Source organism: Equus caballus, chromosome 13 (genome assembly GCF_041296265.1).
Source record: "Equus caballus isolate H_3958 breed thoroughbred chromosome 13, TB-T2T, whole genome shotgun sequence".
Taxonomy (NCBI): Eukaryota; Metazoa; Chordata; class Mammalia; order Perissodactyla; family Equidae; genus Equus; species Equus caballus.
In genome coordinates this window covers 6,705,939-6,778,027 of record NC_091696.1, presented here as the reverse complement: position 1 = coordinate 6,778,027, position 72,089 = coordinate 6,705,939, and the positions used below count along the sequence as shown (strand labels likewise).

General features: G+C 48.8%; 1 protein-coding gene, 1 long non-coding RNA gene and 1 pseudogene across 3 annotated transcripts; 1 reads left to right on the top strand and 2 right to left on the bottom strand.

The window, feature by feature from the left end:
* Window positions 1-41,789: 41,789 nt before the first annotated feature.
* Window positions 41,790-64,390, bottom strand: LOC138917067 (olfactory receptor 2AE1-like; annotated as a pseudogene).
* Window positions 42,953-51,135, bottom strand: LOC138917068 (uncharacterized). Its single transcript, XR_011424520.1, has 2 exons — window positions 51,028-51,135; window positions 42,953-43,031 (listed from the first exon to the last, which is right to left on the bottom strand). It is a non-coding gene; the product is annotated as an uncharacterized lncRNA (long non-coding RNA).
* On the top strand, window positions 62,612-68,669 carry LOC102147648 (skin secretory protein xP2). Of its 2 annotated transcripts, XR_011424519.1 has the most exons (3): window positions 62,612-64,824; window positions 66,347-67,171; window positions 67,638-68,669. XR_011424519.1 is itself a non-coding variant. In XM_070231441.1 (2 exons), the coding sequence occupies exons 1-2, from the start codon at window positions 67,040-67,042 to the stop codon at window positions 68,637-68,639; spliced, it is 1,134 nt and encodes a 377-aa protein (XP_070087542.1). In that variant the 5' UTR covers window positions 66,906-67,039; the 3' UTR covers window positions 68,640-68,658. The 2 variants fall into 2 exon arrangements, 1 of the variants encoding a protein (XP_070087542.1); XM_070231441.1 differs by lacking the exon at window positions 62,612-64,824 and having other exon boundaries at window positions 66,906-67,171; window positions 67,638-68,658.
* Window positions 68,670-72,089: the final 3,420 nt, after the last annotated feature.

Sequence of the window (72,089 nt, the reverse complement as noted above, 5' to 3'; positions counted from 1 at the left end):
AAGATAAAAACAATCACAAACACACACAGAGCAACGGAGACTGGATTGGTGGTTACCATAGGGGGAGGGGGGAGGGGAGAGAGCAAAAGGGGTGATGAGGCTCCCATGGGAGGTGACGGACTATAATTAGTTTTCGGGTGGTGAACACGATGTAATCTACACAGAATTCGAAATATATTACAACGTACATCTGAAAGCTATATGATGTTAGAATCCACTGTTACTGCAATAAAATAAAATAAAATAAAATAAAATAAAATAAAGAAGTGTAGGAGCCTCAAGAGGCTAACAGGCTTTTCAAAAGTTATTCTAGGGACTTTTATGGCTTAGCTCAGGGCGGCAGACAGCAGCCTGAGACACAGCTGTGACATAGCCACTAACTTCAACTAAATTATATTCCGACTGGAGGGAAATCAAAACTACTGTAATCATAATTTATTGAAGGCTTCACTTTGTGCCAGATCCTGTGCTAACCGCTTTGCACCAACTGTCTCATTTAATCCTCACATCCGAAAGGCAGGTTGCCGTTATTCTCCCCATTTTAAAGGTGGGGAGGCGGAAGCAGAATGATGGCAATCTGCCTGGAATTCACAGAAGGATTCTCTATGTCATGACATGACTTTTGGACAAGATTTAAAGGTTTAACACATTACAGTGAAGATGCACATCACACTACCACAGAACGTGAAACACACTGAGTCCTGCCAAATGTATTAAAACACTAATTACGGATCCTCACAGTCTCTTGGCCTGTGTTTTCCGATGAGGGAAAACCCAGTGTGAAAAACCGTTGATGAGATGTCTGCAGATGAGGACTACTTCTGGTCTTTAAAGCCGGGAACTATCCCAGTAGATTCTGAGTCAGTGGGTCCAGAGCAGGCCTTGAGCGTCTCCGTTCTTTTCAAAAGCCCCACAGGCTACACTTCCGTGCCCTTGGAGTTGGGAAGTACAGTCATGCCCTACATCGGGACGTTTCAGTCAACAACGGGGGGTCCCATCAGATTAGTCCCGTAGAGCCTAGGTGTGTAGGAGGCTCTGCCCTCTAGGGTTAGGAACTCCGTGGTGTTTGCACAGTCTCGAGATTGCCTGACCATGACACACTCCTCAGAACTTATCCCCACTGTTAAACAAAGCATGACTGGACTGCCTTAGATTCTCCACGGTTCCAGACCCTGCACTCTTTACATGACTGCACACGCAGAGGGCACCGTGTCTGAGGCAGAGAGCAGCTGGAATCACACAAGCTCTCGACAGAGAGTCAAGGAAAGGCGTGCTCTGCTTACACGACTCTCTACTTTTCTCTGTGTCTGAACCATTTCATAGCTAATCTGCTTTTTTTAACCGAGCAGCTTCGCAAAGAAAGAAAAGAGGTTACCAACAAATACTAAGCAAACCAATATAAACGATACATATTAGATAAACCTAACCCTACTATGCTACTGAAAAGGCTCTTATTTCCCTGGGATAATCTGGACAGCATTAGAGTGTTTTACCAAGAGCAGCCAAGCTGAGGGAGATTATTTCGAATTCCACAGTGCTACAGATGCGGTCAGTAGCAACTGCAAGCTGGAAAGGAAACAAAGTTGGCTGTAATCCATTCCAGTTCACACGCTTCACCAGGGACAGCCTCCAAGCCTTTAATACTTATGTATGCATGTATCCATTTCTTTAATCAACCACTGCTAACGCCTACTAACGGCCAGACACTGCTCTAAGTACTTTACGGATATGAAATATCCTCTCACCTTTACACTCACCTATGGAGTGTGTATTATAATCATCCCCGTTTGACAGATCAGGAAACTGACACACAGAATGGTACAGGAACTTGCCCAAGTTCACACAGCCCGTAGGCGGCAGAGCCAGGACCCATTTGACAGAGTCTGGCCGCAGAGCCCACGTTCCGAATCACCACGCTTGGTCTCCAAAGACCTATAGAAAGCGCCAGCCTTAATCGAAAAGTTCTGTTTTCCCCAGCCTACGCTCCCTACGCGGCCCCAGTCTCCAGGGCATTCTTTCAGCTCCTCTGACAGGCCATACTCCTCCCTTGCCCTGTCCCAACACTCTCCCGCACAAGTCCTCCTTTTCTTTTAGGCATCTGCCCTCAGCTTAAACATCACTGCCTAAGTCACAAAGTCTAACGGGAAATGCTGTATTTCTCAACACTCCACACAAAATTGCTCTCGCGTATCTCCTAGGTAATTAGTTGCCGCCTATCTGTCCTTTCCAACTAGGCTGTGAGGTCCAGTACGTCAAACACCCTGTCAGTCTTGCTCCTCAAGTGTCCAGACCACTGAACCCGCACTGACCAGAGGAAAGGAAGGACTGGGCCCAAAGTCAACTCTCCAGACTTTCTGTGGAAGGAGGGAACGAACGGAGCACCCTCGAGCCTCACGCTTTCTTTGCCAGACTTTCAAGTGTGGGACACACACCTGTGCTCACGACGCTCCCCGGACAGCCCCCACTGCACCCCTAACGGGTAGACTTCCGCACAGTCCAGGGCTCTGGAAAGCACTGGCTCTGCACACAAATATTACGTGGCCCTCGACAGGCCACTTCCCCTGAACCGGCCTGAGCTTCAGGGGCACAACAGGCTTCAGGAAAACCCCAACGGAACGTAGCCTCGAAAAGAGGGAGACCTGCACTCCTCAGAATGCATGGAGACCAGTGTCCTTATCGACTTCGCGCCTGTCCTTCCAAGATGCCAAGACCACGGGGGCCGCTTCAGCGCCCGACTCCCGGGCACCGCACCCCCAGGCTGGCCCCGTGCCAGGCACACACCGCCCGTTCCATGAACGCGTGAAGCGCACGAAGAGACCCCCTCGCTCCCCGCGCCACACAGCTGTCCCGCGACCTGACGGGCACCTCTCGGCGCACAAGCCTATTCCTCAGGGACACGCTCGCCTCCCACCAGCCCCCAGGCCCACGCCCCCACGTACCTCTCCCAGATGGCATCATCTTCGCAGGCGCCCTGGTCGTCCGTGTCCGGCGAGCAGGAAGAGCGGGAGCTGAAGGAGGGCCACCTCAGGCTAGCGGCCGTGGCTGTGGAGGGCCCGGGCTGCCGCGCCCAGCGGGGACACGGAGCGGCGTCCACGGACGAGCCCGGCCCGGGAGAGAGCCGCAGAGCGCGGCCGGACTCCGCCGGGCTCGGCTCTGCGCAGGCAGGCGCGGCTCGCCGACGCCTCCCACGCCTCCCGCGACGGTGGCCCAGCAGCCGCGCGGGCTCCTCTCCTCGCGCGCGCACGCGCGCGCCGCCGCCCAGACGCTCCCCGGCCGCTGCCCCGCCCCCCCCTCGGGCGGTGCGCAGCGGACAGGGACAGGGACACCCTCCTGGGAGAACTCCTGGGGCCCCGCCCACATGCTCTGGACCTTCGCGGAGCCGCAAGGTGCGCTGACAGGGACGCAGGGTCCCCGCCAAGCTCGCTCTCGGGGAACTGCAGCCTCCTCCCTCGGGTTTTACTTGAACGTCAGACCCCAAACCATGCAACGTCTACAAGAAAACCTAGGCAGTCAGCCCTTTGACATCAGTCTTAGCAGCCTATGCTCAAGTACCACGTCTGACTGGGCAATGGAAACAAAATACAAAATGAACAAATGGGACTACATCAAAGTAAAAAAATCTTCTGCACGGCAAAGGAAACCATCCACAAAACCAAAACGCAACCTAACACCTGGGAGAAGATACTTGCAAACCGTATATCGGATAAGGGGTTAATTAATACCCAAAATACAGAAAGAACTCATACACCTCAACAACCAAAGAAACCAACAACCCAATTAAATAAACGGGCAAAAGATCTGAGCAGTGACTTCTCCAAAGAAGATATAGGGATGGCCAACAGGCATATGGAGAGGTGCTCAACATCATTAGCGATCAGAGAAGTGCAAATGAAAACTACAATGAGATGTCACCTTACTCTGGTCAGAATGGCTCTAATCAACAAGACAAGAGACAAGCGTGGGAGAGAGGATGTGGAGAGAAGGGGAACTCTCCTGCACTGCTGGTGGGAGCGCAGACTGGTGCAGCCACTATGGAAAGCAGTAGGGAGTAGCCTCAGAAAACTAAGAACAGACCTACCGTTATGATCCAGCTAGCCCACTGCTGGCTATTCATCCAAAGAACTCGAAGACACCAATGCAGAAAGACCCGTGCACCCCTAGGTTCACTGCGGCATTATTCACAACAGCCAAAACTTGGAAGCAACCTAGGTGCCCATCAAGGGAGGAATGGATAAAGAAGATGTGGTATGTAGACACAATGGAATACTACTCGGCCATAAGAAATGATGAGACCCGGCCATTTGTGACAACCTGGATGGACCCTGAGGGTATTATGTGAAGTGAAATAAATCAGAGGGAGAAAGTCAAACACCGTGTGATCTCACTCATGAGCAGAAGATAAAAACAATCACAAACACACACAGAGCAACGGAGACTGGATTGGTGGTTACCATAGGGGGAGGGGGGAGGGGAGAGAGCAAAAGGGGTGATGAGGCTCCCATGGGAGGTGACGGACTATAATTAGTTTTCGGGTGGTGAACACGATGTAATCTACACAGAATTCGAAATATATTACAACGTACATCTGAAAGCTATATGATGTTAGAATCCACTGTTACTGCAATAAAATAAAATAAAATAAAATAAAATAAAATAAAATAAAATAAAGAAGTGTAGGAGCCTCAAGAGGCTAACAGGCTTTTCAAAAGTTATTCTAGGGACTTTTATGGCTTAGCTCAGGGCGGCAGACAGCAGCCTGAGACACAGCTGTGACATAGCCACTAACTTCAACTAAATTATATTCCGACTGGAGGGAAATCAAAACTACTGTAATCATAATTTATTGAAGGCTTCACTTTGTGCCAGATCCTGTGCTAACCGCTTTGCACCAACTGTCTCATTTAATCCTCACATCCGAAAGGCAGGTTGCCGTTATTCTCCCCATTTTAAAGGTGGGGAGGCGGAAGCAGAATGATGGCAATCTGCCTGGAATTCACAGAAGGATTCTCTATGTCATGACATGACTTTTGGACAAGATTTAAAGGTTTAACACATTACAGTGAAGATGCACATCACACTACCACAGAACGTGAAACACACTGAGTCCTGCCAAATGTATTAAAACACTAATTACGGATCCTCACAGTCTCTTGGCCTGTGTTTTCCGATGAGGGAAAACCCAGTGTGAAAAACCGTTGATGAGATGTCTGCAGATGAGGACTACTTCTGGTCTTTAAAGCCGGGAACTATCCCAGTAGATTCTGAGTCAGTGGGTCCAGAGCAGGCCTTGAGCGTCTCCGTTCTTTTCAAAAGCCCCACAGGCTACACTTCCGTGCCCTTGGAGTTGGGAAGTACAGTCATGCCCTACATCGGGACGTTTCAGTCAACAACGGGGGGTCCCATCAGATTAGTCCCGTAGAGCCTAGGTGTGTAGGAGGCTCTGCCCTCTAGGGTTAGGAACTCCGTGGTGTTTGCACAGTCTCGAGATTGCCTGACCATGACACACTCCTCAGAACTTATCCCCACTGTTAAACAAAGCATGACTGGACTGCCTTAGATTCTCCACGGTTCCAGACCCTGCACTCTTTACATGACTGCACACGCAGAGGGCACCGTGTCTGAGGCAGAGAGCAGCTGGAATCACACAAGCTCTCGACAGAGAGTCAAGGAAAGGCGTGCTCTGCTTACACGACTCTCTACTTTTCTCTGTGTCTGAACCATTTCATAGCTAATCTGCTTTTTTTAACCGAGCAGCTTCGCAAAGAAAGAAAAGAGGTTACCAACAAATACTAAGCAAACCAATATAAACGATACATATTAGATAAACCTAACCCTACTATGCTACTGAAAAGGCTCTTATTTCCCTGGGATAATCTGGACAGCATTAGAGTGTTTTACCAAGAGCAGCCAAGCTGAGGGAGATTATTTCGAATTCCACAGTGCTACAGATGCGGTCAGTAGCAACTGCAAGCTGGAAAGGAAACAAAGTTGGCTGTAATCCATTCCAGTTCACACGCTTCACCAGGGACAGCCTCCAAGCCTTTAATACTTATGTATGCATGTATCCATTTCTTTAATCAACCACTGCTAACGCCTACTAACGGCCAGACACTGCTCTAAGTACTTTACGGATATGAAATATCCTCTCACCTTTACACTCACCTATGGAGTGTGTATGATAATCATCCCCGTTTGACAGATCAGGAAACTGACACACAGAATGGTACAGGAACTTGCCCAAGTTCACACAGCCCGTAGGCGGCAGAGCCAGGACCCATTTGACAGAGTCTGGCCGCAGAGCCCACGTTCCGAATCACCACGCTTGGTCTCCAAAGACCTATAGAAAGCGCCAGCCTTAATCGAAAAGTTCTGTTTTCCCCAGCCTACGCTCCCTACGCGGCCCCAGTCTCCAGGGCATTCTTTCAGCTCCTCTGACAGGCCATACTCCTCCCTTGCCCTGTCCCAACACTCTCCCGCACAAGTCCTCCTTTTCTTTTAGGCATCTGCCCTCAGCTTAAACATCACTGCCTAAGTCACAAAGTCTAACGGGAAATGCTGTATTTCTCAACACTCCACACAAAATTGCTCTCGCGTATCTCCTAGGTAATTAGTTGCCGCCTAATTGTCCTTTCCAACTAGGCTGTGAGGTCCAGTACGTCAAACACCCTGTCAGTCTTGCTCCTCAAGTGTCCAGACCACTGAACCCGCACTGACCAGAGGAAAGGAAGGACTGGGCCCAAAGTCAACTCTCCAGACTTTCTGTGGAAGGAGGGAACGAACGGAGCACCCTCGAGCCTCACGCTTTCTTTGCCAGACTTTCAAGTGTGGGACACACACCTGTGCTCACGACGCTCCCCGGACAGCCCCCACTGCACCCCTAACGGGTAGACTTCCGCACAGTCCAGGGCTCTGGAAAGCACTGGCTCTGCACACAAATATTACGTGGCCCTCGACAGGCCACTTCCCCTGAACCGGCCTGAGCTTCAGGGGCACAACAGGCTTCAGGAAAACCCCAACGGAACGTAGCCTCGAAAAGAGGGAGACCTGCACTCCTCAGAATGCATGGAGACCAGTGTCCTTATCGACTTCGCGCCTGTCCTTCCAAGATGCCAAGACCACGGGGGCCGCTTCAGCGCCCGACTCCCGGGCACCGCACCCCCAGGCTGGCCCCGTGCCAGGCACACACCGCCCGTTCCATGAACGCGTGAAGCGCACGAAGAGACCCCCTCGCTCCCCGCGCCACACAGCTGTCCCGCGACCTGACGGGCACCTCTCGGCGCACAAGCCTATTCCTCAGGGACACGCTCGCCTCCCACCAGCCCCCAGGCCCACGCCCCCACGTACCTCTCCCAGATGGCATCATCTTCGCAGGCGCCCTGGTCGTCCGTGTCCGGCGAGCAGGAAGAGCGGGAGCTGAAGGAGGGCCACCTCAGGCTAGCGGCCGTGGCTGTGGAGGGCCCGGGCTGCCGCGCCCAGCGGGGACACGGAGCGGCGTCCACGGACGAGCCCGGCCCGGGAGAGAGCCGCAGAGCGCGGCCGGACTCCGCCGGGCTCGGCTCTGCGCAGGCAGGCGCGGCTCGCCGACGCCTCCCACGCCTCCCGCGACGGTGGCCCAGCAGCCGCGCGGGCTCCTCTCCTCGCGCGCGCACGCGCGCGCCGCCGCCCAGACGCTCCCCGGCCGCTGCCCCGCCCCCCCCTCGGGCGGTGCGCAGCGGACAGGGACAGGGACACCCTCCTGGGAGAACTCCTGGGGCCCCGCCCACATGCTCTGGACCTTCGCGGAGCCGCAAGGTGCGCTGACAGGGACGCAGGGTCCCCGCCAAGCTCGCTCTCGGGGAACTGCAGCCTCCTCCCTCGGGTTTTACTTGAACGTCAGACCCCAAACCATGCAACGTCTACAAGAAAACCTAGGCAGTCAGCCCTTTGACATCAGTCTTAGCAGCCTATGCTCAAGTACCACGTCTGACTGGGCAATGGAAACAAAATACAAAATGAACAAATGGGACTACATCAAAGTAAAAAAATCTTCTGCACGGCAAAGGAAACCATCCACAAAACCAAAACGCAACCTAACACCTGGGAGAAGATACTTGCAAACCGTATATCGGATAAGGGGTTAATTAATACCCAAAATACAGAAAGAACTCATACACCTCAACAACCAAAGAAACCAACAACCCAATTAAATAAACGGGCAAAAGATCTGAGCAGTGACTTCTCCAAAGAAGATATAGGGATGGCCAACAGGCATATGGAGAGGTGCTCAACATCATTAGCGATCAGAGAAGTGCAAATGAAAACTACAATGAGATGTCACCTTACTCTGGTCAGAATGGCTCTAATCAACAAGACAAGAGACAAGCGCGGGAGAGAGGATGTGGAGAGAAGGGGAACTCTCCTGCACTGCTGGTGGGAGCGCAGACTGGTGCAGCCACTATGGAAAGCAGTAGGGAGTAGCCTCAGAAAACTAAGAACAGACCTACCGTTATGATCCAGCTAGCCCACTGCTGGCTATTCATCCAAAGAACTCGAAGACACCAATGCAGAAAGACCCGTGCACCCCTAGGTTCACTGCGGCATTATTCACAACAGCCAAAACTTGGAAGCAACCTAGGTGCCCATCAAGGGAGGAATGGATAAAGAAGATGTGGTATGTAGACACAATGGAATACTACTCGGCCATAAGAAATGATGAGACCCGGCCATTTGTGACAACCTGGATGGACCCTGAGGGTATTATGTGAAGTGAAATAAATCAGAGGGAGAAAGTCAAACACCGTGTGATCTCACTCATGAGCAGAAGATAAAAACAATCACAAACACACACAGAGCAACGGAGACTGGATTGGTGGTTACCATAGGGGGAGGGGGGAGGGGAGAGAGCAAAAGGGGTGATGAGGCTCCCATGGGAGGTGACGGACTATAATTAGTTTTCGGGTGGTGAACACGATGTAATCTACACAGAATTCGAAATATATTACAACGTACATCTGAAAGCTATATGATGTTAGAATCCACTGTTACTGCAATAAAATAAAATAAAATAAAATAAAATAAAATAAAATAAAATAAAGAAGTGTAGGAGCCTCAAGAGGCTAACAGGCTTTTCAAAAGTTATTCTAGGGACTTTTATGGCTTAGCTCAGGGCGGCAGACAGCAGCCTGAGACACAGCTGTGACATAGCCACTAACTTCAACTAAATTATATTCCGACTGGAGGGAAATCAAAACTACTGTAATCATAATTTATTGAAGGCTTCACTTTGTGCCAGATCCTGTGCTAACCGCTTTGCACCAACTGTCTCATTTAATCCTCACATCCGAAAGGCAGGTTGCCGTTATTCTCCCCATTTTAAAGGTGGGGAGGCGGAAGCAGAATGATGGCAATCTGCCTGGAATTCACAGAAGGATTCTCTATGTCATGACATGACTTTTGGACAAGATTTAAAGGTTTAACACATTACAGTGAAGATGCACATCACACTACCACAGAACGTGAAACACACTGAGTCCTGCCAAATGTATTAAAACACTAATTACGGATCCTCACAGTCTCTTGGCCTGTGTTTTCCGATGAGGGAAAACCCAGTGTGAAAAACCGTTGATGAGATGTCTGCAGATGAGGACTACTTCTGGTCTTTAAAGCCGGGAACTATCCCAGTAGATTCTGAGTCAGTGGGTCCAGAGCAGGCCTTGAGCGTCTCCGTTCTTTTCAAAAGCCCCACAGGCTACACTTCCGTGCCCTTGGAGTTGGGAAGTACAGTCATGCCCTACATAGGGACGTTTCAGTCAACAACGGGGGGTCCCATCAGATTAGTCCCGTAGAGCCTAGGTGTGTAGGAGGCTCTGCCCTCTAGGGTTAGGAACTCCGTGGTGTTTGCACAGTCTCGAGATTGCCTGACCATGACACACTCCTCAGAACTTATCCCCACTGTTAAACAAAGCATGACTGGACTGCCTTAGATTCTCCACGGTTCCAGACCCTGCACTCTTTACATGACTGCACACGCAGAGGGCACCGTGTCTGAGGCAGAGAGCAGCTGGAATCACACAAGCTCTCGACAGAGAGTCAAGGAAAGGCGTGCTCTGCTTACACGACTCTCTACTTTTCTCTGTGTCTGAACCATTTCATAGCTAATCTGCTTTTTTTAACCGAGCAGCTTCGCAAAGAAAGAAAAGAGGTTACCAACAAATACTAAGCAAACCAATATAAACGATACATATTAGATAAACCTAACCCTACTATGCTACTGAAAAGGCTCTTATTTCCCTGGGATAATCTGGACAGCATTAGAGTGTTTTACCAAGAGCAGCCAAGCTGAGGGAGATTATTTCGAATTCCACAGTGCTACAGATGCGGTCAGTAGCAACTGCAAGCTGGAAAGGAAACAAAGTTGGCTGTAATCCATTCCAGTTCACACGCTTCACCAGGGACAGCCTCCAAGCCTTTAATACTTATGTATGCATGTATCCATTTCTTTAATCAACCACTGCTAACGCCTACTAACGGCCAGACACTGCTCTAAGTACTTTACGGATATGAAATATCCTCTCACCTTTACACTCACCTATGGAGTGTGTATTATAATCATCCCCGTTTGACAGATCAGGAAACTGACACACAGAATGGTACAGGAACTTGCCCAAGTTCACACAGCCCGTAGGCGGCAGAGCCAGGACCCATTTGACAGAGTCTGGCCGCAGAGCCCACGTTCCGAATCACCACGCTTGGTCTCCAAAGACCTATAGAAAGCGCCAGCCTTAATCGAAAAGTTCTGTTTTCCCCAGCCTACGCTCCCTACGCGGCCCCAGTCTCCAGGGCATTCTTTCAGCTCCCCTGACAGGCCATACTCCTCCCTTGCCCTGTCCCAACACTCTCCCGCACAAGTCCTCCTTTTCTTTTAGGCATCTGCCCTCAGCTTAAACATCACTGCCTAAGTCACAAAGTCTAACGGGAAATGCTGTATTTCTCAACACTCCACACAAAATTGCTCTCGCGTATCTCCTAGGTAATTAGTTGCCGCCTAATTGTCCTTTCCAACTAGGCTGTGAGGTCCAGTACGTCAAACACCCTGTCAGTCTTGCTCCTCAAGTGTCCAGACCACTGAACCCGCACTGACCAGAGGAAAGGAAGGACTGGGCCCAAAGTCAACTCTCCAGACTTTCTGTGGAAGGAGGGAACGAACGGAGCACCCTCGAGCCTCACGCTTTCTTTGCCAGACTTTCAAGTGTGGGACACACACCTGTGCTCACGACGCTCCCCGGACAGCCCCCACTGCACCCCTAACGGGTAGACTTCCGCACAGTCCAGGGCTCTGGAAAGCACTGGCTCTGCACACAAATATTACGTGGCCCTCGACAGGCCACTTCCCCTGAACCGGCCTGAGCTTCAGGGGCACAACAGGCTTCAGGAAAACCCCAACGGAACGTAGCCTCGAAAAGAGGGAGACCTGCACTCCTCAGAATGCATGGAGACCAGTGTCCTTATCGACTTCGCGCCTGTCCTTCCAAGATGCCAAGACCACGGGGGCCGCTTCAGCGCCCGACTCCCGGGCACCGCACCCCCAGGCTGGCCCCGTGCCAGGCACACACCGCCCGTTCCATGAACGCGTGAAGCGCACGAAGAGACCCCCTCGCTCCCCGCGCCACACAGCTGTCCCGCGACCTGACGGGCACCTCTCGGCGCACAAGCCTATTCCTCAGGGACACGCTCGCCTCCCACCAGCCCCCAGGCCTACGCCCCCACGTACCTCTCCCAGATGGCATCATCTTCGCAGGCGCCCTGGTCGTCCGTGTCCGGCGAGCAGGAAGAGCGGGAGCTGAAGGAGGGCCACCTCAGGCTAGCGGCCGTGGCTGTGGAGGGCCCGGGCTGCCGCGCCCAGCGGGGACACGGAGCGGCGTCCACGGACGAGCCCGGCCCGGGAGAGAGCCGCAGAGCGCGGCCGGACTCCGCCGGGCTCGGCTCTGCGCAGGCAGGCGCGGCTCGCCGACGCCTCCCACGCCTCCCGCGACGGTGGCCCAGCAGCCGCGCGGGCTCCTCTCCTCGCGCGCGCACGCGCGCGCCGCCGCCCAGACGCTCCCCGGCCGCTGCCCCGCCCCCCCCTCGGGCGGTGCGCAGCGGACAGGGACAGGGACACCCTCCTGGGAGAACTCCTGGGGCCCCGCCCACATGCTCTGGACCTTCGCGGAGCCGCAAGGTGCGCTGACAGGGACGCAGGGTCCCCGCCAAGCTCGCTCTCGGGGAACTGCAGCCTCCTCCCTCGGGTTTTACTTGAACGTCAGACCCCAAACCATGCAACGTCTACAAGAAAACCTAGGCAGTCAGCCCTTTGACATCAGTCTTAGCAGCCTATGCTCAAGTACCACGTCTGACTGGGCAATGGAAACAAAATACAAAATGAACAAATGGGACTACATCAAAGTAAAAAAATCTTCTGCACGGCAAAGGAAACCATCCACAAAACCAAAACGCAACCTAACACCTGGGAGAAGATACTTGCAAACCGTATATCGGATAAGGGGTTAATTAATACCCAAAATACAGAAAGAACTCATACACCTCAACAACCAAAGAAACCAACAACCCAATTAAATAAACGGGCAAAAGATCTGAGCAGTGACTTCTCCAAAGAAGATATAGGGATGGCCAACAGGCATATGGAGAGGTGCTCAACATCATTAGCGATCAGAGAAGTGCAAATGAAAACTACAATGAGATGTCACCTTACTCTGGTCAGAATGGCTCTAATCAACAAGACAAGAGACAAGCGTGGGAGAGAGGATGTGGAGAGAAGGGGAACTCTCCTGCACTGCTGGTGGGAGCGCAGACTGGTGCAGCCACTATGGAAAGCAGTAGGGAGTAGCCTCAGAAAACTAAGAACAGACCTACCGTTATGATCCAGCTAGCCCACTGCTGGCTATTCATCCAAAGAACTCGAAGACACCAATGCAGAAAGACCCGTGCACCCCTAGGTTCACTGCGGCATTATTCACAACAGCCAAAACTTGGAAGCAACCTAGGTGCCCATCAAGGGAGGAATGGATAAAGAAGATGTGGTATGTAGACACAATGGAATACTACTCGGCCATAAGAAATGATGAGACCCGGCCATTTGTGACAACCTGGATGGACCCTGAGGGTATTATGTGAAGTGAAATAAATCAGAGGGAGAAAGTCAAACACCGTGTGATCTCACTCATGAGCAGAAGATAAAAACAATCACAAACACACACAGAGCAACGGAGACTGGATTGGTGGTTACCATAGGGGGAGGGGGGAGGGGAGAGAGCAAAAGGGGTGATGAGGCTCCCATGGGAGGTGACGGACTATAATTAGTTTTCGGGTGGTGAACACGATGTAATCTACACAGAATTCGAAATATATTACAACGTACATCTGAAAGCTATATGATGTTAGAATCCACTGTTACTGCAATAAAATAAAATAAAATAAAATAAAATAAAATAAAGAAGTGTAGGAGCCTCAAGAGGCTAACAGGCTTTTCAAAAGTTATTCTAGGGACTTTTATGGCTTAGCTCAGGGCGGCAGACAGCAGCCTGAGACACAGCTGTGACATAGCCACTAACTTCAACTAAATTATATTCCGACTGGAGGGAAATCAAAACTACTGTAATCATAATTTATTGAAGGCTTCACTTTGTGCCAGATCCTGTGCTAACCGCTTTGCACCAACTGTCTCATTTAATCCTCACATCCGAAAGGAAGGTTGCCGTTATTCTCCCCATTTTAAAGGTGGGGAGGCGGAAGCAGAATGATGGCAATCTGCCTGGAATTCACAGAAGGATTCTCTATGTCATGACATGACTTTTGGACAAGATTTAAAGGTTTAACACATTACAGTGAAGATGCACATCACACTACCACAGAACGTGAAACACACTGAGTCCTGCCAAATGTATTAAAACACTAATTACGGATCCTCACAGTCTCTTGGCCTGCGTTTTCCGATGAGGGAAAACCCAGTGTGAAAAACCGTTGATGAGATGTCTGCAGATGAGGACTACTTCTGGTCTTTAAAGCCGGGAACTATCCCAGTAGATTCTGAGTCAGTGGGTCCAGAGCAGGCCTTGAGCGTCTCCGTTCTTTTCAAAAGCCCCACAGGCTACACTTCCGTGCCCTTGGAGTTGGGAAGTACAGTCATGCCCTACATCGGGACGTTTCAGTCAACAACGGGGGGTCCCATCAGATTAGTCCCGTAGAGCCTAGGTGTGTAGGAGGCTCTGCCCTCTAGGGTTAGGAACTCCGTGGTGTTTGCACAGTCTCGAGATTGCCTGACCATGACACACTCCTCAGAACTTATCCCCACTGTTAAACAAAGCATGACTGGACTGCCTTAGATTCTCCACGGTTCCAGACCCTGCACTCTTTACATGACTGCACACGCAGAGGGCACCGTGTCTGAGGCAGAGAGCAGCTGGAATCACACAAGCTCTCGACAGAGAGTCAAGGAAAGGCGTGCTCTGCTTACACGACTCTCTACTTTTCTCTGTGTCTGAACCATTTCATAGCTAATCTGCTTTTTTTAACCGAGCAGCTTCGCAAAGAAAGAAAAGAGGTTACCAACAAATACTAAGCAAACCAATATAAACGATACATATTAGATAAACCTAACCCTACTATGCTACTGAAAAGGCTCTTATTTCCCTGGGATAATCTGGACAGCATTAGAGTGTTTTACCAAGAGCAGCCAAGCTGAGGGAGATTATTTCGAATTCCACAGTGCTACAGATGCGGTCAGTAGCAACTGCAAGCTGGAAAGGAAACAAAGTTGGCTGTAATCCATTCCAGTTCACACGCTTCACCAGGGACAGCCTCCAAGCCTTTAATACTTATGTATGCATGTATCCATTTCTTTAATCAACCACTGCTAACGCCTACTAACGGCCAGACACTGCTCTAAGTACTTTACGGATATGAAATATCCTCTCACCTTTACACTCACCTATGGAGTGTGTATTATAATCATCCCCGTTTGACAGATCAGGAAACTGACACACAGAATGGTACAGGAACTTGCCCAAGTTCACACAGCCCGTAGGCGGCAGAGCCAGGACCCATTTGACAGAGTCTGGCCGCAGAGCCCACGTTCCGAATCACCACGCTTGGTCTCCAAAGACCTATAGAAAGCGCCAGCCTTAATCGAAAAGTTCTGTTTTCCCCAGCCTACGCTCCCTACGCGGCCCCAGTCTCCAGGGCATTCTTTCAGCTCCTCTGACAGGCCATACTCCTCCCTTGCCCTGTCCCAACACTCTCCCGCACAAGTCCTCCTTTTCTTTTAGGCATCTGCCCTCAGCTTAAACATCACTGCCTAAGTCACAAAGTCTAACGGGAAATGCTGTATTTCTCAACACTCCACACAAAATTGCTCTCGCGTATCTCCTAGGTAATTAGTTGCCGCCTAATTGTCCTTTCCAACTAGGCTGTGAGGTCCAGTACGTCAAACACCCTGTCAGTCTTGCTCCTCAAGTGTCCAGACCACTGAACCCGCACTGACCAGAGGAAAGGAAGGACTGGGCCCAAAGTCAACTCTCCAGACTTTCTGTGGAAGGAGGGAACGAACGGAGCACCCTCGAGCCTCACGCTTTCTTTGCCAGACTTTCAAGTGTGGGACACACACCTGTGCTCACGACGCTCCCCGGACAGCCCCCACTGCACCCCTAACGGGTAGACTTCCGCACAGTCCAGGGCTCTGGAAAGCACTGGCTCTGCACACAAATATTACGTGGCCCTCGACAGGCCACTTCCCCTGAACCGGCCTGAGCTTCAGGGGCACAACAGGCTTCAGGAAAACCCCAACGGAACGTAGCCTCGAAAAGAGGGAGACCTGCACTCCTCAGAATGCATGGAGACCAGTGTCCTTATCGACTTCGCGCCTGTCCTTCCAAGATGCCAAGACCACGGGGGCCGCTTCAGCGCCCGACTCCCGGGCACCGCACCCCCAGGCTGGCCCCGTGCCAGGCACACACCGCCCGTTCCATGAACGCGTGAAGCGCACGAAGAGACCCCCTCGCTCCCCGCGCCACACAGCTGTCCCGCGACCTGACGGGCACCTCTCGGCGCACAAGCCTATTCCTCAGGGACACGCTCGCCTCCCACCAGCCCCCAGGCCCACGCCCCCACGTACCTCTCCCAGATGGCATCATCTTCGCAGGCGCCCTGGTCGTCCGTGTCCGGCGAGCAGGAAGAGCGGGAGCTGAAGGAGGGCCACCTCAGGCTAGCGGCCGTGGCTGTGGAGGGCCCGGGCTGCCGCGCCCAGCGGGGACACGGAGCGGCGTCCACGGACGAGCCCGGCCCGGGAGAGAGCCGCAGAGCGCGGCCGGACTCCGCCGGGCTCGGCTCTGCGCAGGCAGGCGCGGCTCGCCGACGCCTCCCACGCCTCCCGCGACGGTGGCCCAGCAGCCGCGCGGGCTCCTCTCCTCGCGCGCGCACGCGCGCGCCGCCGCCCAGACGCTCCCCGGCCGCTGCCCCGCCCCCCCCTCGGGCGGTGCGCAGCGGACAGGGACAGGGACACCCTCCTGGGAGAACTCCTGGGGCCCCGCCCACATGCTCTGGACCTTCGCGGAGCCGCAAGGTGCGCTGACAGGGACGCAGGGTCCCCGCCAAGCTCGCTCTCGGGGAACTGCAGCCTCCTCCCTCGGGTTTTACTTGAACGTCAGACCCCAAACCATGCAACGTCTACAAGAAAACCTAGGCAGTCAGCCCTTTGACATCAGTCTTAGCAGCCTATGCTCAAGTACCACGTCTGACTGGGCAATGGAAACAAAATACAAAATGAACAAATGGGACTACATCAAAGTAAAAAAATCTTCTGCACGGCAAAGGAAACCATCCACAAAACCAAAACGCAACCTAACACCTGGGAGAAGATACTTGCAAACCGTATATCGGATAAGGGGTTAATTAATACCCAAAATACAGAAAGAACTCATACACCTCAACAACCAAAGAAACCAACAACCCAATTAAATAAACGGGCAAAAGATCTGAGCAGTGACTTCTCCAAAGAAGATATAGGGATGGCCAACAGGCATATGGAGAGGTGCTCAACATCATTAGCGATCAGAGAAGTGCAAATGAAAACTACAATGAGATGTCACCTTACTCTGGTCAGAATGGCTCTAATCAACAAGACAAGAGACAAGCGCGGGAGAGAGGATGTGGAGAGAAGGGGAACTCTCCTGCACTGCTGGTGGGAGCGCAGACTGGTGCAGCCACTATGGAAAGCAGTAGGGAGTAGCCTCAGAAAACTAAGAACAGACCTACCGTTATGATCCAGCTAGCCCACTGCTGGCTATTCATCCAAAGAACTCGAAGACACCAATGCAGAAAGACCCGTGCACCCCTAGGTTCACTGCGGCATTATTCACAACAGCCAAAACTTGGAAGCAACCTAGGTGCCCATCAAGGGAGGAATGGATAAAGAAGATGTGGTATGTAGACACAATGGAATACTACTCGGCCATAAGAAATGATGAGACCCGGCCATTTGTGACAACCTGGATGGACCCTGAGGGTATTATGTGAAGTGAAATAAATCAGAGGGAGAAAGTCAAACACCGTGTGATCTCACTCATGAGCAGAAGATAAAAACAATCACAAACACACACAGAGCAACGGAGACTGGATTGGTGGTTACCATAGGGGGAGGGGGGAGGGGAGAGAGCAAAAGGGGTGATGAGGCTCCCATGGGAGGTGACGGACTATAATTAGTTTTCGGGTGGTGAACACGATGTAATCTACACAGAATTCGAAATATATTACAACGTACATCTGAAAGCTATATGATGTTAGAATCCACTGTTACTGCAATAAAATAAAATAAAATAAAATAAAATAAAATAAAATAAAGAAGTGTAGGAGCCTCAAGAGGCTAACAGGCTTTTCAAAAGTTATTCTAGGGACTTTTATGGCTTAGCTCAGGGCGGCAGACAGCAGCCTGAGACACAGCTGTGACATAGCCACTAACTTCAACTAAATTATATTCCGACTGGAGGGAAATCAAAACTACTGTAATCATAATTTATTGAAGGCTTCACTTTGTGCCAGATCCTGTGCTAACCGCTTTGCACCAACTGTCTCATTTAATCCTCACATCCGAAAGGCAGGTTGCCGTTATTCTCCCCATTTTAAAGGTGGGGAGGCGGAAGCAGAATGATGGCAATCTGCCTGGAATTCACAGAAGGATTCTCTATGTCATGACATGACTTTTGGACAAGATTTAAAGGTTTAACACATTACAGTGAAGATGCACATCACACTACCACAGAACGTGAAACACACTGAGTCCTGCCAAATGTATTAAAACACTAATTACGGATCCTCACAGTCTCTTGGCCTGTGTTTTCCGATGAGGGAAAACCCAGTGTGAAAAACCGTTGATGAGATGTCTGCAGATGAGGACTACTTCTGGTCTTTAAAGCCGGGAACTATCCCAGTAGATTCTGAGTCAGTGGGTCCAGAGCAGGCCTTGAGCGTCTCCGTTCTTTTCAAAAGCCCCACAGGCTACACTTCCGTGCCCTTGGAGTTGGGAAGTACAGTCATGCCCTACATCGGGACGTTTCAGTCAACAACGGGGGGTCCCATCAGATTAGTCCCGTAGAGCCTAGGTGTGTAGGAGGCTCTGCCCTCTAGGGTTAGGAACTCCGTGGTGTTTGCACAGTCTCGAGATTGCCTGACCATGACACACTCCTCAGAACTTATCCCCACTGTTAAACAAAGCATGACTGGACTGCCTTAGATTCTCCACGGTTCCAGACCCTGCACTCTTTACATGACTGCACACGCAGAGGGCACCGTGTCTGAGGCAGAGAGCAGCTGGAATCACACAAGCTCTCGACAGAGAGTCAAGGAAAGGCGTGCTCTGCTTACACGACTCTCTACTTTTCTCTGTGTCTGAACCATTTCATAGCTAATCTGCTTTTTTTAACCGAGCAGCTTCGCAAAGAAAGAAAAGAGGTTACCAACAAATACTAAGCAAACCAATATAAACGATACATATTAGATAAACCTAACCCTACTATGCTACTGAAAAGGCTCTTATTTCCCTGGGATAATCTGGACAGCATTAGAGTGTTTTACCAAGAGCAGCCAAGCTGAGGGAGATTATTTCGAATTCCACAGTGCTACAGATGCGGTCAGTAGCAACTGCAAGCTGGAAAGGAAACAAAGTTGGCTGTAATCCATTCCAGTTCACACGCTTCACCAGGGACAGCCTCCAAGCCTTTAATACTTATGTATGCATGTATCCATTTCTTTAATCAACCACTGCTAACGCCTACTAACGGCCAGACACTGCTCTAAGTACTTTACGGATATGAAATATCCTCTCACCTTTACACTCACCTATGGAGTGTGTATTATAATCATCCCCGTTTGACAGATCAGGAAACTGACACACAGAATGGTACAGGAACTTGCCCAAGTTCACACAGCCCGTAGGCGGCAGAGCCAGGACCCATTTGACAGAGTCTGGCCGCAGAGCCCACGTTCCGAATCACCACGCTTGGTCTCCAAAGACCTATAGAAAGCGCCAGCCTTAATCGAAAAGTTCTGTTTTCCCCAGCCTACGCTCCCTACGCGGCCCCAGTCTCCAGGGCATTCTTTCAGCTCCCCTGACAGGCCATACTCCTCCCTTGCCCTGTCCCAACACTCTCCCGCACAAGTCCTCCTTTTCTTTTAGGCATCTGCCCTCAGCTTAAACATCACTGCCTAAGTCACAAAGTCTAACGGGAAATGCTGTATTTCTCAACACTCCACACAAAATTGCTCTCGCGTATCTCCTAGGTAATTAGTTGCCGCCTAATTGTCCTTTCCAACTAGGCTGTGAGGTCCAGTACGTCAAACACCCTGTCAGTCTTGCTCCTCAAGTGTCCAGACCACTGAACCCGCACTGACCAGAGGAAAGGAAGGACTGGGCCCAAAGTCAACTCTCCAGACTTTCTGTGGAAGGAGGGAACGAACGGAGCACCCTCGAGCCTCACGCTTTCTTTGCCAGACTTTCAAGTGTGGGACACACACCTGTGCTCACGACGCTCCCCGGACAGCCCCCACTGCACCCCTAACGGGTAGACTTCCGCACAGTCCAGGGCTCTGGAAAGCACTGGCTCTGCACACAAATATTACGTGGCCCTCGACAGGCCACTTCCCCTGAACCGGCCTGAGCTTCAGGGGCACAACAGGCTTCAGGAAAACCCCAACGGAACGTAGCCTCGAAAAGAGGGAGACCTGCACTCCTCAGAATGCATGGAGACCAGTGTCCTTATCGACTTCGCGCCTGTCCTTCCAAGATGCCAAGACCACGGGGGCCGCTTCAGCGCCCGACTCCCGGGCACCGCACCCCCAGGCTGGCCCCGTGCCAGGCACACACCGCCCGTTCCATGAACGCGTGAAGCGCACGAAGAGACCCCCTCGCTCCCCGCGCCACACAGCTGTCCCGCGACCTGACGGGCACCTCTCGGCGCACAAGCCTATTCCTCAGGGACACGCTCGCCTCCCACCAGCCCCCAGGCCCACGCCCCCACGTACCTCTCCCAGATGGCATCATCTTCGCAGGCGCCCTGGTCGTCCGTGTCCGGCGAGCAGGAAGAGCGGGAGCTGAAGGAGGGCCACCTCAGGCTAGCGGCCGTGGCTGTGGAGGGCCCGGGCTGCCGCGCCCAGCGGGGACACGGAGCGGCGTCCACGGACGAGCCCGGCCCGGGAGAGAGCCGCAGAGCGCGGCCGGACTCCGCCGGGCTCGGCTCTGCGCAGGCAGGCGCGGCTCGCCGACGCCTCCCACGCCTCCCGCGACGGTGGCCCAGCAGCCGCGCGGGCTCCTCTCCTCGCGCGCGCACGCGCGCGCCGCCGCCCAGACGCTCCCCGGCCGCTGCCCCGCCCCCCCCTCGGGCGGTGCGCAGCGGACAGGGACAGGGACACCCTCCTGGGAGAACTCCTGGGGCCCCGCCCACATGCTCTGGACCTTCGCGGAGCCGCAAGGTGCGCTGACAGGGACGCAGGGTCCCCGCCAAGCTCGCTCTCGGGGAACTGCAGCCTCCTCCCTCGGGTTTTACTTGAACGTCAGACCCCAAACCATGCAACGTCTACAAGAAAACCTAGGCAGTCAGCCCTTTGACATCAGTCTTAGCAGCCTATGCTCAAGTACCACGTCTGACTGGGCAATGGAAACAAAATACAAAATGAACAAATGGGACTACATCAAAGTAAAAAAATCTTCTGCACGGCAAAGGAAACCATCCACAAAACCAAAACGCAACCTAACACCTGGGAGAAGATACTTGCAAACCGTATATCGGATAAGGGGTTAATTAATACCCAAAATACAGAAAGAACTCATACACCTCAACAACCAAAGAAACCAACAACCCAATTAAATAAACGGGCAAAAGATCTGAGCAGTGACTTCTCCAAAGAAGATATAGGGATGGCCAACAGGCATATGGAGAGGTGCTCAACATCATTAGCGATCAGAGAAGTGCAAATGAAAACTACAATGAGATGTCACCTTACTCTGGTCAGAATGGCTCTAATCAACAAGACAAGAGACAAGCGTGGGAGAGAGGATGTGGAGAGAAGGGGAACTCTCCTGCACTGCTGGTGGGAGCGCAGACTGGTGCAGCCACTATGGAAAGCAGTAGGGAGTAGCCTCAGAAAACTAAGAACAGACCTACCGTTATGATCCAGCTAGCCCACTGCTGGCTATTCATCCAAAGAACTCGAAGACACCAATGCAGAAAGACCCGTGCACCCCTAGGTTCACTGCGGCATTATTCACAACAGCCAAAACTTGGAAGCAACCTAGGTGCCCATCAAGGGAGGAATGGATAAAGAAGATGTGGTATGTAGACACAATGGAATACTACTCGGCCATAAGAAATGATGAGACCCGGCCATTTGTGACAACCTGGATGGACCCTGAGGGTATTATGTGAAGTGAAATAAATCAGAGGGAGAAAGTCAAACACCGTGTGATCTCACTCATGAGCAGAAGATAAAAACAATCACAAACACACACAGAGCAACGGAGACTGGATTGGTGGTTACCATAGGGGGAGGGGGGAGGGGAGAGAGCAAAAGGGGTGATGAGGCTCCCATGGGAGGTGACGGACTATAATTAGTTTTCGGGTGGTGAACACGATGTAATCTACACAGAATTCGAAATATATTACAACGTACATCTGAAAGCTATATGATGTTAGAATCCACTGTTACTGCAATAAAATAAAATAAAATAAAATAAAATAAAATAAAATAAAATAAAGAAGTGTAGGAGCCTCAAGAGGCTAACAGGCTTTTCAAAAGTTATTCTAGGGACTTTTATGGCTTAGCTCAGGGCGGCAGACAGCAGCCTGAGACACAGCTGTGACATAGCCACTAACTTCAACTAAATTATATTCCGACTGGAGGGAAATCAAAACTACTGTAATCATAATTTATTGAAGGCTTCACTTTGTGCCAGATCCTGTGCTAACCGCTTTGCACCAACTGTCTCATTTAATCCTCACATCCGAAAGGCAGGTTGCCGTTATTCTCCCCATTTTAAAGGTGGGGAGGCGGAAGCAGAATGATGGCAATCTGCCTGGAATTCACAGAAGGATTCTCTATGTCATGACATGACTTTTGGACAAGATTTAAAGGTTTAACACATTACAGTGAAGATGCACATCACACTACCACAGAACGTGAAACACACTGAGTCCTGCCAAATGTATTAAAACACTAATTACGGATCCTCACAGTCTCTTGGCCTGTGTTTTCCGATGAGGGAAAACCCAGTGTGAAAAACCGTTGATGAGATGTCTGCAGATGAGGACTACTTCTGGTCTTTAAAGCCGGGAACTATCCCAGTAGATTCTGAGTCAGTGGGTCCAGAGCAGGCCTTGAGCGTCTCCGTTCTTTTCAAAAGCCCCACAGGCTACACTTCCGTGCCCTTGGAGTTGGGAAGTACAGTCATGCCCTACATCGGGACGTTTCAGTCAACAACGGGGGGTCCCATCAGATTAGTCCCGTAGAGCCTAGGTGTGTAGGAGGCTCTGCCCTCTAGGGTTAGGAACTCCGTGGTGTTTGCACAGTCTCGAGATTGCCTGACCATGACACACTCCTCAGAACTTATCCCCACTGTTAAACAAAGCATGACTGGACTGCCTTAGATTCTCCACGGTTCCAGACCCTGCACTCTTTACATGACTGCACACGCAGAGGGCACCGTGTCTGAGGCAGAGAGCAGCTGGAATCACACAAGCTCTCGACAGAGAGTCAAGGAAAGGCGTGCTCTGCTTACACGACTCTCTACTTTTCTCTGTGTCTGAACCATTTCATAGCTAATCTGCTTTTTTTAACCGAGCAGCTTCGCAAAGAAAGAAAAGAGGTTACCAACAAATACTAAGCAAACCAATATAAACGATACATATTAGATAAACCTAACCCTACTATGCTACTGAAAAGGCTCTTATTTCCCTGGGATAATCTGGACAGCATTAGAGTGTTTTACCAAGAGCAGCCAAGCTGAGGGAGATTATTTCGAATTCCACAGTGCTACAGATGCGGTCAGTAGCAACTGCAAGCTGGAAAGGAAACAAAGTTGGCTGTAATCCATTCCAGTTCACACGCTTCACCAGGGACAGCCTCCAAGCCTTTAATACTTATGTATGCATGTATCCATTTCTTTAATCAACCACTGCTAACGCCTACTAACGGCCAGACACTGCTCTAAGTACTTTACGGATATGAAATATCCTCTCACCTTTACACTCACCTATGGAGTGTGTATTATAATCATCCCCGTTTGACAGATCAGGAAACTGACACACAGAATGGTACAGGAACTTGCCCAAGTTCACACAGCCCGTAGGCGGCAGAGCCAGGACCCATTTGACAGAGTCTGGCCGCAGAGCCCACGTTCCGAATCACCACGCTTGGTCTCCAAAGACCTATAGAAAGCGCCAGCCTTAATCGAAAAGTTCTGTTTTCCCCAGCCTACGCTCCCTACGCGGCCCCAGTCTCCAGGGCATTCTTTCAGCTCCTCTGACAGGCCATACTCCTCCCTTGCCCTGTCCCAACACTCTCCCGCACAAGTCCTCCTTTTCTTTTAGGCATCTGCCCTCAGCTTAAACATCACTGCCTAAGTCACAAAGTCTAACGGGAAATGCTGTATTTCTCAACACTCCACACAAAATTGCTCTCGCGTATCTCCTAGGTAATTAGTTGCCGCCTAATTGTCCTTTCCAACTAGGCTGTGAGGTCCAGTACGTCAAACACCCTGTCAGTCTTGCTCCTCAAGTGTCCAGACCACTGAACCCGCACTGACCAGAGGAAAGGAAGGACTGGGCCCAAAGTCAACTCTCCAGACTTTCTGTGGAAGGAGGGAACGAACGGAGCACCCTCGAGCCTCACGCTTTCTTTGCCAGACTTTCAAGTGTGGGACACACACCTGTGCTCACGACGCTCCCCGGACAGCCCCCACTGCACCCCTAACGGGTAGACTTCCGCACAGTCCAGGGCTCTGGAAAGCACTGGCTCTGCACACAAATATTACGTGGCCCTCGACAGGCCACTTCCCCTGAACCGGCCTGAGCTTCAGGGGCACAACAGGCTTCAGGAAAACCCCAACGGAACGTAGCCTCGAAAAGAGGGAGACCTGCACTCCTCAGAATGCATGGAGACCAGTGTCCTTATCGACTTCGCGCCTGTCCTTCCAAGATGCCAAGACCACGGGGGCCGCTTCAGCGCCCGACTCCCGGGCACCGCACCCCCAGGCTGGCCCCGTGCCAGGCACACACCGCCCGTTCCATGAACGCGTGAAGCGCACGAAGAGACCCCCTCGCTCCCCGCGCCACACAGCTGTCCCGCGACCTGACGGGCACCTCTCGGCGCACAAGCCTATTCCTCAGGGACACGCTCGCCTCCCACCAGCCCCCAGGCCCACGCCCCCACGTACCTCTCCCAGATGGCATCATCTTCGCAGGCGCCCTGGTCGTCCGTGTCCGGCGAGCAGGAAGAGCGGGAGCTGAAGGAGGGCCACCTCAGGCTAGCGGCCGTGGCTGTGGAGGGCCCGGGCTGCCGCGCCCAGCGGGGACACGGAGCGGCGTCCACGGACGAGCCCGGCCCGGGAGAGAGCCGCAGAGCGCGGCCGGACTCCGCCGGGCTCGGCTCTGCGCAGGCAGGCGCGGCTCGCCGACGCCTCCCACGCCTCCCGCGACGGTGGCCCAGCAGCCGCGCGGGCTCCTCTCCTCGCGCGCGCACGCGCGCGCCGCCGCCCAGACGCTCCCCGGCCGCTGCCCCGCCCCCCCCTCGGGCGGTGCGCAGCGGACAGGGACAGGGACACCCTCCTGGGAGAACTCCTGGGGCCCCGCCCACATGCTCTGGACCTTCGCGGAGCCGCAAGGTGCGCTGACAGGGACGCAGGGTCCCCGCCAAGCTCGCTCTCGGGGAACTGCAGCCTCCTCCCTCGGGTTTTACTTGAACGTCAGACCCCAAACCATGCAACGTCTACAAGAAAACCTAGGCAGTCAGCCCTTTGACATCAGTCTTAGCAGCCTATGCTCAAGTACCACGTCTGACTGGGCAATGGAAACAAAATACAAAATGAACAAATGGGACTACATCAAAGTAAAAAAATCTTCTGCACGGCAAAGGAAACCATCCACAAAACCAAAACGCAACCTAACACCTGGGAGAAGATACTTGCAAACCGTATATCGGATAAGGGGTTAATTAATACCCAAAATACAGAAAGAACTCATACACCTCAACAACCAAAGAAACCAACAACCCAATTAAATAAACGGGCAAAAGATCTGAGCAGTGACTTCTCCAAAGAAGATATAGGGATGGCCAACAGGCATATGGAGAGGTGCTCAACATCATTAGCGATCAGAGAAGTGCAAATGAAAACTACAATGAGATGTCACCTTACTCTGGTCAGAATGGCTCTAATCAACAAGACAAGAGACAAGCGTGGGAGAGAGGATGTGGAGAGAAGGGGAACTCTCCTGCACTGCTGGTGGGAGCGCAGACTGGTGCAGCCACTATGGAAAGCAGTAGGGAGTAGCCTCAGAAAACTAAGAACAGACCTACCGTTATGATCCAGCTAGCCCACTGCTGGCTATTCATCCAAAGAACTCGAAGACACCAATGCAGAAAGACCCGTGCACCCCTAGGTTCACTGCGGCATTATTCACAACAGCCAAAACTTGGAAGCAACCTAGGTGCCCATCAAGGGAGGAATGGATAAAGAAGATGTGGTATGTAGACACAATGGAATACTACTCGGCCATAAGAAATGATGAGACCCGGCCATTTGTGACAACCTGGATGGACCCTGAGGGTATTATGTGAAGTGAAATAAATCAGAGGGAGAAAGTCAAACACCGTGTGATCTCACTCATGAGCAGAAGATAAAAACAATCACAAACACACACAGAGCAACGGAGACTGGATTGGTGGTTACCATAGGGGGAGGGGGGAGGGGAGAGAGCAAAAGGGGTGATGAGGCTCCCATGGGAGGTGACGGACTATAATTAGTTTTCGGGTGGTGAACACGATGTAATCTACACAGAATTCGAAATATATTACAACGTACATCTGAAAGCTATATGATGTTAGAATCCACTGTTACTGCAATAAAATAAAATAAAATAAAATAAAATAAAGAAGTGTAGGAGCCTCAAGAGGCTAACAGGCTTTTCAAAAGTTATTCTAGGGACTTTTATGGCTTAGCTCAGGGCGGCAGACAGCAGCCTGAGACACAGCTGTGACATAGCCACTAACTTCAACTAAATTATATTCCGACTGGAGGGAAATCAAAACTACTGTAATCATAATTTATTGAAGGCTTCACTTTGTGCCAGATCCTGTGCTAACCGCTTTGCACCAACTGTCTCATTTAATCCTCACATCCGAAAGGCAGGTTGCCGTTATTCTCCCCATTTTAAAGGTGGGGAGGCGGAAGCAGAATGATGGCAATCTGCCTGGAATTCACAGAAGGATTCTCTATGTCATGACATGACTTTTGGACAAGATTTAAAGGTTTAACACATTACAGTGAAGATGCACATCACACTACCACAGAACGTGAAACACACTGAGTCCTGCCAAATGTATTAAAACACTAATTACGGATCCTCACAGTCTCTTGGCCTGTGTTTTCCGATGAGGGAAAACCCAGTGTGAAAAACCGTTGATGAGATGTCTGCAGATGAGGACTACTTCTGGTCTTTAAAGCCGGGAACTATCCCAGTAGATTCTGAGTCAGTGGGTCCAGAGCAGGCCTTGAGCGTCTCCGTTCTTTTCAAAAGCCCCACAGGCTACACTTCCGTGCCCTTGGAGTTGGGAAGTACAGTCATGCCCTACATCGGGACGTTTCAGTCAACAACGGGGGGTCCCATCAGATTAGTCCCGTAGAGCCTAGGTGTGTAGGAGGCTCTGCCCTCTAGGGTTAGGAACTCCGTGGTGTTTGCACAGTCTCGAGATTGCCTGACCATGACACACTCCTCAGAACTTATCCCCACTGTTAAACAAAGCATGACTGGACTGCCTTAGATTCTCCACGGTTCCAGACCCTGCACTCTTTACATGACTGCACACGCAGAGGGCACCGTGTCTGAGGCAGAGAGCAGCTGGAATCACACAAGCTCTCGACAGAGAGTCAAGGAAAGGCGTGCTCTGCTTACACGACTCTCTACTTTTCTCTGTGTCTGAACCATTTCATAGCTAATCTGCTTTTTTTAACCGAGCAGCTTCGCAAAGAAAGAAAAGAGGTTACCAACAAATACTAAGCAAACCAATATAAACGATACATATTAGATAAACCTAACCCTACTATGCTACTGAAAAGGCTCTTATTTCCCTGGGATAATCTGGACAGCATTAGAGTGTTTTACCAAGAGCAGCCAAGCTGAGGGAGATTATTTCGAATTCCACAGTGCTACAGATGCGGTCAGTAGCAACTGCAAGCTGGAAAGGAAACAAAGTTGGCTGTAATCCATTCCAGTTCACACGCTTCACCAGGGACAGCCTCCAAGCCTTTAATACTTATGTATGCATGTATCCATTTCTTTAATCAACCACTGCTAACGCCTACTAACGGCCAGACACTGCTCTAAGTACTTTACGGATATGAAATATCCTCTCACCTTTACACTCACCTATGGAGTGTGTATTATAATCATCCCCGTTTGACAGATCAGGAAACTGACACACAGAATGGTACAGGAACTTGCCCAAGTTCACACAGCCCGTAGGCGGCAGAGCCAGGACCCATTTGACAGAGTCTGGCCGCAGAGCCCACGTTCCGAATCACCACGCTTGGTCTCCAAAGACCTATAGAAAGCGCCAGCCTTAATCGAAAAGTTCTGTTTTCCCCAGCCTACGCTCCCTACGCGGCCCCAGTCTCCAGGGCATTCTTTCAGCTCCTCTGACAGGCCATACTCCTCCCTTGCCCTGTCCCAACACTCTCCCGCACAAGTCCTCCTTTTCTTTTAGGCATCTGCCCTCAGCTTAAACATCACTGCCTAAGTCACAAAGTCTAACGGGAAATGCTGTATTTCTCAACACTCCACACAAAATTGCTCTCGCGTATCTCCTAGGTAATTAGTTGCCGCCTAATTGTCCTTTCCAACTAGGCTGTGAGGTCCAGTACGTCAAACACCCTGTCAGTCTTGCTCCTCAAGTGTCCAGACCACTGAACCCGCACTGACCAGAGGAAAGGAAGGACTGGGCCCAAAGTCAACTCTCCAGACTTTCTGTGGAAGGAGGGAACGAACGGAGCACCCTCGAGCCTCACGCTTTCTTTGCCAGACTTTCAAGTGTGGGACACACACCTGTGCTCACGACGCTCCCCGGACAGCCCCCACTGCACCCCTAACGGGTAGACTTCCGCACAGTCCAGGGCTCTGGAAAGCACTGGCTCTGCACACAAATATTACGTGGCCCTCGACAGGCCACTTCCCCTGAACCGGCCTGAGCTTCAGGGGCACAACAGGCTTCAGGAAAACCCCAACGGAACGTAGCCTCGAAAAGAGGGAGACCTGCACTCCTCAGAATGCATGGAGACCAGTGTCCTTATCGACTTCGCGCCTGTCCTTCCAAGATGCCAAGACCACGGGGGCCGCTTCAGCGCCCGACTCCCGGGCACCGCACCCCCAGGCTGGCCCCGTGCCAGGCACACACCGCCCGTTCCATGAACGCGTGAAGCGCACGAAGAGACCCCCTCGCTCCCCGCGCCACACAGCTGTCCCGCGACCTGACGGGCACCTCTCGGCGCACAAGCCTATTCCTCAGGGACACGCTCGCCTCCCACCAGCCCCCAGGCCCACGCCCCCACGTACCTCTCCCAGATGGCATCATCTTCGCAGGCGCCCTGGTCGTCCGTGTCCGGCGAGCAGGAAGAGCGGGAGCTGAAGGAGGGCCACCTCAGGCTAGCGGCCGTGGCTGTGGAGGGCCCGGGCTGCCGCGCCCAGCGGGGACACGGAGCGGCGTCCACGGACGAGCCCGGCCCGGGAGAGAGCCGCAGAGCGCGGCCGGACTCCGCCGGGCTCGGCTCTGCGCAGGCAGGCGCGGCTCGCCGACGCCTCCCACGCCTCCCGCGACGGTGGCCCAGCAGCCGCGCGGGCTCCTCTCCTCGCGCGCGCACGCGCGCGCCGCCGCCCAGACGCTCCCCGGCCGCTGCCCCGCCCCCCCCTCGGGCGGTGCGCAGCGGACAGGGACAGGGACACCCTCCTGGGAGAACTCCTGGGGCCCCGCCCACATGCTCTGGACCTTCGCGGAGCCGCAAGGTGCGCTGACAGGGACGCAGGGTCCCCGCCAAGCTCGCTCTCGGGGAACTGCAGCCTCCTCCCTCGGGTTTTACTTGAACGTCAGACCCCAAACCATGCAACGTCTACAAGAAAACCTAGGCAGTCAGCCCTTTGACATCAGTCTTAGCAGCCTATGCTCAAGTACCACGTCTGACTGGGCAATGGAAACAAAATACAAAATGAACAAATGGGACTACATCAAAGTAAAAAAATCTTCTGCACGGCAAAGGAAACCATCCACAAAACCAAAACGCAACCTAACACCTGGGAGAAGATACTTGCAAACCGTATATCGGATAAGGGGTTAATTAATACCCAAAATACAGAAAGAACTCATACACCTCAACAACCAAAGAAACCAACAACCCAATTAAATAAACGGGCAAAAGATCTGAGCAGTGACTTCTCCAAAGAAGATATAGGGATGGCCAACAGGCATATGGAGAGGTGCTCAACATCATTAGCGATCAGAGAAGTGCAAATGAAAACTACAATGAGATGTCACCTTACTCTGGTCAGAATGGCTCTAATCAACAAGACAAGAGACAAGCGTGGGAGAGAGGATGTGGAGAGAAGGGGAACTCTCCTGCACTGCTGGTGGGAGCGCAGACTGGTGCAGCCACTATGGAAAGCAGTAGGGAGTAGCCTCAGAAAACTAAGAACAGACCTACCGTTATGATCCAGCTAGCCCACTGCTGGCTATTCATCCAAAGAACTCGAAGACACCAATGCAGAAAGACCCGTGCACCCCTAGGTTCACTGCGGCATTATTCACAACAGCCAAAACTTGGAAGCAACCTAGGTGCCCATCAAGGGAGGAATGGATAAAGAAGATGTGGTATGTAGACACAATGGAATACTACTCGGCCATAAGAAATGATGAGACCCGGCCATTTGTGACAACCTGGATGGACCCTGAGGGTATTATGTGAAGTGAAATAAATCAGAGGGAGAAAGTCAAACACCGTGTGATCTCACTCATGAGCAGAAGATAAAAACAATCACAAACACACACAGAGCAACGGAGACTGGATTGGTGGTTACCATAGGGGGAGGGGGGAGGGGAGAGAGCAAAAGGGGTGATGAGGCTCCCATGGGAGGTGACGGACTATAATTAGTTTTCGGGTGGTGAACACGATGTAATCTACACAGAATTCGAAATATATTACAACGTACATCTGAAAGCTATATGATGTTAGAATCCACTGTTACTGCAATAAAATAAAATAAAATAAAATAAAATAAAATAAAGAAGTGTAGGAGCCTCAAGAGGCTAACAGGCTTTTCAAAAGTTATTCTAGGGACTTTTATGGCTTAGCTCAGGGCGGCAGACAGCAGCCTGAGACACAGCTGTGACATAGCCACTAACTTCAACTAAATTATATTCCGACTGGAGGGAAATCAAAACTACTGTAATCATAATTTATTGAAGGCTTCACTTTGTGCCAGATCCTGTGCTAACCGCTTTGCACCAACTGTCTCATTTAATCCTCACATCCGAAAGGCAGGTTGCCGTTATTCTCCCCATTTTAAAGGTGGGGAGGCGGAAGCAGAATGATGGCAATCTGCCTGGAATTCACAGAAGGATTCTCTATGTCATGACATGACTTTTGGACAAGATTTAAAGGTTTAACACATTACAGTGAAGATGCACATCACACTATCACAGAACGTGAAACACACTGAGTCCTGCCAAATGTATTAAAACACTAATTACGGATCCTCACAGTCTCTTGGCCTGTTTTTTCCGATGAGGGAAAACCCAGTGTGAAAAACCGTTGATGAGATGTCTGCAGATGAGGACTACTTCTGGTCTTTAAAGCCGGGAACTATCCCAGTAGATTCTGAGTCAGTGGGTCCAGAGCAGGCCTTGAGCGTCTCCGTTCTTTTCAAAAGCCCCACAGGCTACACTTCCGTGCCCTTGGAGTTGGGAAGTACAGTCATGCCCTACATCGGGACGTTTCAGTCAACAACGGGGGGTCCCATCAGATTAGTCCCGTAGAGCCTAGGTGTGTAGGAGGCTCTGCCCTCTAGGGTTAGGAACTCCGTGGTGTTTGCACAGTCTCGAGATTGCCTGACCATGACACACTCCTCAGAACTTATCCCCACTGTTAAACAAAGCATGACTGGACTGCCTTAGATTCTCCACGGTTCCAGACCCTGCACTCTTTACATGACTGCACACGCAGAGGGCACCGTGTCTGAGGCAGAGAGCAGCTGGAATCACACAAGCTCTCGACAGAGAGTCAAGGAAAGGCGTGCTCTGCTTACACGACTCTCTACTTTTCTCTGTGTCTGAACCATTTCATAGCTAATCTGCTTTTTTTAACCGAGCAGCTTCGCAAAGAAAGAAAAGAGGTTACCAACAAATACTAAGCAAACCAATATAAACGATACATATTAGATAAACCTAACCCTACTATGCTACTGAAAAGGCTCTTATTTCCCTGGGATAATCTGGACAGCATTAGAGTGTTTTACCAAGAGCAGCCAAGCTGAGGGAGATTATTTCGAATTCCACAGTGCTACAGATGCGGTCAGTAGCAACTGCAAGCTGGAAAGGAAACAAAGTTGGCTGTAATCCATTCCAGTTCACACGCTTCACCAGGGACAGCCTCCAAGCCTTTAATACTTATGTATGCATGTATCCATTTCTTTAATCAACCACTGCTAACGCCTACTAACGGCCAGACACTGCTCTAAGTACTTTACGGATATGAAATATCCTCTCACCTTTACACTCACCTATGGAGTGTGTATTATAATCATCCCCGTTTGACAGATCAGGAAACTGACACACAGAATGGTACAGGAACTTGCCCAAGTTCACACAGCCCGTAGGCGGCAGAGCCAGGACCCATTTGACAGAGTCTGGCCGCAGAGCCCACGTTCCGAATCACCACGCTTGGTCTCCAAAAACCTATAGAAAGCGCCAGCCTTAATCGAAAAGTTCTGTTTTCCCCAGCCTACGCTCCCTACGCGGCCCCAGTCTCCAGGGCATTCTTTCAGCTCCCCTGACAGGTCATACTCCTCCCTTGCCCTGTCCCAACACTCTCCCGCACAAGTCCTCCTTTTCTTTTAGGCATCTGCCCTCAGCTTAAACATCACTGCCTAAGTCACAAAGTCTAACGGGAAATGCTGTATTTCTCAACACTCCACACAAAATTGCTCTCGCGTATCTCCTAGGTAATTAGTTGCCGCCTATCTGTCCTTTCCAACTAGGCTGTGAGGTCCAGTACGTCAAACACCCTGTCAGTCTTGCTCCTCAAGTGTCCAGACCACTGAACCCGCACTGACCAGACGAAAGGAAGGACTGGGCCCAAAGTCAACTCTCCAGACTTTCTGTGGAAGGAGGGAACGAACGGAGCACCCTCGAGCCTCACGCTTTCTTTGCCAGACTTTCAAGTGTGGGACACACACCTGTGCTCACGACGCTCCCCGGACAACCCCCACTGCACCCCTAACGGGTAGACTTCCGCACAGTCCAGGGCTTTGGAAAGCACTGGCTCTGCACACAAATATTACGTGGCCCTCGACAGGCCACTTCCCCTGAACCGGCCTGAGCTTCAGGGTCACAACAGGCTTCAGCAAAACCCCAACGGAACGTAGCCTCGAAAAGAGGGAGACCTGCACTCCTCAGAATGCATGGAGACCAGTGTCCTTATCGACTTCGCGCCTGTCCTTCCAAGATGCCAAGACCACGGGGGCCGCTTCAGCGCCCGACTCCCGGGCACCGCACCCCAGGCTGGCCCCGTGCCAGGCACACACCGCCCGTTCCATGAACGCGTGAAGCGCACGAAGAGACCCCCTCGCTCCCCGCGCCACACAGCTGTCCCGCGACCTGACGGGCACCTCTCGGCGCACAAGCCTATTACTCAGCGACACGCTCGCCTCCCACCAGCCCCCAGGCCCACGCCCCCACGTACCTCTCCCAGATGGCATCATCTTCGCAGGCGCCCTGGTCGTCCGTGTCCGGCGAGCAGGAAGAGCGGGAGCTGAAGGAGGGCCACCTCAGGCTAGCGGCCGTGGCTGTGGAGGGCCCGGGCTGCCGCGCCCAGCGGGGACACGGAGCGGCGTCCACGGACGAGCCCGGCCCGGGAGAGAGCCGCAGAGCGCGGCCGGACTCCGCCGGGCTCGGCTCTGCGCAGGCAGGCGCGGCTCGCCGACGCCTCCCACGCCTCCCGCGACGGTGGCCCAGCAGCCGCGCGGGCTCCTCTCCTCGCGCGCGCACGCGCGCGCCGCCGCCCAGACGCTCCCCGGCCGCTGCCCCGCCCCCCCCTCGGGCGGTGCGCAGCGGACAGGGACAGGGACACCCTCCTGGGAGAACTCCTGGGGCCCCGCCCACATGCTCTGGACCTTCGCGGAGCCGCAAGGTGCGCTGACAGGGACGCAGGGTCCCCGCCAAGCTCGCTCTCGGGGAACTGCAGCCTCCTCCCTCGGGTTTTACTTGAACGTCAGACCCCAAACCATGCAACGTCTACAAGAAAACCTAGGCAGTCAGCCCTTTGACATCAGTCTTAGCAGCCTATGCTCAAGTACCACGTCTGACTGGGCAATGGAAACAAAATACAAAATGAACAAATGGGACTACATCAAAGTAAAAAAATCTTCTGCACGGCAAAGGAAACCATCCACAAAACCAAAACGCAACCTAACACCTGGGAGAAGATACTTGCAAACCGTATATCGGATAAGGGGTTAATTAATACCCAAAATACAGAAAGAACTCATACACCTCAACAACCAAAGAAACCAACAACCCAATTAAATAAACGGGCAAAAGATCTGAGCAGTGACTTCTCCAAAGAAGATATAGGGATGGCCAACAGGCATATGGAGAGGTGCTCAACATCATTAGCGATCAGAGAAGTGCAAATGAAAACTACAATGAGATGTCACCTTACTCTGGTCAGAATGGCTCTAATCAACAAGACAAGAGACAAGCGTGGGAGAGAGGATGTGGAGAGAAGGGGAACTCTCCTGCACTGCTGGTGGGAGCGCAGACTGGTGCAGCCACTATGGAAAGCAGTAGGGAGTAGCCTCAGAAAACTAAGAACAGACCTACCGTTATGATCCAGCTAGCCCACTGCTGGCTATTCATCCAAAGAACTCGAAGACACCAATGCAGAAAGACCCGTGCACCCCTAGGTTCACTGCGGCATTATTCACAACAGCCAAAACTTGGAAGCAACCTAGGTGCCCATCAAGGGAGGAATGGATAAAGAAGATGTGGTATGTAGACACAATGGAATACTACTCGGCCATAAGAAATGATGAGACCCGGCCATTTGTGACAACCTGGATGGACCCTGAGGGTATTATGTGAAGTGAAATAAATCAGAGGGAGAAAGTCAAACACCGTGTGATCTCACTCATGAGCAGAAGATAAAAACAATCACAAACACACACAGAGCAACGGAGACTGGATTGGTGGTTACCATAGGGGGAGGGGGGAGGGGAGAGAGCAAAAGGGGTGATGAGGCTCCCATGGGAGGTGACGGACTATAATTAGTTTTCGGGTGGTGAACACGATGTAATCTACACAGAATTCGAAATATATTACAACGTACATCTGAAAGCTATATGATGTTAGAATCCACTGTTACTGCAATAAAATAAAATAAAATAAAATAAAATAAAATAAAATAAAGAAGTGTAGGAGCCTCAAGAGGCTAACAGGCTTTTCAAAAGTTATTCTAGGGACTTTTATGGCTTAGCTCAGGGCGGCAGACAGCAGCCTGAGACACAGCTGTGACATAGCCACTAACTTCAACTAAATTATATTCCGACTGGAGGGAAATCAAAACTACTGTAATCATAATTTATTGAAGGCTTCACTTTGTGCCAGATCCTGTGCTAACCGCTTTGCACCAACTGTCTCATTTAATCCTCACATCCGAAAGGCAGGTTGCCGTTATTCTCCCCATTTTAAAGGTGGGGAGGCGGAAGCAGAATGATGGCAATCTGCCTGGAATTCACAGAAGGATTCTCTATGTCATGACATGACTTTTGGACAAGATTTAAAGGTTTAACACATTACAGTGAAGATGCACATCACACTACCACAGAACGTGAAACACACTGAGTCCTGCCAAATGTATTAAAACACTAATTACGGATCCTCACAGTCTCTTGGCCTGTGTTTTCCGATGAGGGAAAACCCAGTGTGAAAAACCGTTGATGAGATGTCTGCAGATGAGGACTACTTCTGGTCTTTAAAGCCGGGAACTATCCCAGTAGATTCTGAGTCAGTGGGTCCAGAGCAGGCCTTGAGCGTCTCCGTTCTTTTCAAAAGCCCCACAGGCTACACTTCCGTGCCCTTGGAGTTGGGAAGTACAGTCATGCCCTACATCGGGACGTTTCAGTCAACAACGGGGGGTCCCATCAGATTAGTCCCGTAGAGCCTAGGTGTGTAGGAGGCTCTGCCCTCTAGGGTTAGGAACTCCGTGGTGTTTGCACAGTCTCGAGATTGCCTGACCATGACACACTCCTCAGAACTTATCCCCACTGTTAAACAAAGCATGACTGGACTGCCTTAGATTCTCCACGGTTCCAGACCCTGCACTCTTTACATGACTGCACACGCAGAGGGCACCGTGTCTGAGGCAGAGAGCAGCTGGAATCACACAAGCTCTCGACAGAGAGTCAAGGAAAGGCGTGCTCTGCTTACACGACTCTCTACTTTTCTCTGTGTCTGAACCATTTCATAGCTAATCTGCTTTTTTTAACCGAGCAGCTTCACAAAGAAAGAAAAGAGGTTACCAACAAATACTAAGCAAACCAATATAAACGATACATATTAGATAAACCTAACCCTACTATGCTACTGAAAAGGCTCTTATTTCCCTGGGATAATCTGGACAGCATTAGAGTGTTTTACCAAGAGCAGCCAAGCTGAGGGAGATTATTTCGAATTCCACAGTGCTACAGATGCGGTCAGTAGCAACTGCAAGCTGGAAAGGAAACAAAGTTGGCTGTAATCCATTCCAGTTCACACGCTTCACCAGGGACAGCCTCCAAGCCTTTAATACTTATGTATGCATGTATCCATTTTTTTAATCAACCACTGCTAACGCCTACTAACGGCCAGACACTGCTCTAAGTACTTTACGGATGTGAAATATCCTTTAACCTATTTTCAGATTTTAACAAGACTTCCCTATGATTTCTTTAGATTCCTTGCTCTGTTGCAGCAATAGCTGTGGCCCTGCATCCATGCAAGCTCCCCCACAAGGAAACCAGTGAGACCTAGTAAGGAATCAGAACTTCTACACCAACCTACAGAGATGAGGAGATCTTCCCTCATCATGTGCCATCAGAGGCTGAGTAGAAAAATTTGATTTCTACCTCCCTTGCAGTAACAAGACACTGTCCCCCACTCTTTCTCAGCCAGAAGTATAGCAGACAAAGCTAGATAAAACAGTAGGTTTAAATAAAATCCAGAACCTCAAAAACCAAAAAAATCCAGGGCCTCATATCACAATACACAACTTGCTCCAGTTTCCATCAAAAATCACTCGTCATAGCAAGAAACAGTAAGGTCTCAGACTGAATGAAAAAAGAAAACCAACAGATGGTAACATGGGGATCACAGAGATGTGAAAATTATCTAATAAATATTTTAGCGTAACTATGATAAAAAATGCTCCAATCAGCGATTTTGAAGACACTTGAGACAAACGAAAAAATAGAAAGCCTCAGCAAAGAAATGAAAGATTTCAGCAATGAACATCAGTGTCAGTATCCTCGTGGTGACATTGTACTGGAGTTCTGTGCCATGTTACCATTGGACGAAACTGGGTAAAGGGTACACAGGATATCCCTGTATTATTTCTAACTGCATGCGAATCTGCAATTACCTTAAAATAAAAAGTTCAAGTTAAAAATTACGTAGCTCACATTTAGGAAAACAGACTGAAACACAGCATTTTAATGTCAACTAACACCCAGAAATTTAGGTTTATTGAAGATCAAGGTGTGGTTATTCTGTCCCATCTCATTGTTGATAATCAGTCAATTAGTTATTCAATAGGTTACTGTATTTGTATTCACCAATATGTATATTAAACAAAAACAGATTGAGTGCCTATTGGGTGCAATATACCATGTTAGGAGGAAGTAATACCAGCTACAAATACCAGTTACTGAGAGACTACAATACAGGAATATACATATGTACTCATTTTTTTCCATAAAAATACTTATGGGGGTCGACGTTATCATCATTACCTTTTTTTTCTGGGAGTTGAGTTTACTGTGACTGTAAATATTTAAAAGTTAAGCCCATGACCCTCAAAAATACAAAATAAACTTCTATCAAATATTTTATTCAACTAAGTAATGTGGAAAACATTGAGATGATCAAAGTGGTTCCAAGAATCACAAACCCTTTTTGGGAAACAGGGGATTATATAGTTTATCAGTAAAAGCAGATTTGACAACACAACATCAACCAAAGAATGTTAGATCAAGGTTGTTAGGTTATATAGAAAATGGTTAAGATCCTAAAGGTCAATAAAACTGTAATCTCTACTTTATCTTTCTCCTGGACAGAAATCTACAGATTAACATATAACTGCACAATGTTTGGGTTCTAATCAAATAGTAAATCATAAAGTCAAACAGATACATTGTTCTAGATAAATGAATAAGCCTTAGGTTGGCTGGTTAGATGATGCTATGGTATGCCAATGAAAGGACATTCAGTCATCTTCTTACATTATTTCCAAGTTTTTAATAATTTTTATGAATGAAATTGATTAATGTTAGACCCCCTAATAAGTGGAAGAGCCCAAATTTCAATACTATTCTAACTCCAAATCTTATTCTCTTTCAAATAAACCACGTTTCCGTCAAACATCTCCAGCCTAATGATATAAGCAGGAAAGTAAAGAAAAATTCCAATAAAGTATAAAAAGTGATTATAGAAATATAAGTAGGATGTACTGGGGACATAAGGAGTCAATAAGCCTTACAAAGACAAGGAATGCTACTCAGGTGAGACGATTCAAGCTCAGTCTAGAGACAGGTGTTGATAGTCAGATGTAGAAGGAAAGACTGATGCCCCAAGAAGAAGAGAAAGCATGTGTTACATGCACTTGTACGAGGATAATGGAGCATTTTGAGAATTGAAGATAGATTTCTTTTAAGGTTTTAATAGTGTTTAAAGATTTCAAAGGGCTACCCACCCAAAAAGGCTCTAGGTCCAGATAGGTTCACATGGAAATTTCATCAAATCTTCAGGAAACAGATAATTTTCACGCAATTTGAACTAAACCACAAAATTAAAAAGAAGGAAAGCTTCAGGAATTTTGTTGTTTGTTTTTATTGATTATAATTCATAATAAAATTTATACCAATATTTGGACTGTCTTGAACTCATCTCTGCCTCACTATAAGCTGAATGTTCTTTGAAGTTTTTCCATTTGAAACACTTAAAAAGCCCTAATTGAGTGTAGTGTGCCATTTCTTTAATGTGCTTGATTATATTTTCTAATATTTTATTTAAGGATTTAGGCTTTCATTAATGAGATTGGTTTATAGTTCTTTTTAGTGATGAATTAAATTTATGAAATTAAATCTTCAGAAATTCTTCTTGAGAAAAAATATCAAAATACAGAAATATCTATAAATCCTATAATTCTAAGAGTATGACAACTTTTTAAGAGAAAAGATTGTGATGAACATTAAAGTCAGCAAAAGGTATGTAATGGAAAGATCACTGGCTTTGGAGTCAGACAGTACTGAGTAAGGCCAGGACTAGGGAAAGGTAGGTGAGGTGCCTGGGGTACAAAATTTATGGAGGCACTCACTCTCAGGGTCATTCAAGGGCAGGGTTGGCACATGAAAGTGAGTGCTTCCTTAAATTTTGCACCTCTGGTTTTTCATTCCCCTCACCCGAGTCTGGCCCCGTGCTCTTAAGTCTGGATCCTAGCCCAGCCCTCACTACCTTCAAGATCCCAGGTGAGTTATTCAAGCTCTTTAAGCCTCAATTATTTTATTCTGCTAAATGTGTTGATACTGTCCACCTACCTCAAACGATTCTGTAAGAATTAAAGAAAGATATATTATGTGATATATCAAGCAAATTGCCTACAATACCACAGATCCACAATAAAATGTGTACTTTTATCCTCACTACACAACTCCTCTCAAAAAAGGTGCTACAGGAAAAGTAGTTAGAAGCAAGATAATCATGCACGTTTTCTATGTTGCTAGGAGTTTGGATTCCATCGAGAATGATGGTTCTCAAAGTGTAGTACCTATACCAACAGCATCAGCCTATCATGAGAACTTATTAAAATTGTAAATTCTGAGTTTCTGAATCAGGAACCCCGATAGCAGGGTGAAGCAACCTGTTTTAACAAGCCATCCAGGTGATTCTAACATGCACCAATATTTGAGAATCAGTGGTCTAGAAGAAGATGAGTATAACTGTGATATTTTAAGCAAGGAAATTACGTGGATGGATTTAATAATAGAAATATGAATGGGTGTGATTGAATGGGTGAGAGGTGAGAGGGATTCAAGACAGAAGACAGGAAGACTTGTTAGGGAGTTATTTTATTAAAATAGATGTTATTCAAATCTGAACAAAAATAATAGAAGTGGGAACGAATAGGAGATAGGTGTGCAATAAATTGGATGGCAGAAACGTAATTTTGAAGCTTCAGTGACAGGTTATATCTTGGCCATCTCTATATCTGCAAACCTCCGGAAATTAGGTCACTGAAAGTTATCAACAAGTGCCTGCTTTTGAGGGAGCGAATCGAGGATATGTCCTACCCTACCCATATTTAAGTGATATAAAAGGTGTAATTTTTGTTTCTAAGAAAAAACTAATTCCCTTGCATACAGAAGATGAACAAAAGAGGTGAGGCTAGAGCTCCTTGACCTTTGTTATACCGAGAACACAATAGACACCATTATCTTGGAATTTCTCTCCCTATAGCATTCCTTTATTTGTTGTCTAATCATATCGATTTGGCCAAATGTGAATATTTTGAGGACTCTTAAGAATCATTGAACCCAAGTTAGTGGCACCATGCTTTTCTTGCCAGATATGAAGCAATGTATGAAGTGTCCAGACAATCAATACCCAAACAGTGATCGAGATCATTGCCTCTCAAAAGTTGTGATCTTCTTGGCCTATGGAGATCCTATGGGGATGGTACTTGCCTGTGAAGCTCTTTGCCTGTCTGTCCTCACAGCTGTGGTTCTTGGCATTTTTGTGAAGTATAGCGACCCACCCATAGTCCAAGGTATTAACTGGGCTCTCAGCTACTCCTGCTCACCTCCCTCATCCTCTGCTTCCTCTGAGCTTACTCTTCATTAGACATTCCAACCCTCCACCTGGATCCTGCAACAAATGTTGTCTGGAATCATGTTTATTGTGGTGGTTCCCACCATTTTGGCTAAAACCATCACTGTAGTTCTGGCTTTCAAGTTCACAACCCCAGGGATAAAGATGAGGCAGTGGTTGCTGTCAGGGGCACCTAATTCCATCATCCCCATCTGCTCATTGATTCAGTTGACTTTCTCTACTGTCTGGTTGGGAAACTCTCCCCCTTTTGTTGATGTACATGCACATTCTGAGCCTACCCTCCCCATAATTCTGTGCGATGAGGGCTCTGTCGTTTTGTTCTACCTTTCCTTAGGATACTTGGGCTCCTTGGCCTTCATGAGCTTCACCTTGGCTTTCCTGGCCAGGAGCCTGCCTGGCAATTTCAGGGAAGCCAAGGGCCTCACATTCAGCATGCTGGTGTTCTGTAGGGTCTGGATCACCTTCCTCTCTGTGCATAACAGCACCAAGGGGGAGGTCATGGTGGCTGTGGAGATCTTTTCCATCTTGGCTTCTAGTGCTGGGCTACTAGGATATGTCTTTGCCCCAAGAGCTATAAGGTTCCACTAAAGCCAGATAGGAGCATCCTGCCAGGATTAAGGGGTAAAACAACTCTCACGGAAAATGAATATTCTATGGAATTACTGGATTATACAGTAATTTTATTTTCTCATTTTTGAGGAAACGTGAAACTGTTTTCTATAATGGTTGTGCCATTTTACATTCCCACCAACAGTGCACAAGGGTTCCACGTTCTTCACCTCCTCACCAACACTTGCATTCTGTTTCTTTAAGGATAGCCATCCTAATGGACATGAAATGGTGTCTCATTGTAGTGTTTGTTTGTTTGTTTGTTTTTATTAAAGGGTGAGATTTATTGTTTCCTGTTTTATTAGATATAGTTGACACATAATATTATATTAACCCAAGGTGTCCAACACAATAATTTATGTATCTATCGTGAAATGATGACCACAGTAAGTTTAGTTAACATCCATCACCTCACAACATTATACATTTTTTCTCGTCGGAAGAACTTTTATGATCTATTCTCTTAGCAACTTTCAAATATACAATACTGTTTTGTGAACTATAGTCACCATGCTGTAAACTATATCCATAGAACTTATCCATCTTATAGCCCTTACTGTCCTCGAATAAGTATCCATAATGTTGGCTTCGATTGTTTTGTTCTCAAATAATCTTATAGGATTCCTGACAAGGGCATTGTTGTGTGTGTAGAGAGGGAGAGGCAGCAGAAGAATAACCCCCTGTCTCTAACTGGGATTGTGAGCTAGCTGTTTATGAATCACCCTTGGGACTTCAGAAACAACCCAGGTATAGTTTGTGTAAAAATTAATTCTACTTGTCATTGGAGTATTACAAAGTAAATCCAACCTCAGGGCTAGGTGGGTAAGATGACACCCAGCTCATGAGGGGTGGCTCACCCGATTACAGATGGCTAAAAAGCTGTTTCTCAGAGGAAAATACTTAGTTGTCGAAGACAGTATAACTTTCCTCTCAAATCTTAAGGGTTATTATTCTGAAGATGGTCCCAGGGATTCATGACATTTTTAACTAGTAGGGAAAGCAGGATATAAAAATTTGTCCCTCACTCTGGCATCCCTCAGACCATTAGACCCCAGGAAAGTTCACCGGGATGCCAGGCCTCTGCATATACATGCGATTAATATCTGGCTGAGACAAATGATTCTTACCAAGCTATCCACTGTAGTATTCTTTTTATAATATCTTCAGCTCTTTGAATTAATTACCTTGAATGTCATGTGGGACAGTAAAATAATCCAGGTCCTTTTCATTTATTAACCCATGCAACAAATAGTTATTGAGCAGTTGGTTCATGTCAGGCTCTTTTCTTGACTCTGGTGAAACAATAGTACACAAAGTAAAGTCCTTGCCCTCAGGGAGATTGCATACTTGTAAAATAGACAATAAGTATAATGTAAAGTAATTTTGTGTAACATCTTGTAAAGTAGTGCTACAAAGTGAAAGAAGGGCACACAGAATGGAGAGTGCTGCTTTGGATAGGGTAGTCAGGAACATGCTTAGAAATGCTTACATCTAAAAAGAGATAAAAAGGAAATGAGAGAGTGTCAAGCACTTTCAAGGCTTGATATTGGACTTCTCAGTTGGCAGAACTGAGAGAAAACAATGTTTGTTGTTTAAGCCACCCTGTGTGTGGTATTTTTGGAATAGCAACCCAAATGGAGTAAGATAGTACTCTATGGTGCTTTGATGCCTGCGACCAAGTTAGAATACTGGAATTGTGTGCTGACCACTTCGTTTATGTAGTAGTCATCGGGAACCTGAACCCTTGAAAACTCTTAAAGGTTTACTCAGATCACTGTAAGGAGATTATCCCATTCTATTGGCATACTCAGGGCAACTCCAATTGCTGTCTTTGAGTGATAACATCTCTCCCCAGCACTCTCCTCAGAGCCTTAGCTACATCCTTATTCCGGAGAGTATAAATCAAAGGATTCAGTGTGGGAGTAATGATGCTATAGAAAACAGAACCAACTTTGTCTTGCAATGGAGTGCACTGGGACCTGGGCCTCATATATGAGAACATGCAGGCACCAAACCAGAGGGAAACCACAGTGAGATGAGAACTACAAGTGGCAAAGGCATTTCTCTTACTCCCAGCTGCATGCATCTGAATGATGCTGTGGAGGATGAAGGCATAGGATGTAGAAACCAGCAAGATGTGGAGGAGGAGAAGTAGGATGCTGCTGATGAACACTGTGGTCTCATAGACAGTGATGTCTCCACGTACCAACTTCACAACAGCTGGAAACTCACAGTAGAAGTGGTGGATTTTTCGAGGCCCACAGAAAGGGAACTGCGTCAAGATCACCGTGTGAATTAGGGAATTTATGGATGCCCCCAACCATGACACAAGAGCCATCATAAGTCCCACCTTTCTGTTCATGAGAACAGTGTAATGCAGTGGATGACAAATGGCAACATAGCGGTCATAGGACATCAGAGCTAGGAGAAGACACTCAGCACCAGCCACAGACAAATAGAGGAAGTGCTGGGTGGCACAGCCCACAAAGGAGATGGACTTCTTGCCAGATAGGTAGTTGGTAGCCATCTTGGGGATGGTTGTGGAGACATGCATCGGATCCATGAGGGAGAGCTGGCTGAGCAGGAAGTACATGGGTGTATGAAGCTGGGAATCTGCACGTATGAGGAGAATGGTGAGGATGTTGTCACTCGCCGCAATCAGGAAGACCACCATGGTCAAGATGAAAAGAAAGGTGAGTGAGGGACTCATCAAAGAGCCCTTCAAGGATGAAGTCTACTGGAGAGGTCTGATTCCTCTGCCGCATCTCCCCTTTCTCTGTCCCTGGGGAAACAGGAAGTGGAGAAGAATTGTGATATCAGAAATAGTGGAGTTCAGCATACCTTACAATAAGACCATTTGATTTACCACACGATTTTTGAAGACTTTTTTTTCTATTTCTAGTTATTCAACAGCCCAAATTCTTGAAATAGCCCTTTAAAATGAGAATGTCAAATCTTTCTTCACAAACATGACACTTAGAAATTCCGGAATTTCTAACCTCTAAGTGCCAAAAATCAAACAAGAGCCTCTCCTCATTAAGAAAGAAATACACACACACACATATATACTTTTTATAAGTATATATATATATATGCTTTATAGAGAGAGACTAAATGTTTACTAAACTAAATTATATTTAGTATAATATATATTATATATGTATATATATATATATATATAAAGTACACATATATGCTTTCTTACTTATTATGTCAGAGTTTATCCAGAGAAGCTGAACCACTGAGAGTTTTATACATACATATGTATATATACATATATACATATGTATGTACTTAATGGGATTGTACAGAAATTTTGCATTATGCAATAGTGAAAGCTGCTTAAGCGGTCTATATAAGGCTGTCACCCTTGTGTCTGATGCTGGAACTTCAAGTCCATGGCACAAGCAGTCAGGAAGCTATAAAGTGGATATAAAGTGTGGTAGATCAAGGGCCTGCTGGAACCCACAAGAATGAGATATATCCCCAAAAGGGCAGACTGAAAGCCATGTCTGTTCTTGCTGCCACTGGAATTGGCGGTGTGAGTGTCTTACAGAAGCTGAGGCCCATATTCAGGAGCCTAAACACACACACCTGGCCTGGAAGTCAGAGGCGCTAAAGGAGGACCCAGGGGAAGGCAGAACAATTGCAGGCCCACCTGCTGCTTCGCACGGATGAGGAGAATCAGCAGATCAGATGCCATCTCTGTACACTACAAAATGGCTGCTTCTCTTCTGCCTCTAAAGCTCTGGGACAGTCTCTCCTGTGACCCACCTTAACCAGAAACACAAAAAATGGGAATTCTGGGAAATGTAGTCCATCCTAGCCAAGTTGACACATTACAAAGCCACCAGAGTCCATCTCCTGCCAATCTGGCACACATGCACATCTCCTTAAGCCACACTTCATCCCAAAATAAACACAACAGTCATCCTTTTACCTAACATGATATCACTATCCCACATAGAACCAAAAACATGTGAAATAGTCATATAAAAACAAGGAAGAAATATCCATTCCTGCCGTCCACAGAATGAGACATCCTATCCAAGTGCTAACCCATTCTGTGGAAGACAGTTACACTCTTCCTCAGTCACTCTCGTTCATGATAATGGCCTCACAAACAGAGTAGCCACGGAAACCAGGATGAAGGCTACACATGGGCTCAGCAACATGGACTCCTCCTATCACTGAATCAACAAGCAAAGGAAGTTACTATACACTGCCTTGCATGGCTGATCCTGACTAGCAAGGGGTTACTGAGTTTCTACTACACCATGGGGATGAGGAGAAGCATGTCTGGAAGGCAGGAGATTTTCTAGGGGGCACCTCTGTACTCAAATGCCCTGTGATGAAAGTCAGTGGAAAACTATGCAAATCCAATTCACACAGGATTGGTAATGACCCAGATCCTTCAGGAATGAAAGTTTGGGTCATCCCACCAGAAAAGGAAACATGATGAAATGCAGACAAAGGAAATATGGAATGGTGTGAAAGAAGACTGTTATATACACCAGACATGACTATGTGAGCAGCTGCAGAAACAAAAACTGTAGTAGTAACAGGTATTTCTTCTTTCTTTTGTTATGAATACTTTCTAAATATAATTAACTGAATTGTTTGAGTTTTCCCCCTCAGATATCCCCTTTCTAACGTATGGTATATTAATGTAGTTAGGTTCATATCTAAGTATATCAGTCATAAGACATAAAAAGGGGAGTAGGAACCAGATAGAAGTAGAATGAATTTCAACCAAGACAAGGAAGCGATTTGGTATCTTCTTAAGTGGAAAGGGTTGGTGTGATTTATATCCTTTTCTTGGGAAAAGATTAACAAGTTTTTGATTGTATGTGGGGTAGTCGCACTATGTTATATGGAAGGAGAACTTGGTATGGTCTTTATTTGGAGATTAAGTATGGTTTATGAGATATATACGGGTGCCATGTTGACAAATAACAAAACCACCATTGTTATATACCTGAAAACAAACAAGAGATATGTCCTCAGTAGACCTGAGTCTCTTTAAATTATGGATCAGGCTGATCAAATTAAGATTATAACATTTAATCAACCAAATTCTATAACATTTAGTCAATCACATTCCCACTTGGCCCTTTATCTCATTCTCACAGGAATGCTGATCAGAATGAGCGCTTCATCTCCATGGTGAAGCCCAACTTGAAAAATTGATAATCTAAATTAATCTCCAAAATATCCACCCAATACCTCTTTGTATTTTTTCCTAAACATCTCCTAGATCTTCTTGCTTTCCACATTATCTGCTTACCATTTAGAGCAAAGAAGTCAGAACTGAATGTTTTCTCCAAAGGATAAATTGACCAGTAAGAAAGAGGTCACATATATTATCTCTCTCCAATTAATGCAGCCTAGGGTCATCTTTTTGGCTGTCTCCTCGTACTGTTATTTCAAACTCAGCTTCTTGTGAACGAAGGGTCCAATATCCCATGTTCCCCCTGGTCACTCCAACCCTATCAAGCCATCCATATATTTCCCTTGTATTAAAGTATTCATCTACGTCTCTATCTCTTTCCTCATTAATTTCCACCTTTTAAATGTCCATAGCATTGGTTTTCTCATCATCTGAGTCCTGTCTCTCTGCCTCCCTTAGACAACTTTCCTAATAATTTCCCATTCTGATTTGTGACCCTCAGTTGACTTTTTTCTCTGCTTTCTCAGCCAGCTTTCCTCACAGACTGACCAATATCACCCTCTGACTTTAGGGATGAGGGAATAAGCTAACAATGCCAGAGGTTGCCCTAGTTTTTAGTGAAGGTTTCCTGAACACCTCGAGCCCCAAAATTATCTTACCTGGAATTTCTGCTGCAGAGAATTGTGGAGAGAACAAGTATAGAAGTGAAATGGCGAGGGCAGCATAGATCCACACTAACTCAAACATTGGCTACTGATCATCCAAACAAGTCTTTTCTGAGGTGCTCATCAGACTTCCTTCTCTAACCCTGGTCATCTGCATTTACTGGTAGAATGGCATAGAACACCATGTCCTACACAGTCATCATTGTCTACACTAATTATCCTAGCGACAGAGCATCATCAGGAACAATAGCATCCATAGTAATGCTCTTGCAATCTGGGCTCAGATTTTGAACTCCATCAGCACACATCAGGACAGATTAAGTAACTGAACCTATTGAACTTGTAATAGGTGGGCCTTTGAATAATGAATATCCTTCATCTGCCTCTAAATATATATTTCAGGTACCTCTCCATCCAAAAGGACAACAAGAGCTTGGGCAAAAAGAATTTCCATTAATGTTACCAGATTAAGAAGGTTCATTTAATACCAGCTTAATCATCAATAGGTCCAGAGCTAAAAGAAAATCTGTTTTGGAGTTTCTGCTATTTTGGATCACTCAAGGCACTCTCTTCTTAGCTTTACACCTCCTTTCCTACCAAATAAAACAAGAATTTGCCTCTAGCACTGGTATTTTTTAGTAGAATCCCCTTCTTGACTGCATGAATCTTTCCTCAGCAGGAATCATAGCGGTAAAAATGAGAAGAGACTTGGCCAGAATGAGCTAAACATGAGGGAAAAGAAGCAAACATCTGTGAGAAATAAAACAGCCTTCTAACAGAGAGGCCCTATTATGTCAGCTGAGGCAAATCAAGGGCACTCAATGTATGGCGTCAGGGATTCAACCCAGAGGACACATCCTGAGTCTCTTCTGGAGAGCATTACTTCAAGATGTCAATTACACTCCCTGTGTGCATTGAGATAAGCATTCCCAAAGGGCTTTCTTGGAGTTCGTTGGGAGGTGTCAGGGCATGAGATATTTCAAGGAGCATCACTCTGACGGTAACATGGGAATGACTTCTCCAAGGGCCAATTAAGCATGGAGAGAAACAATTCCTAGAGTCTCTGGCTTGTTTTTCATCTTTAAACACAGATCTTTCTAGCTCCTTTCTATCCAACCCTTTTGAGAAGACAGACTGCAAAAAATCTAGTCTCCTTTGCTCATAGGACACTTTTGGGGGTTCTGCCACGTGCAATATCATAGAACAGAAGTCAAGGAATAGAGACAGGCAATTGCCAGTAGTGTTTCCCACTCTAGCTCTTGGTCATACTCCAGTTTCATATTCAACATTAATATAACATGTCAAAAGACTTCAGATACAGATATCAAAGAAGAAAATGGCATGTCCCTACATCTCCTTCATATTTACTCCCATCTCATTGTCATACACTGCTCTTTCTCTCCATTACATGTTGAGCTATTCCTTGTTTCTCTAACTCAACTCAGTTGCTAAAATGTCTTGTTTCACTGATCTTATCTTGTTTATTCTTGGTGTAGGTTCAATGTATCATCACTCTCTTCAAAACCTGCTCTCTAATGCTTTTACCTGGTGCTCTTCTTCTCACCAGAATATAATATCTCTGTGGTTAAGACAATGGTGGCATTTATATAATTCAGTAATTTATTTGACAAATATTTGATGAGCTTCTGCTATGTCCCCAGTGTCATATTGGGTAGCATGATATATGGTGATTAACAAGCAACCATGGTCTCTCCCCCCATGGAACTTACTGGTAAAACTAATAAATAAACATTGTATATCATATGGGGTTAAGAATTTGTAGTAATTAGAAGACATCATCATCATGGTGGTGTGAGAGGATCCTTGAGTCTCTGCTCTTCGATCTACAATGATTAAAACATTCAAAACTCAACAAAAGCTAAATTGCACCAAACATCAGGGTGATGGAAAGATCTACACATCAGTACATGCAAAGAAAGTGAATTGGAGCACACAGAAAAGCCTAAATGAGGGAGCAGTGGAGGCAGCACCCAGGATCCTGGATCCCCAGCCATGGCAGATGAGCCAGCCGCCCCTGATCCCAGAGGACACAGTGGTCTGCAGCAGAGGTGTACGTGTGACTGCAGCCAAGCAGGGGCAGTGACACCTGTGGCTACAGGAAGCAGAGGAGCTACAAAGGTGGAGTCCCATGATCCCAAACCCCTGTCCTCAGCTCAGAGCCTGGTGGCACCAGGTGTGCACAGCACTCCCACTTCCCAACAGCAGTGTTTCCTGGGACCAAAGGGTAACAGGCAACAGCTGAGACAGTGTTGCTTGTACCAGTCTCTCTCGCCACCTCCCCAACCCCAATCCCCACAGCTGTGCTGGAGCTTCCCACTCAGTAGATCTCAGATGTGGCTTTACATTGACCATTTCCGTGTCCTGAGAGCAAAGCCAGCAACCACAGAAATGCAAGCAATAAAAAGCCATCAGTGGGCCCCAGAAGGGCAGGCAGCAACAAAGAGAGTATCCATGTGACACAAAATAGAGGAGCTGGAGGATAGAACTTGCAGATCCGCAGATATAGCCAGACACAGCTCAGGTAAGAGAAATCAAAAACAATTACTATAATGACACCTACTGAAAACAAAAAAAGGCTTCTAATCTCTAAGCAATTGAAAAGTTTGAATCAAAACAAAACTGTACCTAAATAAAAAATGTATTTGCTACAGAAAACAATCCTCCGAAACCCAAACATAAAGTCATGGGAGATTCCGATCTAATGGACAAAAAATTCAAAATAGCTATCATGAATAAACTCAGTGAACTTCAAGAAAACTCAGAAAGATGGTTTCATGACCTCAGGAATGAAATCAATGAACAGAAGGAATACTTCAATCTCCAAAGAGATCGAAACTTTCAAGAAGAACTAAGCAAAAATTCTGGAGGTGAAGAACTCGATGAATGAGATGAAGAATGCATTGGAAAACATTGTAAAAAGAGCATGTCATGTGGAAGAGAGAATTAGTGAGCTTGAAGATAGCTATAAATGGGGCAGGTAGAAGAGGAGAGACAGCTAACACTTTTTAAAATGTAGAAATTCTACAAGAACTATCTGACTCCTTTTGAAATGACAACATAAGGGTAATGGATATCACAGAATGAGGAGAGAGAGAGAAGGGAGTAGAGAGCTTATTTAAAGAAATGGTAGCTGAGAACTTCCCAAACCTGGGGAAGGAACTGAATGTACAAATCCATTGTGCAAGTAGAACACTCAATTATCTCAACACAAAAGGACCCTCTCCAAGACACGTGATAACAAAACAGTCAAAAATCAATGACAAGAGGATTGCTGGGAAGGTGGTAACACAGGACTCTGAACTGACCTTCTCCAATGGACACAACAAATTTACCCCTGTGGAATGATTACCTCTGAGTGAGAACTGAAGACTGTGTAAAACGAACCCCGAAAACAAAGAACAACACTGACTGAGTTGTAAGAGGCAGAGATACCTTCCTGCTGAGGAAAGAGTCACATTCTTGCCATGGTGCTTCAAGCCAGAGACATTTTAAGGTATGAAGCTTTTCCTGAAGGAGCAGGGGATCTGAGGGGGAGAGTGATGTCATAATAAGCAGCCTTCAAATTCAGCACAACCAAAGACAAACTGGCTTTGCTGGTTATTAAACCCAAAGGAGAATACCCCCCAGAAAACCTATTGAAGAGAAGAGAAAGAAAAGCCTGCTTTCAAGGGGCCCATGGAGAAATTCACCCATTCTAAAAACCAAACAAAATCACCAGAAAGAAAGGTGCATAGTCCTTTGGTTAAAAAAAAAGACTCACTGGATAAGCTCTGAGCACATCTCAGAGAGGCAGAAGGTGATTGGGATCACCACCCCAGGGAGTGAACACTGGTCGGAGCCATTATTGTGACATAATACAGGCCTCTGAGACAGACAGTGGCAGATGCAATTGTATTTCTTCCCATGGTCTGTTAGCTGAGGGGTTTAGCCTACCCACTAGAGCAGTGATTTAATCCAGCTCATCCAGGGAAGGCGCCCTGCCCTAGGGACTCACCCCACCCACTAGCCAGCCAACAGGGAACTTGTGGGGCTGTGTAGGTGGTGTGTTCTGGACCTCTACAGCAAGACAAGCAGGTCTGCTTCAGCAGAGCAGGGCATGTACACAGGGTGGGCCTGTGTTGATGGGGTTTATGGTCCCACAGTGGGGTGGTGAGACTTCTCAGGTGCAGCAGGCTTGTGCTGTTGGCATTCTTATACAACAAATAGGGAATCTGCCCACCTTCCAACACCTGAAATGATTGTGTGCTCCCATCCCTGAGTCTGGCGTCACAAGGTTGAGCTCCTGAGAGAGCTAACAACAGCCCCGCAGACCAAAGGCCCAAAGAAAATGTGAGGCCGTGACACTAGCAACCAGCCACACTGGGGCCTGACTCACTTTATAGCAAAACAACAGCAGGTATGTGCTATTAGACCTTTCAGCCAGCTGTGTTGGGGCTCACTTCACCCAATAAAGTGAGTAAAGTGACCATAGCAGCAACACACAGCTGAGCCTTACAATCACCTGGTCAGGGGGTCAGCCCCACTTTCATATGCACCTTCAGCAAGACCTAACTTGCCACAGCTTCTAGTCTATAAGCCTGGCCTGCAGACTGTGGACTCGCCAGCCCACATGCTCACACAGGCCAGTATATTAAAGTCAGTCTCTCTCTCCACATACGTATACACACATCTGTATATGTGCGCACATGCACGTGGGTGTGTATCCTGTTGCTTGTTTTCGGGAGAAGCCTGGCAACCACATTGCTGAAGTCCCTTTGTCCTTCACTTTTCCATTTCAGAATCCATGTCATTCGAGGGCTTTAGAAACTCAGCGCCATAGGAAGTTTGCAGATGAAGCATTTGTCCAGTCCAGACCTTGTACTGCATGTCGGGCGCTCCCAGCACCGCCAGGGAATTCTGGGGAAAGCCCAGGTGACCCTTTCCTAGCTGAAGACACAAAGGACCCCAAGGCCCCTTACCTGCGACAGGCCAAACTGAGGAACAGAAAGCTCACCCTCCTGAGGGCCGTTCGACAACATGGTCAGCAACCAAACTCCTGCAAGACAAAAGCAATATATGAGGCCTCAGGAAATAAACCCAAAGCAGTATTTGCAGAATGCGGACTTCCATGCCAGAAAGGGCTGTCGAGAATATGTCGCATTTCCTTTAACACACTTCTTGGGGAAGTCAACATTTTGCCTGTCTATTGTGACCCTTTAGCACTCGCACTCGATACATGCTCCTTCCTGCACGGTCCTCTCCTTTTGTGCTAAATGCTTCCACTCTACAGTCAGTCAAGAGAAGAAAAATGATGGCGTGTGCATGCCAGAGGGAGTCAGCACCCTCACAAATCATCAGGAGCATGTGAATTTCTGCCATCACTTGTGTGGAGTGGGGGCCGCCCCTAGCTACGCAGCAGCCAGGCAAGGATAACCGGGGGCAAGAGGTCTAGATGACTCCTTGGACAACTTTTAGCAAGGATTTGCTGGGTGGATTCTGATTTGCTTCCAGAGAGGTCTGTGTGTTTGTGTGAGGGAGAGAGATGGAGGGAGAGGGCAGGGAAGGTGATTTCATGGTTTGAAAGCTGCTGGGAAAGCTGATTCCCACTAAATGCAGAAAAGCCATTGGACAAAATCCAACGCCCTTTGTGATCAAAACACTCAGGACACTAGAAACACAAGGCAGCTCCCTGAGCCTGGGAAAGGGCATCTGTGAACAAGACAGAGCTCACATGCATCATACTTCACGGGAGAGACTGGAAGCCTCGTCCCTGACGTCAGGACAAGGTGAGCAAGGGCCACTCCCATCAATTCTATTTTACATTTACGGGAGGTTTTAGCCATGTCAGATAGGCAAGAAAATGAAATAAAAGGCATCCAGATTGGACGGAGTGAAGTAAAACTCTCTCTATTTGCAAATGACATGACCATGTATATAGGAAATCAGAGAAAACACAGAAAAAGTATTGGAACGAATAAACGACTTCTGCAAGATGGCAGGATACAAGATCAGTAAAAAAAAACAAAACCACCACCAATCTACGGAACTACAAGTTGGTGCAGCCACCATAGAAAACAGTATGGAAGTTCCTCCAAAGATTAAAAATAGAACCACCATATGATCCAGTAATTCCACTTCTGGGTATTTACACAATGGAAACAGAAACATTCCTGCAGACAGACATCTGCCCCCCGTGTTCACTGCAGCATGATTCACAGGAGCCCAGACACAGAAGCAACCCACATGTCTGAGCTATAGATGCAGAGAACAGGTTGTCAGCAGCCAGGGGGAAGGGGTAGTGGGTCGGCAAAGGGAGCAAGGGGGTCAAAAGGTACAAATTCCCTGTTCTAAAATGAAGAAGTCCTGAGGACTTAACGTGCATTGTGGTGACTAGAGTTAGCAGTACTATATTGTCTACTGGAAAGTTGCTAAGAGAGTCAATGCTAAAAATTCTCAAGACAAGAAAAAAAATTTTGTAACTATATGAGGTTGCAACAGCACAGAAAACACTGACCATCTTAAACTAGTTTTTCTCCATTAAAACAGGTTGTTGATTAATCAATCCTGGTGCTCAACTGCACAGACAGCACTGTGCACATGCCAGGCAGGAACCCATGACCCCAGGAGGTCCCCAGAGACAAGAATCCTCAGAAACACTGACACCGGAAGCAAGCAGCCCTTCAATAAGGACAATCTGGCTTCCAGCAGCCCAAGTAGCTTGATTACCGAGTCAAGGCCAGCCCGGCAGCCCACGTGGTCCCAGCAGCAGCTTACTAGTCCACCAGTGCTGAAATGTGACCCCAAACCTGCATTGGGAAGACAGATTGGAGAGATTTGCCCCCTGTTACCTTGTGAGACGACCTTGCAATGAAGCTCTTCTTTTCTCAAAAGCCAAGGCCATAGTCCTGGCTTCTATGCGCATCAGGCAGCAAGCCCTTGCTCAGTAACAAGGCAATGGATTCAAACTTGACTCACGGCGGTAGGATTTGGGAATATACACATATATGGAATCATTATATTTTACACCTGAAACTAATATATTTCAATTAAAAAGTCAATTTTACTTCTCCATGCTAGCAATGAAAAACTGACAATGAAAGTAAGAAAATAGGTTAATTTACAATAGCATCCAAACCAATAAAATCCTTAGTAATAAATCTAACTTAAGAAGTACAAGACTTGTACAACAAATGCTCCAAAACATTATTGAAAGCAATTAAAGAGGGCCAAAATACATGAAAAGACTGCCCATATTCATGGATCAGAAGACTTTATACTATGAAGATGGTGATACTGCATGGAGAGAACTGCAGAGTCAATGCAACCTCGAGCAAAATCTCAGCAGCCTCTTTTGCAGTAACTGACCAGCCAATCCCGAAATTCATAGAGAAATGCAAGGGAGCCAGAGGAGCCAAAGCAACCTCGAAGAAGAAGAACAGGATGGAGAGCTCACACTTCCTGCTTTAAAACTCATTGTGAAGCTGCAATAATGAAAACAGTGTGGTACCGACAGAAAAATAAACACACAGATAATGGAACAGAACTGAAAGACCAGAAATAAATGTTCATGTTTACAGTCAGTTGGATTTTGATGAGAGATGAGACAGTTCAAAGGGAAAAGAATAATTTTTCAACAAATGGGATCGAGACAACTGGATATTCACATGCACAGGAGGAAGTCAGACTCCTTCCTCACAACACTTCCAGAAATGACCTCACAGAGATCCAACACCACATAGGAGGCAGAACTACACAACTCCTACAGGAAAACACATGGGATCACAACTTCTGACCTGGAGTCAGGCAATCATTTCCCAGGGATGACACCGAAAGCACTAGTATAAAATAGAAAAGAAATAAATTGGACCTCAACAAAATTAAAAACACATGTGTCTCAAACGAGAGTATCAAGAAGGTGAGAAGACAACCTGCTGAATGGGACAATACCCAAGCAAATCACAAGTATAATAAGAGACCTGCGTATAGAAAACATACTGAACACTTAAAAGTCAATAATAAAGAAACTACAGGTGTGGACTGAGCAAGATGGTGGGGTGAGCTGACACGGGACTGTCTCCCCTCCAAACTGCAACAAAGGACTGGAAAAAAACTCAATTTCAGCAAATAAACCTAATGCCAGGACGTTGGAGACCTACAGTATCAAAAATATGGAGGACAGAGACCCTGCTGCTGGCCTCGGAGGAGCTGGAACACAGTAGGAGAGAACTTCGCTCCCTCCCCTAGAGTGTGGGATTGCTGCCGCCAGTGAGGGAAGGAGCGGGGGAGGGGCCGCACAACAGGGGTATCATCCAGGACTCCCGCTGGTGGTACAGTGGAAACCTGCTGACGGGGGGAAAGCTTCTGTGCGCAGGGACCCCATAAACCCAGGGCCCCAGGAGACCAGAGAACAGAAATGACCTGAATCCAGACTGGCACGTGAGAAAAACCGCCCCTTCCCCTGGCGAACCACGCTGGGTGCAGCCATCTTGCCCGAAGGCGCAGAGCTCAGAACATGCAGCTCTCGACCCCCATCTTGTGGCGACAGGCTGTAACTGCAACCGAATTCTACCACCATGGGAAAAAACCGCTCCTCTACCATCCAGCAACTTATAAAAGCTCTAGACCAGAAGGAAAACAATAAAAACACAGAATTAAGTCCTGAGGACTTGGAAACAGGTAACTTAAGTGAAAATGAGTTCAGAGCAGCTATAATCAAAAAACTCAATGAGGTAGAGAGAAAGATAGAGAAACAAGCCAACGAGTTCTGGAGTTGCTTCACAAAAGAGATTGAAATTATAAAGAAGAATCAAACAGAATTATTAGAGATGAAAAACACAATGGACCAGATAAAACAGAATACGGATTCCCGGAATGCCTGGGTAGACACCATAGAAGAGAAAATTAGCATAATCGAATATAGACAGGCTGAATGGCTCCAGACAGAGTAAGAAAGAGAACTAAGAATTTAAAAAAATGAGGAAAATCTCCAAGAGATAGTGGATTCAATGAGGAGAAAGAATTTAAGGATCAGAGGAATTCCTGAGAACACGGAAAAGGAAAATGGAGCAGAAAGTGTGCTTAATGAAATTATAGAAGAGAACTTCACAAATCTAGGGATTGAGGGAGAAATGTGTGTAGAGGAAGCTTTCAGATCTCTTAGATTTGTCAATGTAAACAGACCTACTGCAAGGCATATAGTAGTACAAATGGCAAAAATGAAAGACAAAGAAAGAATACTCAGGGCAGCAAGACAGAAGAAAATAACCTACAAAGGAACTCCTATCAGACTTTCAGTGGGTTTCTCTACAGAAACCTTACAGTCTAGGAGAGAATGGAGTGACATATTCAAAACTTTAAAAGATAAAAATCTTCAGCCAAGAATACTCTATCCAGCAAGAATATTCCTCAGATATGAGGAAGAAATTAAATCTTTTCCAGACAAACAAAAATTAAGGGAATTTGTAATCAGAAGTCCTCCACTACAAGAAATCCTCAAGAAGGCTCTCATACTTGAAAAAAGAAAAAATGGAGAAAGGGGTCACAAACCACAGAGTAGCGAGACAGATAAATAGAACCAGAATAGGATAGCAAATATTCAACTATAGCATTAGGGTAAAGGTAAGGAAACTACCAAAGCAAAGAGGATCTTATCACTCTAACTACAAACTCATAACATGAGTTGGAATAAGAAACGAAGATAATAATTTAGGAGGGGAAGAGCAAAGGGACTAAATCAGTCTAGGCCAAGTAACTAAGAGACCACCAGAGAATAGACTATATTATACACGAGATTCTAAATACAAACTTCAGGGTAGACACTAAACTAAAAAACAGAACAGAGACACAAATCATAAATAAGGAAAAATCTATGAAACCCAGCGTAAGAAATCGCCGTATCACATGGGTAGGATAAAGCACACAGGAAGAGAAAATCAGGAAAGCCAGATAATGAGAAACAGATTGACAGCTTTAAGTCCACATGCATCAATAATCACTCTCAATGTAAACGGATTGAACTCTCCAATAAAAAGACACAGAGTGGCAAAATGGATTAAAGAAAAAGATCCAACAATTTGTTGCCTCCAGGAAACACACCTCAGCCCCAAGGACAAACACAGGCTCAGAGTCAAGGGGTGGAGGATAATACTTCAAGCTAATAGCAAGCAAAAAAAAAGCAGTTTTTTATCAAAAGTTTTTTATAAAAAGCAATTATTATATCAGACAAAGCGGGTTTCAAAATAAGACAGGTAAAGAGAGACAAAGTGGGACAATATATAATGATCAAAAGGACACTTCATCAAGGAGAAATAACACTTATAAATATCTATGCACCCAACATAGGAGCACCAAGGTTCATAAAGCAACTATTAACAGACCTAAAGGAAGATGTTAAAAACAACACAATAATGGTAGGGGACCTCAACACCCCACTCACATCAATGGACAGATAATCCAGACAGAAAATCAATCAAGAAATAGTGGAGCTAAACGAAAAACTAAAACAATGGGACTTAGTAGATAGATATAGATCACTTCATCCTAAAACAGCAGAATACACATTCTTCTCAAGTGCACATGGAACATTCTCAAGGATAGACCATATGTTGGGAAACAAGGCAAGCCTCTACAAATTTAAAAAAATTGAAACAATAACAAGCATCTTCTCCGATCATAATGCTATAAGGCTAGAAATTAATTACAAGAAAAAAGTTGTGAAAGGCACAAAGATGTGGAGACTAAACAATACACTACTGAACAAGCAATGGATCATTGAAGAAATTAAAGAAGAAATCAAAAAATACCTGGAAAGAAATGAAAATGATAACATGCCATATCAGCTCATATGGGATACAGCAAAAGCTGTATTAAGAGGAAAATTCATCACAATACAGGCACATCTTAACAAACAAGAAAAATCCCAAATAAGCCATCTTAAACTACACCTAACTGAACTAGAGAAAGAAGAACAAATAAAGCCCAAAGTCAACAGAAGGAGAGAAATAATAAAAATCAGAGCAGAAATAAATACTAGTGAAACGAAAAAGGCAGTAGAAAGGATCAATGAAACAAAGAGCTGGTTCTTTGAGAAGATAAATAAAATTGACAAACCCCTAGCCAGACTTACAAAGAAAAAAAGGGAGAAAGCTCAAATAAACAAAATCAGAAATGAAAGAGGAGAAATAACAACAGACTCTGCAGAAATACAATGGATTATAAGAGAATACTATGAAAAACTCTATGCTAACAGAATGGATAACCTAGAGGAAATGGATAAATTTTTGGACTCCTGCAATCTCCCAAAGCTCACTCAAGAAGAAGCAGACAATTTGAACTGACCAATCACAAGGAAAGAGATTGAAACAGCAATCAAAAACATCCCAAAGAATAAAACCCCAGGACCAGATGGCTTTCCTGGGGAATTCTACCAAACGTTCAGAGAAGATTTAATACCTATCCTTTTCAAGCTATTCCAAAAAATTAGGGAGGATGGAACACTTCCTAACACATTCTGTGAGGCCAAAATCACGCTGATACCAAAGCCTGACAAGGACAGCACGACAAAAGAGAACTACAGGCCAATATCACTGATGAACATAGATGCAAAAATTCTAAACAAAATTTTGGCAACCAGAATTCAACAATTCATCAAAAGGATCATACATCAGGATCAGGTGGGATTCATACCAGGGACACAGGGATGGTTCAACATCCACAAATCAATCAACGTGATATGCCACATCAACAAACTGAGGAATAAAAACCACATGATCATCTCAATAGATGCAGAGAAAGCATTTGACAAGATCCAACAGCCATTTATGATAAAAACTCTGAACAAACTGGGCATAGAAGGAAACTACCTCAACATAATAAAGGCCATATATGACAAACCCACAGCCAACATCATACTCAATGAGCAAAAACTGAACGCCATCCCCCCAAAAACAGGAACGAGACAAGGATACCCTCTTTCACCACTCTTATTTAACATAGTACTGGAGGTCCTGGCCAGAGCAATCAGGCAAGAAAAAGGAATAAAAGGAATCCAAATAGGCAGGGAAGAAGTGAAACTCTCGCTGTTTGCAGACGACATGATTTTATATATAGAAAACCCCAAAGAATCCATTGGAAAACTCTTAGAAGTAATCAACAACTACAGCAAAGTTGCAGGGTGTAAAATCAATTTGCATAAATCAGTAGCATTTCTATATTCTAATAACAAACTAACAGAAAAAGAACTCAAGAACACATCACCATTCACAATTGCAACAAAAAGAATAAAATAACTTGGGGTAAATTTAACTAAAGAAGTGAAGGACCTATATAATGAAAATTACAAGGCCTTTCTGAGAGAATTGAATGATGACCTAAGGAGATGGAACTACATTCCATGTACATGGATTGGAAGAATAAACATAGTTAAAATGTCCGTTCTATCTAAAGCAATCTACAGATTCAACACTATCCCAATCAGAATCCCAAGGACATTCTTTACAGAATTAGAACAAAGAATCCTAAAATTTATATGGGGCAAGAAAAGACCCCGAATTGCTAAAGCAATCCTGAGAAAAAAGAACAAAACGGGAGGCATCACAATCCCTGACTTCAAAACATACTACAAAGCTACAGTAATCAAAACAGCATGGTACTGGTACAAAAACAGGTGCACAGATCAATGGAACAGAATTGAATGCCCAGAAATAAAACCACACATCTATGGACACCTTATCTTTGACAAAGGAGCTGAGAGCATACAATGGAGAAAAGAACGTCTTTTCAATAAATGGCGCTGGGAAAACTGGAAAGCCATATGTAAAAGAATGAAAATTGACCATTCTTTTTCACCATTCACCAAAATAAACTCAAAATGGATCAAAGACCTAAAGGTGAGACCTGAAACCATAAGGCTTCTAGAAGAAAACGTAGGCAGTACACTCTTTGACATCAGTAGTAAAAGGATCTTTTCGGACACCATGTCTTCTCAGAGAAGGGAAACAACAGAAAAAATAAAGAAGTGGGACTTCATCAGACTAAAGAGCTTCTTCAAGGCAAATGAAAACAGGATTGAATCAGAAAAACAACCAACCAACTGGGAAAAAGTATTTGCAAGTCATATATCTGACAAAGGCTTAATATCCATAATATAAAGAACACTCACAACTCAACAACAAAAAATCAAACAACCCGATCCAAAAATGGGCTGGAGACATGAACAGACATTTCTCCAAAGAAGATATACGGATGGCCAACAGGCACATGAAAAGAGGTTCATCATCGCTGATCATCAGGGAATTACAAATCAAAACTACACTAAGATATCACCTTACACCCATTAGAATGACAAAAATATCTAAATCTAATAGTAACAAATGTTGGAAAGGTTGTGGAGAAAAAGGAACCCTCATCCACTGCTGGTGGGAATGCAAACTGGTGCAGCCACTACGGAAAACAGTATGGAGATTCCTCAAAAAATTAAAAATAGAACTACCATACGATCCAGCCATCCCACTACTGGGTATCTATCCAAAGAGCTTGAAGTCAGCAATTCCAAAGTCCTATGCACCCCAATGTTCATTGCAGCATTATTTACAATAGCCAAGACATGGAAGCAACCTAAGTGCCCATCAACAGATGATTGGATAAAGAAGATGTGGTATATATATACAATGGAATACTACTCAGCTGCAAAGCAGAACAAAATCATTCCATTTGCAATAACATGGATGGACCTTGAGGGAATTATGTTAAGTGAAATAAGCCAGTTAGAGGAGGATAATCTCTGTATGACTCCACTCATATGAGGAATTTAAAAAGATGGACAAAGAGAACAGATTAGTGGCTACCAGGGGAAAGGTGGGGTGGGGGGTGGGCACAAAGGGTGAAGTGGTGCACCTACAACACGAATGATAAACAATAATGTACAACTGAAATTTCACAAGATTGTCACCTATCATTAACTCAATAAATATAAATAAAAAAATAAAGAATTAAAAATAAATAAATAAATAAAAAATAATAAAGAAACTAATAACTCAACTTAAAAATGGGGAAAGGAGCTAAACAGACATTTCTCCAAAGAAGATACACAAGAGGCTGAAAAGCACAGGCAAAATGCTCAAGATCATTATTCAGAAGGGAAAAGCAAATCAAAGCCACAATCAAGATATCACTGCCCATCCACTAGGACGGTGGTAATTTAAAAGGTAGACAGTAAGCAGTGTCGACAAGGATGGGCAGAAATTCAAATCCTCATACGTTGCTGGCTTGAAATAAAACATGGTGCAGCCCTTTGGAAAACAGCCCGGCAGCTCTTCAAAATCTAGACGCAGTTTCCATACGACGCCACAATTCCACTCCCAGGTATGTACCCAAGAGAAATGGAAACATATGAAAAGTTTGAACACGAATGTTCATAGCGTCAGGATTCACAAGAGCCAAAAGTTGGAAACAACCCAAATACCCCTCCACTGGTTAGTGGATAAACAAAACATGGTATATCCAGACAACAGAATATTATTTGGCATAAAAGAGAATCAATTACTGACATGTGTTATAAATGCAGATGAACTTTGAAACATCCTACATTAAAGGAGCCATCAAAGGACCTGTATTGTATTATTCCGTGTATATGAAATGTCCAAAATAGACAGAGAGAGACAAGAGTAGTTGAGGGGTTCCCTAGGGCCATGGGGATGGGGGAATGAGAGTGACTTCTCATGGGTACAGGGTCTCATTTCGAGGGGATGAACATGTTCTACTATTGTGGGGATGGTTGCACAGCTCTGTGAATATCCCACAAACCACTGAATCGTACACTGAAAATGGGTGGATTACACGGCATGGCAGTTATATGTCAACAAAGCTGTTTCAAAAAAGAAAAAGAAGAGCAATTTTCTTTTAACTTTGCGATGTGTCTTTGTCCCACGATAAGTAGCACGAGGCACTGGCTACAGCTGAATCCCAACCAATCCAAAGGATGTGGGTCACAGCCCCACAAAGCCCACCCCCAGGGAAATGGGCAAAGACATCCTCAGAAGGAAAGGATGGGGGATGCTGGTGTCAGGAAGGGGGTGCAGACTTGCTCCAGCCAGCAGCATGGGCGGGAGCAGCCCTAACCCTAGCCTTCACACTAAAGAAATGTTGCCTTGAATTTATGCCTCGATCTTCCCAAGGGAAAGCAGGTGCAGCTTATGGTGTCTCTCTAGGCAAGAGGGTAGCTGGCAGAGGACAGAGTGGAAATTTTATCTTTTGATTTTCAAAGCAGCTATTCCATGTGGGAAACACACCGAAAGGGAGAAAACGAGAGTGCATAGGCTGTAACATTCTCTCTAATTCAATCACTCCAAGACACGGAGGTTTCCTTAGAAACTTGCCCAGAACAGAGCTGGAGATGGGATTTTAAACAACAGGACTTGAAACAAGTGAACATTATTGACTCATTGGTGTGATAGTCAGGGACCCATGAGGGTGAACACAGATCCTGCTGAAAGATGAATGAAAGTGCCCAAGGGCATCGATGAACTCTGGTGAGACGGAAGGAGCAGGACCTGTGCAGTGAGCACAGAAATGGGAACTTTCCATGACACACAGGCTGTGAGCGAGTTTCACTGGAACCACTCATCTGAGAGCTCGGCCTCTCTCGTCTGTCTGTTTACCAGTTTAGACCCTCAAGGGGAAAAAACTATTTTTGTCCCCTGTTTCATGTCTTCAGGAACATTTGGTAACTTAAGGCATCAGCTGTCAGAGCTGCAGGAACTTCTGGAAACCACTTAGGCCCTCCAGCCGAGCCCGATGTTACAGATGAGGAAACTGAGACACAGGGATGCTGGTGGTGTCTCTGACAGCTGGCCCAGGGCCTTTCAACCTGGTGAGACATGAAAATCTCTGCTCCCTGTGCCAGGAGTGGCCTGATCATTAGAACAAGACATTTTCGAAGAAAGCTGCCTGTTTACCATCAAGTGACCCCCAAACAAAACTTGAAGGATACCAGTAACTTTTCACATCATTTTAAAGAAACAAAGGTTGGTGCTTTATTTTTGCAAAGGGTAAAATATACCATCATTTTCGTTCTTTCCCCAACGCAGAAAGGAAACAGTCTACTGGACAGGAGAAAACTCTAGGGCGAGTTGCCATTTTCAGTTTATCCCCACGGACATTTGAACCAAACGACTTGAGTCCTGACCCCTTCGTCCCTATAGTCCCCCACAGTAAACGCATCAACTCATCATAAATGAGCAGAGACACATTGGTCTCCTCGGCCAGGTAGCATCCACATTTGCGACAGGTGTGCTCCTGCCACCAGGTCCCTGTCCCTCCCTCAGGGGTCCAGACAGGGCCGGACACACGGGTGGCAGCATGGTGCCGCCTTTGGTGGCGGGCAGCAGCTCTCTCACCTGCAGGCTCACCAGGCCAGGGCCGTGTCCTTCACCGAGGTGACGGAGGTCTCCTGCTGTCCCTGCAGACGCCGACGAACAGCCCTCAGTGATAAAGGACCGGGACACGGAGCAAAGGGCCCCTGTCCCCTGCGTCCGGCCCACAGGGCGAACCACAGGCGGGTCTCCGGGCTCAGAGGCCTTCTCTCCAGCCCCGGAGCCTCTTCTCCCGGCCTCCGGGCGCCGGCTGGCCCGGGACGCGGGGCCGAGGCTTCTGGGGGAACAGGCCACCTCTCTCTGCTCCCCTCGCCGCGCCCACAGCCTGGCCCCTGGGACCCAGGACCTCTCCGCACGCCCCACCCAACCTGGCCATGGAGCAGAAGGCAGGACAAGACCCTTGGGAGCGGCCCTTGGGCGCCATTGGCGGTGCGCATGCGCGCGGCGGGCGGTCACGGGCACGCGCTTTCTCTGGCCGTTGTGCACAGGGCCAGGACGCGAGCCTGGTTGCCCTCGGGGTCCGCCCATGTCCGGCCGCTGGAAGGAGGCCCTGCAGCTCCGAGTGCGTCCCCGCCACAGCCCGCGGAGAGAGCCCGGCCATGGCCACGCCAAGCTGGACTGCTGCAGCCCCACCACCCGCCCCTCAGGGGACAGTGGGGAAACGGAGGCCAGGAGCGGCAGGGACTGGCTGGGCCCTTGAGCTGGGCAGAGGCCAGAGGACAAGAAAGAGAGGCTCCTCCCATTTGCATCGCGGCGTCTGTGTTTCCGTTCACTGGCTTATTCATCCACTCATTCACTCATGGCCTCACTCACTCACTCATTCAGCCAGTCATTCATTCATTCAGGCCTTCACTTGTTCCTCATCCGTTCATTCGTTCAGGTAGGAATTCATTCTTTTAATCATTCAGCCAGTGGCCTCTATTCCCTGCTTGTGTGCCCAGCACTGTAACTTCACCAGGGAGCAAAACCCAATATGTTTCCTGCCCACGTGGAGCTCAGGTCCCTTGTGTGACATGAAGAAAACGTCAGAGAAATCCCATGCTGGGCGCTGCCATCTTGGGTGACCCTTGATCCCATGTTCAGGCCCAAGAGCCCATTACCACGTTTCCTGCAGGCTGCAGGCAAAGGCGGACCCTGAGGGCAGCCGTGGCTCAGGGAGGCCTGAGGAAGATGCCCCATGGGGGCTGAGGGTCTCTGGGCTCAGGGTGGGGAGGCAGGCGGCACAGGGAGGGAAACGGGGTTCCTGGGCCAGGCTGCCGAGAGGCGGGGTGAGTGGGCGCTGGGAGCCACCACCTTGGCTCTGAGCTTGTGTCTTTGCCTCTGTGCCTCTCCCTGGTGAGAAAAGCTCAAACCGTCTACACTACCTCCACCCCTCGCCCCTCGCCCCTCGCCCACCCCATCCCTGTACAGTCCAGAGTGGTGAAAGCCAAGGAGGGGAGAGGCAGGGACAGGGGGAGCCCTGGGCACCGCTTCCCTCACTCCAATTAGAAGTGTCTGCTCTGGCTCCACCCTCGGCGTGGGCTCCCCTGGTTCACTACAAACCTCCTTCTCCCTCAGCCCCAGTCCTCACCCACAGAGAGTTGGGGGGGGCTGGCTCTGCATCTCCATCCTCCACGGGGGTCTCCCAAGTCCCCCAAGAGGTGCTGCCCATGCCACTGCCCTCCGCCCAGGCACTCATCCAAGCTGGAGAGGTGAGCACACCTCAACTCTCAAGATTCACGGGTTCCAGAGCCCCCCAAGCACCAGCAGGCTCCCCTCCCACCCTCTGCAGGCCACAGGCCTCTGGTGGAAGAGAGGGAGCCGGGGAACTCAGAGATGCCCACTGTGGCCTCCCCACCGGGCAGCATGGCCTCAGTGACCAGTGTGGTGTCCACAAGGAAATGCAGGGTCTGGTGGTGCTCATCCCCTGTGAGGTGACAGAGGAAGCCATGGAGGTCAGCAGAGAAGGCTCTGGAGAGACAGGAAAGTCGCGGCCCCCACGCCAAGCTGATGGCACCAAGAGAAACTTGCCCACCTACCACAGGACCCTCCTGGCAGCATCTCTCAGGCTGACCTTTAGGACCCCATGGCCATCTTGGGCCACCTTTCTGAGCCACTGGGTCTGGATGTGGGGACATGTAGGGTCCTTCCCAGCCCCAGCTAAGAGAGGGGACCTTGGGGAGCTCGCAGATGAGAGCAGAGCACGCCAGTCCTGGGACTGAGGAAGTTTTGATGCCACTCTGTGAGTGGACACTGGGCAGAGGTTGGCAGGAAACCCCCCAATATATCTGTGCCCATTGTAATCCAGGGCAGGGGGCAGCTGGGCACTGCTGTCACAGCCACAGGTTGGCTTTGTGAGCGGAGCTTGGGGGAGGGAGATGGGGTCTGCCAGCACTGGAAAGACACAGGCTTTGACTTTTCAGCTCCTGCTAGGGCTGTGGAGCCAGCTGAAGACAGGGCCCAGGAGCTGGGAGAGCCATCCCCTGCTCCAGCTCCTGCCAGGCTGTGGAGCCAGCTGAACATGTGACCCCGGAACAGGGAGAGCCATGCCTTGCCCCAGCTCCTGCCAGGGCCCAGGAGCAAGCTGAAGTCGCAGCCAGGGAAGAGGGAGAGCCATCCCCTGCTCCAGATTCTGCCTGTGCCTGGAAGACTGCTGAAGCCCCAGCCATGGTCCAGAGAGAGCCATCCACTGCTCTGCCTCCTGCTGGGGCTGGCGAGCCAGCTGAAGCCACAGCTGGAGACCACGGACAGCCATCCCCTGCTCCACATCCTCCTGGAATCCTGGAGCCAGCTCAGGCCCCAGCCCTGTCCTCGGGAGAGCTCACTCTCCAACGCCCATCCTCCCCAGCTCCTGACCCATCCCTTCCACCTTCTTCCTCTTCACAACCTCCCTTCCTCTCCCACCTTAACCTGTATGTCTGTGTAGCCGTTTATAATTTTCATTTTCTTGTCTTGTTGTGGTGTTTGTGTCACCTTGAAATAGATTTATGGATTTATATTTTAAGACATCTGTGTTTTCTCCTTTTAAATTGTACAATTCCTGAGCATTAAGTTCCCAGCTCCTAGACACAGCCCCCAAGAGCTCAGTCATCTAGCAGTTGTCTAGAAGGAGCACCATGATTTCCTGTTGTCTTCCCATGTGCCAGGGCCGCAGCCTCAGCAGAGCTCGCAAGGAGCGCCCAGGATGCAGATACGGGCTCCTGTCCCGCTCGACACAACTCAGGACGTTTGTGTGCACGGACACAAAGGTGACACGGGGACGGCCTGAGTGGGAAATCAAGGCCAGGCCACCAATGTGGTCTCACTGGGACAGCCCTAAGTCCCCTCCCTGGGTGTGTGTGTGTGTGTGTGTGTTAGTGTGTGTGTGCATGTGTGTGTGTGTGTGTGTGTGTGTGTGTGGAAGGGTGGTTTGTGTGAGTGGACCACCGCGAGGAGGAGCAGGCTGATGAGGGGTTAGAAGCCTGGTGGGCCGGGCCCATTCCCACCCCAGCTCATGGCTGATCGGGTGGGGCGTGGAGTGCCGGGCAGCACCGTCTGCCCGAGGTTTCTCCCGAGCCCCTGAGGTCTATCTGTTTCATCCCGGGGAGAATTCTGCGCAGACACAGGGTGGTGCCTGATGTGGGAGCATTAGGCGCAGAGGGCAGAAGAAAGAGCAGGGGCAGCTGAGCAGGGCTCTGATGCTTCTGGGATGACTGTTGGTCACTGTCTTTGCAGAGGTCCACTCGGGACACGGAGTCCAGCTCCCCGAGGGAGGAGAAGCGGGGCAGGAACAGCGTAGCGGCAGGCGTGGGGAAAAGGCTGCCGTCCTCAGGGACTGTTGCACAAGGATCAGAGCCAGCACAGGCCCCAGCCCGTGTGCGGGGAGCACAATCACCTCCAGCAGCTCCTGCACAAGGGCAGGAGACAAGCAGCGCCCCAGGACGGGAGCAGGGAGAGCCAGCCCCTCCTCAGGCTAGGGCAGGAGCCATGCAGCCGGATCTCATGGAACCAGCGGAGCAGGGAGAGCCATCCCCTGCTCCGGCTCCTGCCAGTGCCCCGGGTCAGGCTGAAGTGGTCGCCAGGGAGCAGGGAGAGCCATCCACTGCTCCGGCTCCTGCCAGTGCCCAGGGGCAGGCTGAAGTGGTCGCCAGGGAGCAGGGAGAGCCATCCCCTGCTCTGGCTCCTGCCAGTGCCCCGGGGCAGGCTGAAGTGGTCGCCAGGGAGCAGGGAGAGCCATCCCCTGCTCCAGCTCCTGCCAGTGCCCTGGGGCAGGCTGAAGTGGTCACCAGGGAGCAGGGAGAGCCATCCCCTGCCCCGGCTCCTGCCAGTGCCCGGGGGCAGGCTGAAGTGGTCGCCAGGGAGCAGGGAGAGCCATCCCCTGCTCGGGCTCCTGCCAGTGCCCTGGGGCAGGCTGAAGTGGTCGCCAGGGAGCAGGTAGAGCCATCCCCTGCTCCGGCTCCTGCCAGTGCCCCGGGGCAGGCTGAAGTGGTCGCCAGGGAGCAGGGAGAGCCATCCCCTGCTCCAGAGCCTCCTGGAGCCCTGGAGCCCGCTCAGGCCCCAGCATTGTCCCCGGGAGAGCTCACTCTCCATCCCCCGTCATCCCCAGCTCCTGACCCATCCCTTCCACCTGCTCCCTCACCACGACCTCCCTTCCTCTCCCTGCTTCCCCCTTATGTCTGTGTAGCCGTTTATGTTGCTCGTTTTCTTGTCTTTCTTTGGTCTTTATGTAAATTGTAAAATAAATTTATTTATATTTTAAGAACTCCGCATTTTCTCCTTTTCAAGTGTACAATTCCCGAGCGTTAAGCACAGTCCCAATGCTCGGCCTCCATCACCACTGTCCGCTTGCTGGACATTCCCTTCTCCACAAGGGAAGCCTTTTCCCAAAGCGCTCATGCCTCATTCCTCCTTGGCTCCCTGACAACGCCTATTCTGTGTTCTGGCAGGTTTTGGTCAATCTTTTCTGGATGGCTCCTATCAGTGGAATCATGCAATATTTTCAGAAGCACTGATCGAAAGCAGCCGTGTCAGGAGCCTCTTGTGGTCCACAGGCGTGCTGGGGGTGGGGACCCCCACGTGTGCTGCCGGCAGGGCTGCTCTGTGTGCCTGGCCGGGGACAGGAGGCCCGGCTGCCCCGAGGGAGAGAGGACTGGGAGACCCGTCACACCCAGGGGGGCAGGAGGCCAGGGCTGTGTCCATGCCGAGCAGGGCTGATGCGGTTCCTGCGCAACCCTCACGGGACAGTTGGGAAGCTGAGGCCAGGGGAAACAGGGACCGGCCCTGGGCCCACGAGGTGGGCAGAGTCCGGAGGAGAAGCGAGGCTTCCAGGCCCCTGGGCCAGCTCTAGCGTCCCAGGAGATTGGCCTTGGGAAGGAGAGCCCCTAAGATCCTGGGGGACCTCTGTCCACGCCCTCCCATTGGGGGCCCTTTCCTTTGGGCATCCGCACCTGGGCGCACACTCACTCTCACACTCACACACACTCTGCCTGCCCAGGGTGGGGGTCAGGAGGGGAGTGCACACTGGGGAGGTGACAGCTGGAAAGAAGAAAGAGGTGGCTCTGCCTCGGCCCAGGGTTTTCCAGTCCCCTAGCAACATGCCCAGGTCTGCAGCATGAGGAGGAGAGATGCCTGACAAGGTCTGGGGTCCTGTGTCCACCACTCTGGGCACCTGGATGGAGGATGTCCCCGCCCCCAGTGTGGAAGGGGCTAGTGGATGGAAGGCCTGAGGTTACTCCTCCGTCAATTGAGGAGCCTAGAGGAGTGACTCCAAGGACCCCACAAGCTGGTAGAAGAGTCTATCGATCTCAGTTGTCCATCCATGACCCACCGTGCTCCGAGGCCTTGGACTGGGCCTTCTAGTCCCTCGAGGCCTTTCTGGGCAGAGGGCAGCCTGAGCTGTAGGTGGGCTGGGCACCTGGCTACTGCAGAACGTGGCAGAGCACAGGACCCCTCCTCTGCAGAGCAGGACCGAGGCCATCCTTGTTGGAGCCTCGGGGTCCTCATTTGGACGTGGAGTGGAGTCAGTGCCCTGGCTGCGGTGAGGAGGCCTCGTGGGGAAAGTGCACACGCCGGGGCCAGTGCAGGGAGAGAGGGAGCAAGAGAGGCTTCGCAGGTCCCTCACATCACCCCCGGAGCCTGCACGGCCTTCTCCTTTGCGCCCTGGGCCCTGCTGGAACCGCTGCCTCCAGGCCCCGAACCGAGGTGTGTCTTTCACGGCCTGCTTTCCCGCCTGTTGCTGCAATGCTGGGCCTGACCACCAGGGGCTTGGTGGCCACTCGTGCTCGTGCTCAGAGGAGTAACTGGAAGAGGGAAGGTACACTCAGCGGTGCTTCTGGGGGTTCCCCTGGCCAAAGCAACAGGTACCTTTCATGATTGGCGCCCATGGCCACGATGGGAGGTGCTCGGAGGCGGAAGGGGGCTCTGAGGTCATCCCCTTCTTTCAGCTGCTGTGGCCCTGCGCTCACTCTGGGAAGGCGCGGTGTGAGCCTGGGGGCGGTTCTGAAAGCCCTCACGTGGCCCGTGTCCTCCAGGACCTCACCGCCTGCAAGGGGAAGGGACCAAGTGAGGGAAGCAAACCCATGTGGAAAAGACGCGCAGGTGCTAGAGGGCAAGGAAGCAGGGTGCTGGAGGGAGGGCCTGCAGCCCTGAGGTGGGTCGAAAGTCCTCTGAGCGGACATTGGTGCCACGAGCAGAAGGACACGAGGAGCCAGCCCTGCACACAGCCGGGAGCAGTGTGCCAAGGGAAGCTCCGAGGGCCAGACACTCGGAGGCGCAAGGGAATCTGGCCGAGAGGAGGTGAGAAAGGAGCTAGAGTGGCTGCAGAGAGCTGGGGAGGAGAGGAGGCTGGAGGGGAGGAGGGCAGGGCCAGACTCAGGCCTGGAAGGAGCTCCTAGCTGTCTAGGCTGGGTGTGAGCACGACCCTGACTTAGTACTCGTGAGAACAAACAGGCACCACCTCCTCGTTTCTCTCCCAGGATCCAGGCTCAGCTCTGCTAGGAACCTCTGCCTCCAGGTCTCCCGGGAGGCTGAGGCTGCAGGCTCAACGGAGGCTAGAGGGGCGGGGGCTGTCTCGGACACCACTGCCCGACTATCGGCAGGACGCCACTTGGATGGATTTGGGAGTCTTTTCCGTCTGGGAGCCGGGACCCTCTGCTAGCTCTTTGCACGAGGGCCACCAAGCGCAGCTCCTAATATCTCGTCTTGCTTCTCCTGAACAACGGATCAGAGAGACAGAGAGAAACACCGAGAGAGACACACACAGAAAGCCAGAGAGGAGAGACAGAGAGACAAAGAAGAAGAGACGGAAATGGAGAGAGAAAGAGACAGAGAAACAGAGACTGGGAGAGACTGAGAGAGACAGAAAATGACACAGCCCCACAGAGAGACACAGAGGCCCAGAGAGACGCAGAGAGACAGAGAGAGACAGAGAGAGAGAGAGAGAGAGAGAGAGAGAGATGGAGAGAGAATGAACACAGGAGAGAGGGCGGCAGGCAGAAGCCACAGACATGTCCTGAACTCCGTCTTGGAAGGGACATCCCGTCCCTTTGCCATATTCTACTGGTTGGAACCCAGTTCCTTCCCCGCGAGGAGGCCGGATCACATAAGATGTGTGGCTAGGGGGTGGGAACACTGGGAGCCATTCTGGGGTCTCCCACGCACAGAGGCGGACAGGAGGCCGTTGGACCTGAGTCTGAACCTAACAGGAGGCCCCGGAAGGTTGTGAGCCAGAGGGAGATGATGTCTGAACAGCATTTCATGACAACGCTCCCTGGGGACACTGGGAAACAGGCAGGAGGGGCAGTGCCTTTCCCAGATGCCAGAGCAGCCCCAGGTCTGTTGGAGTTGTCTTGTCTGTCCCGCCCAGCCCTTTGGGGAACCCTTCCCGTGCTAAGTCTGGGCAGGAGCTCCACGGGGTAGCGGCCCATGGGTTGACAGGCGCTAGAGGGATTGATAGGTCTAGACACCTGAAGACACCCTTAGCAAGTAGGTACTAGAAGGACCCGCACTGCACACATGGGGGCATGGGGAGGCCCTGAGAGGCACATGGCTGTCCAGGGGGACATCACTGGCAAGAAGGAGGAGCCAGGTCTGACCAGCTCTGCGTCCCCAACGCTGGCATCTGACTCGAGCCAGGCCTCCTCGGGGACGGTGAGGTGGGCTGTGTTGGTGCAACTGTGGATGGCCGTG

Coding starts and splice junctions, on each gene's coding strand:
- LOC102147648 (XM_070231441.1), top strand. CDS start 67,040: ATGATTTCCTGTTGTCTTCCCATGTGCCAGGGCCGCAGCCTCAGCAGA. Junction 67,172..67,637: donor TTGTGTGCACGGACACAAAG/GTGACACGGGGA, acceptor CTGTCTTTGCAG/AGGTCCACTCGGGACACGGA.